This window comes from Sinocyclocheilus grahami, unplaced genomic scaffold (genome assembly GCF_001515645.1).
Source record: "Sinocyclocheilus grahami isolate Dianchi unplaced genomic scaffold, SAMN03320097.WGS_v1.1 scaffold8.1, whole genome shotgun sequence".
Taxonomy (NCBI): Eukaryota; Metazoa; Chordata; class Actinopteri; order Cypriniformes; family Cyprinidae; genus Sinocyclocheilus; species Sinocyclocheilus grahami.
Genome location: NW_015505187.1, coordinates 2,712,063 through 2,784,151, shown reverse-complemented (window position 1 = coordinate 2,784,151; position 72,089 = coordinate 2,712,063). Strand labels below are relative to the sequence as shown.

Below are 72,089 nucleotides of genomic sequence, written 5' to 3'. Positions count from 1 at the left end.
ACTGCTTCCTTTTGTGATCTGATGTGGCTTCTTGTCACAGAATGAGGCAAAAATTATATTCTATACTGTAAAAAGCATATGGTAAATGTCGATTAGAAATGGATTATAAATATACTTATCTATGACGAAAATACCAAAGATGGCTTGAATAACACAGATAAACTATACATTGTCACAGTCGAGTGTTTATTGTCTTTGTTTTATCATTCAAAACGTTTATGTCTTCTGTTTACTCAGTTACAGCGATAGCAATGCCTTTGTCCATATTAGCAAAGAGTATAGGGATTTCCTGAGAAGGGTATAACTGTAGCCTGGAGATCTCCAAATGGGGGCGGGAACTCCAAAACAGGGTGGGAGCTCCAAAATAGGGCGTGGCTTCCTCCCATTGGCAGACAGGCAAATGACACGCATGCGCAAATTTTTTCTCCCAATCCAGTTCAGTAGAAACTCCACCCCACAGCTGATTCTAAAGATTTTATTGGTTGTGTCAATCACAGTGTTGATTTCCTACACTATGCTACAATAAATGCTAACCCCTAAGCCTACCCCACACCCGACCCTAACCTTAACCAGTTAAATTGACTGCACGGCGGGATTGGCGCTGAATAGCGTGGTAAAGAAAGTTCAGGAGGTAAGTAGTTAATAAGATTATGTGATATGAAATCGCCGGGCCGTTCTGTAACTCCCCAACAGGACCTCACCGGACAATGGCACCTTTTTAGTTACACTCAGCGTCACTACCCACTCCTTCCCTGCGAATTTCGAGCCCCGGGACGCCCCCGTTGGCTAAAACAAAGCGATAGCTTAAAATCTTCCCCTTGCGCTGCGCTGAGACGGCTCACTGGAGAGCTCGTGGGTGATTCCCGTTTATTAAGCAGAGGTTCAAACTCCGGCCCGAACAACACTGGCCACAAGCTTTGGGCTTTGCTCTCAAGGAGAATATTTATTTATATAACATTTTATTTTAGATAAATTAGAAACAATGTTTAAGTTAAGTTAAGTTTTATTTTGAAATGTAAGTCAATAACAATTGGCCGAAGCCAGAGCCAATGGTGAAAGTCTTTGCGCGAAGAGACCCCGCCCCATTTTGGAGGTTCTGCCCACTTTTGGAGTTCACGCCCCATTTTGGAGATCTCCGGTCTGCAGTTATACCTACTTGGATTTCCTGAGTCCTATTCCTTATGTGGTGCACATGTGGAGTTTCTGCGCGAGGGCGCCCTCTGGCGTCCAGTATGAATGAAACAGACATTAAATGTGTTTAATAGCGCTCAATAATGGCCAATCCATCCTATTTTGGGTATTTATAAATTTTTTTATAAGTATCGGTTCAGGCACCGGTACCTTTTTAAAAGTATCAATTTGGCACTGGTATCGTAAAAAACCCAAACGATACCGAACCCTATTCGTCCATCCTATAAATATCATCATATCGCACAGCCCTAATATTAATATACTTGGGAATACTAATTGTTTTGAAGATACTGAACATCAGACAATCTGAATGCATATTCATTTTGCCATACAGCACCACAAAACATCAACCACATCGACATTATGACCTGCTGATTACATAATTATCTAATCCCTTTAATATAATAAAATATACACAAATGAAATACAAATGACTTATTCCTTAAATTCTAATTACAAATCAACAGCCGTTTGATCTCTAAATTAATTAATCTCTAGAAGAATGCAGCTGCACACTATATAGCCTATTTTACTGTTTTTAATAGCAGTTCATATTAAATGTTCTCTCTATACTGTTAAATAATTAGAAGAGTAACAGTGAAATGAATCCAATCATTGCTTTGCTTTTGAAATCCCTTTATATAATCCTGCCAAAAGAGTCCCTGTCTAGCTCTAAGCATTAGAGAGAAAATACAGGTTCTCTCTGCAGTGAAATTCAACACACCTCTCACCCCACTATGGCTGGGACGCTTTAGACGTTTTGTTTCATGTTATCTGTGGTGCTCTGTGAGCATCTCTCTGGGGGGCACCTTGATACCATTGGCCTACATTCCCCATGACAGTATCAAAGGCGTTCAGACCTAAACTTTGAAGCGAAGGCTGTGTGCGAGTTTATTCGTGCTTGGGTGAATCAAGGAGGGCCTTATTTTGGGGGGGGTTGAGGTGGATGAAAGCATAACAGATTATGAGGATCTATAAAGACACTCTTAAAGTAGCGGTGACGTATCTACCTGTGCAACGTAACCGGAGGATTCAAGGAGACACCGCTGAATGAGGAGGATGAGCCAGTCTGTAGGTGATGTAATTGACTGGAACGAATATGACATCGGAGCAACAGATTCACAGAGCCTCTCAAGGTCTTACATCAGAGACCGGCAAATCATATATTACGGTTACGGAGCGATGACAAGACCAAAGCGAATCTGCAGGCTTATGCCCCGTAGTCAGGTCATCCTTGGGGGAGTCATTGTAATGCAATGGGCTGCAGATGTTGTATAAAAGAAAACCAGAGGAGAGAGATGACATGGGCAGGAGATAAATGGAAGCACACCAGAAGATAATAATACACCATGTGGCTTTGGCTTTACTGACGTCCCTTTTTCCGAGTCCTGACATGGGACTGTTTTTATGCCACTCTGAAGTAGCAGTAACAGGATTGATGGTCAAAGAAAATGTTATTCATTGGAAACTCAAAGAAAGGCATGACCACTTCCCATTTTGATAACTTTACAGAAGTTTACTCTCTTGAAAAAGAGTGAGGAAACATATGGATTGAGGTCTAAAGAAGACTTGTGCATTATTCACATATAAGTGCTCAATTTCATTTTTTAAAGGTCCAAATGGCCACATTAAAAATGTGGGATATTTTTTATCAACCGCATAAAGCACATTTTGGGTTACCTGACACAATTTCTTAAAGCTGCAGTCCATAAATTTTGCCTCTTTGTCGCCATCTCTGTTTGAAAGCCTGCAATTGCAGTTATTTGTGCAGTTATCTTCATTACGTGGGTTGTGCACCGGCATGGCTCCAGTGAGGATGAATCGAATGTTTTGAGGAGTATGTGTGACTGTCAGTCACAGTACTTCAGATTCTAGCTTACATCTTGGAAGTATGACCCAAATAAGAATTTTCACCAGATATTGTCATCTGAACAAGTAACAAGTCTGCCACGTTTGTTCTGACCAAATGAGGAAAAAAGCATTACAATAAATCGTGCTACCAATGATGATTCAATCTAATGATCGATTAATTAGCTCATATCACATCAGACCGTGCAAATTATTATTGTTATACTTTGTTCTCAAATTGTTAAAGGGTTAGTTCACCCAAAAATGAAAATTGGCTTGTGTTTTACTCACCCTCGAAGCGTCCTAGGTGTATATGACATTTTTCTTTCAGACAAATCCAGTCGGAGTTATATTAAAGGGGTCATATGATGCGATTTCAATTTTTCCTTTCTCTTTGGAGTGTTACAAGCTCTTGGTGCATTAACAAGATCTGTAAATTTGCAAAGACTAAAGTCTCAAATCCAAAGAGATATTCTTTATAAAAGTTAAGAGTCAGCCACGCCTGCCTAAAACGGCTCGCACTAACACGCCCCCCACATATCTACGTCACTATGTGGGAAGATTTGCATAACGCCGCCCAAATGTTCACGCAAAGAAAGAAGGCGTAACTTTTATTCTCGCTGTTTGTGTCAATCACAGTGTTGATTTCCTACACTATGCTACAATAAATGCTAACCCCTAAGCCTACCCCACACCCGACCCTAACCTTAACCAGTTAAATTGACTGCACGGCGGGATTGGCGCTGAATAGCGTGGTAAAGAAAGTTCAGGAGGTAAGTAGTTAATAAGATTATGTGATATGAAATCGCCGGGCCGTTCTGTAACTCCCCAACAGGACCTCACCGGACAATGGCACCTTTTTAGTTACACTCAGCGTCACTACCCACTCCTTCCCTGCGAATTTCGAGCCCCGGGACGCCCCCGTTGGCTAAAACAAAGCGATAGCTTAAAATCTTCCCCTTGCGCTGCGCTGAGACGGCTCACTGGAGAGCTCGTGGGTGATTCCCGTTTATTAAGCAGAGGTTCAAACTCCGGCCCGAACAACACTGGCCACAAGCTTTGGGCTTTGCTCTCAAGGAGAATATTTATTTATATAACATTTTATTTTAGATAAATTAGAAACAATGTTTAAGTTAAGTTAAGTTTTATTTTGAAATGTAAGTCAATAACAATTGGCCGAAGCCAGAGCCAATGGTGAAAGTCTTTGCGCGAAGAGACCCCGCCCCATTTTGGAGGTTCTGCCCACTTTTGGAGTTCACGCCCCATTTTGGAGATCTCCGGTCTGCAGTTATACCTACTTGGATTTCCTGAGTCCTATTCCTTATGTGGTGCACATGTGGAGTTTCTGCGCGAGGGCGCCCTCTGGCGTCCAGTATGAATGAAACAGACATTAAATGTGTTTAATAGCGCTCAATAATGGCCAATCCATCCTATTTTGGGTATTTATAAATTTTTTTATAAGTATCGGTTCAGGCACCGGTACCTTTTTAAAAGTATCAATTTGGCACTGGTATCGTAAAAAACCCAAACGATACCGAACCCTATTCGTCCATCCTATAAATATCATCATATCGCACAGCCCTAATATTAATATACTTGGGAATACTAATTGTTTTGAAGATACTGAACATCAGACAATCTGAATGCATATTCATTTTGCCATACAGCACCACAAAACATCAACCACATCGACATTATGACCTGCTGATTACATAATTATCTAATCCCTTTAATATAATAAAATATACACAAATGAAATACAAATGACTTATTCCTTAAATTCTAATTACAAATCAACAGCCGTTTGATCTCTAAATTAATTAATCTCTAGAAGAATGCAGCTGCACACTATATAGCCTATTTTACTGTTTTTAATAGCAGTTCATATTAAATGTTCTCTCTATACTGTTAAATAATTAGAAGAGTAACAGTGAAATGAATCCAATCATTGCTTTGCTTTTGAAATCCCTTTATATAATCCTGCCAAAAGAGTCCCTGTCTAGCTCTAAGCATTAGAGAGAAAATACAGGTTCTCTCTGCAGTGAAATTCAACACACCTCTCACCCCACTATGGCTGGGACGCTTTAGACGTTTTGTTTCATGTTATCTGTGGTGCTCTGTGAGCATCTCTCTGGGGGGCACCTTGATACCATTGGCCTACATTCCCCATGACAGTATCAAAGGCGTTCAGACCTAAACTTTGAAGCGAAGGCTGTGTGCGAGTTTATTCGTGCTTGGGTGAATCAAGGAGGGCCTTATTTTGGGGGGGGTTGAGGTGGATGAAAGCATAACAGATTATGAGGATCTATAAAGACACTCTTAAAGTAGCGGTGACGTATCTACCTGTGCAACGTAACCGGAGGATTCAAGGAGACACCGCTGAATGAGGAGGATGAGCCAGTCTGTAGGTGATGTAATTGACTGGAACGAATATGACATCGGAGCAACAGATTCACAGAGCCTCTCAAGGTCTTACATCAGAGACCGGCAAATCATATATTACGGTTACGGAGCGATGACAAGACCAAAGCGAATCTGCAGGCTTATGCCCCGTAGTCAGGTCATCCAATAATAATTATAAGTCATTATAATCCATAATTATATCTGTATGTCATACTGGATGCAACGAATGCCTCGTTTATAATGGGTTTTCATGTTTTTGAATCATCGCTCCGGCCTGACAGGGCATCATCACAGTATGATAGGGGCGTAACATTTCCGTCACACGCTTGAGGTATTCGGCCAATCATAACGCACTGGATAGCTGGCCAATCACAGGCTTAAAATCTTCCCCTTGCGCTGCGCTGAGACGGCTCACTGGAGAGCTCGTGGGTGATTCCCGTTTATTAAGCAGAGGTTCAAACTCCGGCCCGAACAACACTGGCCACAAGCTTTGGGCTTTGCTCTCAAGGAGAATATTTATTTATATAACATTTTATTTTAGATAAATTAGAAACAATGTTTAAGTTAAGTTAAGTTTTATTTTGAAATGTAAGTCAATAACAATTGGCCGAAGCCAGAGCCAATGGTGAAAGTCTTTGCGCGAAGAGACCCCGCCCCATTTTGGAGGTTCTGCCCACTTTTGGAGTTCACGCCCCATTTTGGAGATCTCCGGTCTGCAGTTATACCTACTTGGATTTCCTGAGTCCTATTCCTTATGTGGTGCACATGTGGAGTTTCTGCGCGAGGGCGCCCTCTGGCGTCCAGTATGAATGAAACAGACATTAAATGTGTTTAATAGCGCTCAATAATGGCCAATCCATCCTATTTTGGGTATTTATAAATTTTTTTATAAGTATCGGTTCAGGCACCGGTACCTTTTTAAAAGTATCAATTTGGCACTGGTATCGTAAAAAACCCAAACGATACCGAACCCTATTCGTCCATCCTATAAATATCATCATATCGCACAGCCCTAATATTAATATACTTGGGAATACTAATTGTTTTGAAGATACTGAACATCAGACAATCTGAATGCATATTCATTTTGCCATACAGCACCACAAAACATCAACCACATCGACATTATGACCTGCTGATTACATAATTATCTAATCCCTTTAATATAATAAAATATACACAAATGAAATACAAATGACTTATTCCTTAAATTCTAATTACAAATCAACAGCCGTTTGATCTCTAAATTAATTAATCTCTAGAAGAATGCAGCTGCACACTATATAGCCTATTTTACTGTTTTTAATAGCAGTTCATATTAAATGTTCTCTCTATACTGTTAAATAATTAGAAGAGTAACAGTGAAATGAATCCAATCATTGCTTTGCTTTTGAAATCCCTTTATATAATCCTGCCAAAAGAGTCCCTGTCTAGCTCTAAGCATTAGAGAGAAAATACAGGTTCTCTCTGCAGTGAAATTCAACACACCTCTCACCCCACTATGGCTGGGACGCTTTAGACGTTTTGTTTCATGTTATCTGTGGTGCTCTGTGAGCATCTCTCTGGGGGGCACCTTGATACCATTGGCCTACATTCCCCATGACAGTATCAAAGGCGTTCAGACCTAAACTTTGAAGCGAAGGCTGTGTGCGAGTTTATTCGTGCTTGGGTGAATCAAGGAGGGCCTTATTTTGGGGGGGGTTGAGGTGGATGAAAGCATAACAGATTATGAGGATCTATAAAGACACTCTTAAAGTAGCGGTGACGTATCTACCTGTGCAACGTAACCGGAGGATTCAAGGAGACACCGCTGAATGAGGAGGATGAGCCAGTCTGTAGGTGATGTAATTGACTGGAACGAATATGACATCGGAGCAACAGATTCACAGAGCCTCTCAAGGTCTTACATCAGAGACCGGCAAATCATATATTACGGTTACGGAGCGATGACAAGACCAAAGCGAATCTGCAGGCTTATGCCCCGTAGTCAGGTCATCCTTGGGGGAGTCATTGTAATGCAATGGGCTGCAGATGTTGTATAAAAGAAAACCAGAGGAGAGAGATGACATGGGCAGGAGATAAATGGAAGCACACCAGAAGATAATAATACACCATGTGGCTTTGGCTTTACTGACGTCCCTTTTTCCGAGTCCTGACATGGGACTGTTTTTATGCCACTCTGAAGTAGCAGTAACAGGATTGATGGTCAAAGAAAATGTTATTCATTGGAAACTCAAAGAAAGGCATGACCACTTCCCATTTTGATAACTTTACAGAAGTTTACTCTCTTGAAAAAGAGTGAGGAAACATATGGATTGAGGTCTAAAGAAGACTTGTGCATTATTCACATATAAGTGCTCAATTTCATTTTTTAAAGGTCCAAATGGCCACATTAAAAATGTGGGATATTTTTTATCAACCGCATAAAGCACATTTTGGGTTACCTGACACAATTTCTTAAAGCTGCAGTCCATAAATTTTGCCTCTTTGTCGCCATCTCTGTTTGAAAGCCTGCAATTGCAGTTATTTGTATCAAATAAAACGCGCACATCCATAATAAAACGTGCTTCACGGCCGGTCACGAATTAGAAGTACAAACCGAAGATTTGCAAAGAAAAATTTTGGAGGATTTTGATATAAGCCTGCAATTGCAGTTATTTGTGCAGTTATCTTCATTACGTGGGTTGTGCACCGGCATGGCTCCAGTGAGGATGAATCGAATGTTTTGAGGAGTATGTGTGACTGTCAGTCACAGTACTTCAGATTCTAGCTTACATCTTGGAAGTATGACCCAAATAAGAATTTTCACCAGATATTGTCATCTGAACAAGTAACAAGTCTGCCACGTTTGTTCTGACCAAATGAGGAAAAAAGCATTACAATAAATCGTGCTACCAATGATGATTCAATCTAATGATCGATTAATTAGCTCATATCACATCAGACCATAAACAAACTCGCGACTCTAGCATTTCTCAGAGATGCGCGCGCTGCGCATACGTGCTGCGTCATCCGCCGGAACGTCTTCCGCATATGACAGATATCGGAAATGAGAGAAAAGTGTTTATTACGTTTGAAATATTAATATTTTTCTTACAAAAACACATGGATTCACTACGGGAGGCCTTTATTCAGCCCCCGGATCCGTGTGAAGCACGTTTTATTATGGATGCGCGCACTTTATTTGATGACTTGTGGACTGTTCAACTGCAACACCCGCTGACTGCAATGGACGTGCTACCAATGATGATTCAATCTAATGATCGATTAATTAGCTCATATCACATCAGACCGTGCAAATTATTATTGTTATACTTTGTTCTCAAATTGTTAAAGGGTTAGTTCACCCAAAAATGAAAATTGGCTTGTGTTTTACTCACCCTCGAAGCGTCCTAGGTGTATATGACATTTTTCTTTCAGACACATCCAGTCGGAGTTATATTAAAGGGGTCATATGATGCGATTTCAATTTTTCCTTTATGCCTATGAAGGTGCAACTGCAACACCCGCTTACTGCAATGGACTGCTGACTGTTTGGAATAGCCAGGACAATTTTTAATATAACTCCAACTGGATTCGTCAGAAAGAAGAAAGTCATATACACCTAGGATGCTTTGACGGTGAGTAAAACACAGGCTAATTTTAATTTTTGGGTGAACTAACCCTTTAATGTTATCAACATCAGCATTGCGTGCATATAATGTGTATTAGCATAGATATCAATTTATATACAGTCTAATCTCTAATTGTCATACCATTCAAATTTCATATTAAGAAATTATTTTAACCCAAAAAGCAAATTATTCTTCCTTTGAACTGGTTCTCTTTCAAATACAAATCTTGTGTAATTTCAGTCACATGTGTTTCATAAACACATAATCCTTTCTGGATTACAATCTGCCATCAAAATGATCAATTTAATTATTCCAGCTGCTGTGAGAAAAGGCAATAAATCATCTGCCACCTGCAGGATCCTCATGTGCGATATAGCATACTAGCCGGGACAACTTCTGTATGTTTACAGACGTGACGTAATGACGCGGCAGAATGCTTGAATTTCCCGTGAATTCCTACCAGTACCACTTAAATTAGAAAACATTATTATTAGCTAACCGTTGTGAATCGGGCTAAAGTAAGGCACTAGTTTTGAACACTGGCTGGTTATGTACTTGCTCAAATATTGATTTTGGATCATTTTTAACCAAAAAAAGTTACGAACTGCAGCTTTAATATAATCATGTAGTATTTGAGAAATGTTTAACAACATCTGCAGGGCTATAAATTATTATCATGCAATAAATTATTCAATTTCAGCTCAAAGACATCTAATGAAATCATGCGCAACATATTGAAAATGTTCAGATCACAGCAAGCTGTTGTGTACACAATGATTGAGTAATCCAATCACTGTAGCTGCTATTAATATTTTAACTTTAATAACATTATTTCCTCCCAATAACACGGCTTGTCGTCAAATCATTGTTGATCATCCATATTTGTGAATCATTTATTGCAGCAGGTGTCTCTTCTTGAGAGAGCTCAGCTCATCAAACCCTCTCTCAAACCCCAGGACAAGAACAGCTACCTATTTTTCAGTACTGAGAGGGGATGAGCCCATGGAAATGAGGCAAACTACTCTTGTCCCCTATCAATGTACCACAATGGCCTGAAACCCACGCATAAACACACGTCCAAATGACAACAGGCGCCTTGCAGCCACCATTATAATCATCCTATCCCAGATTGGGCCTGCCACTACTCCGCCAACAGCAACTGCGGCTGGGCAAACATGACAGAGGTCGGGACAAATTGCTTGGCTGTTTTTCGGCGCCAGATGAAGGCTATGGATCACTGACACACACTCTCGAGGACAGAAAACAGGGGCGAGGGAAAGAGTGACAGGCAGCAGAAAAGGATTTTCCGAGTTATCGCTGCCTTCCTGCAGTAGGCAAATTGGGCACAGAGGAAAACTTCGCCACTCCTGGAACATGCTATTTAGATATGTGTTGGAAGATGCATGACTTAAGCGTCTTCCTGTTTCTGGCAGCATTTCCAGTTTTAAAAAGCTGATAGGCCCCAACAGTCTAATTGGAAACCATGATCCACATGATTCCCACTGTGGCATGCAACACATACAATGGGGCTCAAATTTCAGATTCCACACGAAAAGCTGGGTTTTAAAATCTAATTTAAACAAAAATAAACCGTGTTAAATTTTGAAACATTTAAAACAAAAGGATGTGTAATGAACATTTAAAGGGATAGTTCACCCAAAAATGAAAATTACCCAATGATTTTCTCACCCTCAAGCCATCCTAGGTGTATATGACTTTCTTCTTTCAGACAAATATACTCAGAGCTATATTAAGAAATGCACTGGCTCTTCCAAGCTTTATAATGACAGTAAATGGGTTTTGATATTCAATAGTCCAATAAGTGTATCCATCCTTTATAAAAAAATTTTTTTTAAAGTGCTCCACATGGCTCCGGGGGGTTAATAAAGGCCTCCTGTAAGCGAATCGACTATCCCTTTAGGATATGTAAGATCATGTTGATTCCTATTGAATTACTGGATTTTGCACATGAAAATTTGGTGAAAAACATGACCGCACCTTCATGCATGCACACCTAGGAATGATTTGGATCATTTTTAACCAAAAAAAGTTACGAACTGCAGCTTTAATATAATCATGTAGTATTTGAGAAATGTTTAACAACATCTGCAGGGCTATAAATTATTATCATGCAATAAATTATTCAATTTCAGCTCAAAGACATCTAATGAAATCATGCGCAACATATTGAAAATGTTCAGATCACAGCAAGCTGTTGTGTACACAATGATTGAGTAATCCAATCACTGTAGCTGCTATTAATATTTTAACTTTAATAACATTATTTCCTCCCAATAACACGGCTTGTCGTCAAATCATTGTTGATCATCCATATTTGTGAATCATTTATTGAGAGAGTTTGTGTCTCTTCTTGAGAGAGCTCAGCTCATCAAACCCTCTCTCAAACCCCAGGACAAGAACAGCTACCTATTTTTCAGTACTGAGAGGGGATGAGCCCATGGAAATGAGGCAAACTACTCTTGTCCCCTATCAATGTACCACAATGGCCTGAAACCCACGCATAAACACACGTCCAAATGACAACAGGCGCCTTGCAGCCACCATTATAATCATCCTATCCCAGATTGGGCCTGCCACTACTCCGCCAACAGCAACTGCGGCTGGGCAAACATGACAGAGGTCGGGACAAATTGCTTGGCTGTTTTTCGGCGCCAGATGAAGGCTATGGATCACTGACACACACTCTCGAGGACAGAAAACAGGGGCGAGGGAAAGAGTGACAGGCAGCAGAAAAGGATTTTCCGAGTTATCGCTGCCTTCCTGCAGTAGGCAAATTGGGCACAGAGGAAAACTTCGCCACTCCTGGAACATGCTATTTAGATATGTGTTGGAAGATGCATGACTTAAGCGTCTTCCTGTTTCTGGCAGCATTTCCAGTTTTAAAAAGCTGATAGGCCCCAACAGTCTAATTGGAAACCATGATCCACATGATTCCCACTGTGGCATGCAACACATACAATGGGGCTCAAATTTCAGATTCCACACGAAAAGCTGGGTTTTAAAATCTAATTTAAACAAAAATAAACCGTGTTAAATTTTGAAACATTTAAAACAAAAGGATGTGTAATGAACATTTAAAGGGATAGTTCACCCAAAAATGAAAATTACCCAATGATTTTCTCACCCTCAAGCCATCCTAGGTGTATATGACTTTCTTCTTTCAGACAAATATACTCACAGCAAGCTGTTGTGTACACAATTATTGAGTAATCCAATCACTGTAGCTGCTATTAATATTTTAACTTTAATAACATTATTTCCTCCCAATAACACGGCTTGTCGTCAAATCATTGTTGATCATCCATATTTGTGAATCATTTATTGCAGCAGGTGTCTCTTCTTGAGAGAGCTCAGCTCATCAAACCCTCTCTCAAACCCCAGGACAAGAACAGCTACCTATTTTTCAGTACTGAGAGGGGATGAGCCCATGGAAATGAGGCAAACTACTCTTGTCCCCTATCAATGTACCACAATGGCCTGAAACCCACGCATAAACACACGTCCAAATGACAACAGGCGCCTTGCAGCCACCATTATAATCATCCTATCCCAGATTGGGCCTGCCACTACTCCGCCAACAGCAACTGCGGCTGGGCAAACATGACAGAGGTCGGGACAAATTGCTTGGCTGTTTTTCGGCGCCAGATGAAGGCTATGGATCACTGACACACACTCTCGAGGACAGAAAACAGGGGCGAGGGAAAGAGTGACAGGCAGCAGAAAAGGATTTTCCGAGTTATCGCTGCCTTCCTGCAGTAGGCAAATTGGGCACAGAGGAAAACTTCGCCACTCCTGGAACATGCTATTTAGATATGTGTTGGAAGATGCATGACTTAAGCGTCTTCCTGTTTCTGGCAGCATTTCCAGTTTTAAAAAGCTGATAGGCCCCAACAGTCTAATTGGAAACCATGATCCACATGATTCCCACTGTGGCATGCAACACATACAATGGGGCTCAAATTTCAGATTCCACACGAAAAGCTGGGTTTTAAAATCTAATTTAAACAAAAATAAACCGTGTTAAATTTTGAAACATTTAAAACAAAAGGATGTGTAATGAACATTTAAAGGGATAGTTCACCCAAAAATGAAAATTACCCAATGATTTTCTCACCCTCAAGCCATCCTAGGTGTATATGACTTTCTTCTTTCAGACAAATATACTCAGAGCTATATTAAGAAATGCACTGGCTCTTCCAAGCTTTATAATGACAGTAAATGGGTTTTGATATTCAATAGTCCAATAAGTGTATCCATCCTTTATAAAAAAATTTTTTTTAAAGTGCTCCACATGGCTCCGGGGGGTTAATAAAGGCCTCCTGTAAGCGAATCGACTATCCCTTTAGGATATGTAAGATCATGTTGATTCCTATTGAATTACTGGATTTTGCACATGAAAATTTGGTGAAAAACATGACCGCACCTTCATGCATGCACACCTAGGAATGATAAAATTATGTTTTAACCTCTGGCACCTCTTAGCATTTGACAACCATAGAGCACCAAAGGGACTTTCTTTGAAATACAACAGCTTCTGGCAGCACAATTTCCTTAAGTCCAGATATTGAGCCAAACACCCTACACACACTCAAAACTCATAGTACCATTAGGGAATAACCCAGAGGTCACTATAAAAGTATTAACCCTGTTTCGCTGAAAGATTGAACATTATCCAATTGTCATGTGTTCCAAGAGCTTTAGGCCAGTGACAGGATGTTTGCCTCCCTCCTTTCCTTTGGCAAATTCACACTCTCACCTTTCTTCCCCACCTCCTGCAATAATCTGCACGCCTGCCGTGCTGGCATAAATAAATGCCCTCTCATGAATTCTGCATGCCTGCAGCTCACAGAAAGCTAATGACATTCATTACACCACACCTGGTCTGACAGGCTGTGTGTTTGCAAGTATGTAGGAGGATGATGTAAAAAATTTTCAGATTCACATCGAATTGAGTGTTAAATACTACAAAGCATAAACCATAAAGTCAGTGATCTGACCAATCGTGCATGTTCCAGCGTGCTGTCATCATCCAGCGAGTGAATGTCTTGCGTTTTACGCAAAAAGGGGAACAAAAAATCTGCAGAGCATCAAAACTGTGGTGAGAAGACTGTAATGACAAGCATTGCTTTCAACCCCCCATTTTAAGTAAAAAACACGCAGGCATGTCAGTCCCCAACCATGGCAGGAGGAACCACGGGGCAGCAGACGAGACTGACTGTGAGAACAAGCATTGCATCAGCTGGGAGGCCTGAGAGAATGGGAGGAGATAGATGAAGAGACATGAAAGAAAGCAAAAGATGAGAGCGGAACATCACTAAACAGGGGAGGTCCTCCATTATTGTTTATTAGTGTAATTAGCCAATAAATGCTCCAGTAAGTTGTAGCTTTGAGGCTTCTGAAAGGCTGGCATGTAACCATATTGGCAGAAACCCACTAAGCTGGAAAAGTGAGAGATTGCTGTGCATGGCATCTTTGGTCGCAGCGTCTTCACCTGCCGTGGTCTGTGTGAAGTTTCCCTTGTGTTTTGAAAGCAAATAGTTCATAACTTAATTAGGTCCTGCTAAGTGTAATTATGGGAGATAAATCCATACTGTGTGTTTACAGCAGAGACACCAGAGTTTGCATACTACTGTGGTGGACAAACAGACCCGAGAACAACATTTTAAATAAGCTTTGTAAGGTTTAGACAAGAATTAAAAAGAAACATACGCAGGTGAAAAGTAGTATTTCACTGCATCTCAAAAAGTAAAATCAATCACAACAATCTATATACAATTACAGATGATTAAGCATATAAATCAGTTTGTTGTTTTACACACAGACATTATTTCATACATGACAGTCGTGCGATGCATAAGAAATACTCACGTAACGCAAACCATAATCCATAACAACAAAAAACAATACTTTATTTAACCTTTTCTGATAAGCAGTGTGCACTGCAAACGCGAGCATTTTTTGCAATCGTTTCTGTCTAGTCCGCTCGTTTTATCGCATTTAACCACAGCTGTCGTTGTTTTTTTGTCTGGCAGTGGCAGCAGGTATGCGTTAACATTTCAAATTGGAGCCTGTGATACGTCGATTCTGGCACCAAACAACACAACAAGATGATATTTTAAGTCTGAATCTTAAGCCAAATCTGTGCTTGTTTGAACTGGCCATCTCCAGTTTTCGCTTTGTTTTGCCTCCAGCTAGTGCTGTGACGTAATTGTGATGTCGGCCCTAAAAGAGTCTATATGTCTTATAGACTGAACTATAAGACATTAGTTCTGAACTAATATGTGCTCATACCGGTAATCTCGTTTTGCGTTTACACAGAGCAGATTACCAGTGATTTATTGGTAATGTTACAAATTCTCATACCGGTAAATTGACTGAATTAACCAGTATTTCTGAAAAGGTCCTGTTCTCTCATGATCTCGTACCGGTAATTTACCAGTAAAGACTGTATGTGTGAAAGGGGCTATTGACTAGGCCTACTGTTCTAAAGTTTGAGGTCGGTGATATTTTTTTAATGTTTTTTTGTAATAAGTCTCTTATGCTCACCAAGGCAGCATTTATTTGATCAGAAATTCAGTTAAATTAAAAATATATATAAATAAATAAAATATATTATTATTGTGAAATATTATTACAATTTAAAATAAACCCTAATATGTTGAATTGCTGCTCAAGTAACATTTCGTATTATAATCAATGTTGAAAAATGTTGTGATTCATAATATTTTTTGTGCAAACTGTGATACCTTTTTCAGGATTCTGTGATGAAACAAAAGATCAATTTAATGCATCCTTGCTAAATAAAAGTATTAATTTCTTATTAAAAAAATACACACATACGGACCACAATTATAAAGGCAAAAAACAGTATTCATAAAACATAACTGACATTCTAAGTCACAAGGAAATGACAACATGACCAATGTAACATCAACATTTAATGGTCACGAAGTCCATTCAAAACCATCCCATGGCATGAAATGCATGCAATTCCAGATGCAGCCTTTGTAATAATTTTGTATTTGCTACTATGGTAATAATATGTCAAATGTAGGGACACAAATTACTTGATATCTTCAATTTTCCTTAAAGCTCAGAAGGCAACTGAAAAAGCAACTTTTCACCCCCAAGCCTGACTTAAAGCAATGACTTGCTAATTGCTCCTCAGAGCTTTACTGCTTAAGGTGAGTTTTTAAAGGTAATTAGCATAAGATTTGTCTTGGCAGAGATGCTTTGCTCTGTTGTGAGTTTGATTAAGAAAGGGCTCAGTGTTACTGGTGTCAGCGTATTTAAACAAATAACATTAATGACAAACAAATGGGCACTTTGTGATTCAAATCATTTTGCCCATTCACAACCACACAACGGCATGGTGTATCTCTTGGCTCACGATGCTCTAATTTAATATGAAAACCTCACACTACGCTCCATTGATGCAGCATTACTGGATATGATGGATAATGACTCATTTTCCAAACTCTTTTCTGAATATAGGCCTGTTTTCTCAATTATCTTATTTAATAAACCAATAAACTGCGGGTTACCCTGTGTTCAACATGAACAGAAAAGAATACAGTTGTGATATTAAAGACATTAGGATGGTAGACAGAAACAAATCAAAAGAGCAAATGTAGACAGAGAGATCAGGAGGGAGTCAGAGGGGAGCAGATGCTCTTTTTGGCCTGCTGAGATAATCCTTGATGGTAAAATCCATTCACTGATTTATGCTTGATAAAAACCCATGGCTTCAACTGCCATCGCCACTGAATGCAGGATCATATGAAATGAATTAAGTTTATCCCTTTGAAACAAATGATCCAAAACCCTCTGAGGAGTCTAACTTCTCTGCTGCTATGACAACAACACAAAAGCTAGTTAAAAATTCATTGCTATCATGATTTTAAGGCAGAAAAGTATGAGTCTCATTGTAAATAGAGTATTCAACCCACTGAGTAAATGAACCCAGCGACAGAGAAACCCACAAAACAGTCATTACACACAATATTCCTCTTTTGCATGCAGAATTTTATGATACAATGAATGCCACAATGATTGTTGTAGGGAAGGAAAGAAATTCTTCTTCTTCAGCATTTCTTGGACTCAGTCCACACCAATTCCCATTCACACACACACACAAGCAGAAATAACAATCAGTGTGGGTCCCTAGACTCAGCACTGTGAGGTAGAAAAAGCCCAAGTCTTATTCTCTCCTAATAGCACAAGAAGAAAAACACACATACAATCTTGGTACCACAAACAAATACACACACACCCTAAAACTGACACCTATAAACTGAGTAGATTGGATTCTGGCTGCACCTCTATGATAAAGAAATACAGGCTGATTGTCTAGGTTATTTGGCATTGGTTAATTAAAGCCTTTCAGCATCAAAGCTAACAGGACACCAAGCTCTAATTGAAATGAAACGGGGTGTTAAAGATCTTTGTTGATAAAAACCTCAGCAACTTCTGACTGACATATTTAATGAAAAGGCAAATGTATGAGGGACCACTGGGATTCTGTAGGCAATGTACAGAGTTTCGATTAACAAACGCTCAAGGTTCACTGGCAAGATCTTTTACAGGCATTTTGAAGACAACATCTGTGGTGAGGTTGTTAAAATTAAATAAAAAAAAATAATCGGATTTGAAAATGACGCCTGACTGACATGTCTTTCCATTCCCAGTGTAGCCTGATGAGTTCCTTAAAACAGATAAATCTTATGACATCAAACCATGTTCAAGGCTCTATGCTTACTTTTCTTTTTAGGAACGCTTGTGCTCCTAATTTAAAAAATTTAGGAGCACGGTCAAAAATGTAGGAGCACCTTCTAATCAGTAATAAAAAAAAAATTTACCTTCCCATTACAAGGTGATATTTGACTCCTTAAAGTGATTTACAGATTATTATTTTTTTACCTTTGTAATGGCATTTTTCTAACTTTATTAAAAGTGTCATCTTTTATGTCAAATTTTATGTCAAATTTTAAAAATATATATTCATAAGCTTTTTAACAATTCTAATTAAAACAACAGAATAAAAACAAGTAGAATGAGAAGTAGAATAAGAATAAGTTACCAATCAAATTAAATCAGTATTTAAGAAATAAATTTGTGTTACAGAGTTGGCACAGAAGAACACACAAGTGGCTTGTAGGTGTATTTTCAGACGTTTAATGAGGCTCAGAGGTCACATGAGTGCAATTAAATTCATAAATTCATGTTGAGGTTAATGTTTTAAATATAACATTTTGAATATAGAAACATTAAATTATTTAAATAACAGAAAAGATACTTTAAAAATGTAACTAAAACTGCCAGCAGGTGGCGGTAAGTCACTGATTTTATCACTGAATCATTCATTCAATTGATTAGTTCGAACGGCTGATTCATTCAGGAATGAAGTACGTGACTGTCTTTATGAATGGGTAATTGAATCATTGACTCACTAGATTCATTTAAAAACGCAGTTCATACATAAACAAAACACCGCTGTGTTTGAATGGAGATGCGCAGCGGCTCAGCTGTTACTTTGTTTGAAACTATTTTCGTTGACGAAATAGAGCCAAATATGCCAATTGTGTTGTTGTCAGACAATATAAGTCACTTAATATTAACTTCTTGTTTAATGAACTGTTGTAATAAACCAATATCACATTTGCAATCTCCCTTACTAATCATTAAAAGTTGTCACTCATCTTAGTTCATCGCGATCTCACAAAACTTCATTATAATCGACAACGCTCCCTACACTGCACAATGAATATCTTATTTACACCCTGTCAACACTTTGTTTGTTATAAGGAGAGGATACATCTGTGATACATTACTCAATGCTGCAGAAACACGTAAGTACGTTAGAACCTTTGCAGCTCCCTCAGCGCAAACACAAATATGCTGATCGGGTCAGTCGCACAGGTGCTCCTAATTATTATTTCATAGTCACACGCAGTAGTTTTCAGTCGCAAATGAAATGGTCGCACTGTAGAGCCCTGATGTTGAGCCTCCATTTCCTTGCTGACAGAAATGAGGGAGTGGTATCTGATCAGACTGGACTGAAGATATGATGAGCAGAATGTGAATATCCATCATCCAAGTGGATGCTGCACACTGGTGGTGGTTGAGGAGAGACCCCCCCACATGATTGTAAAGCGCTTTGGGTGTACAACAATACACAGTAAAGCGCTATTTAAATGCATCATTCATTCATTCATTCATTCAATTTCTTATTATAATAGGCAAATCTATAAAACACCTTATAAGATTTCATATTGAGCTATTGTGGTCATGTGGGAAATGCAAGTTCCAGTGGCTCACTTTTTATTCCCATTATATCCCATAGTCAGAATCAATAAATGTATTAAAAATAATAATCATAAATAATAAATAAACATACAAATAAATAAATAAAAATGGTGATATCTACCATCCATCGCAAAAAAAGTACATTTACATTTTTTTCTACTATTTTATATTTTAAAATGTCATTTATTGCATTTAGGAACCATTTCTCCAGTCTTCAGTAATCCTTCAGAAATCATTGTAATATGCTGATTTGCTGCTCAAGAAACATTTCTCATTAATTATTATCAATGAAAATTGTTGTGCTGCTTAATGTTGTTGTGGAAACGGCATGCGATACATTTTTCTCAGGATTATTTGATGAATATAAACTTCAATAATAATAATAATAATAATAATTTCAGCTTATAATGCATACAATAACATAAAAGCATGATAATACACTATGAAAGAGTCTCCAGAAATGTCTAAAACCACACTAACAACCCAAAATACAGCAGTTGCTGAGATGGATTGAGGCTGCAGAGCAGAGATAAAAAGAAAGGAAGTAGTTACCGACACTTTTTTTTATTATTTCCTCTATTTCTCCCACTCAAAGGCAGTGTTGGCCGCAGTCACAGACAAGTCCAGGAAAGAATGCCTATTTGTCATGACAACCTAATTCACGGGCATTTGAGAGTCGCTTCACAAGCCATCAGTGTCAGAATGTGCTCTGCCTTTAACGGATCCAAGTGACAAATTAACTTGGCCTTTCTTGTTCTCTCTCCTCATGCCTTTCTCATTCTCTCCATCTCACAATCTCCTCTGTATCTCCCTCCTCAACTTCTGACACAATGCCCTAAAAAGCATTTCTCACGCACCTCTATGGCATTGTTTCTCATTTGATGTTTTCCTAAATTGCCCTGGCAAATAACGAAATAACGAATTCTTTCTAAATAACGAATAACGAAATAGAAAGTGAAAGCTGATACACACATACATTACAAATACATTTTTCTCTTCTGCACAAATAGACCAAAAGTATTTATGATGCAGTACACATATTTTTGTCCAATCAAATGCTTTGAAACGAATAGGAAATAAAAATCATGTCCCATGTTCGAATAAATTAACTTCAGTAAAGTGTGCATTCTTAATTGGCTGCAAACAGCAATGCAGCTGCAGTCATAAGTCACATGACAACTCCAACAGGCATGCATAAATATACTGTAGAACATACTTTGGTTGAAAAGCAAGTTCTTCATCAAATGCCATAAGGAACCATGTAAAGATGAATCAGTTCTCTTCATCTCTCCTTGAAACTTGAACACATCTCTGTGACAGAACTAAACCCAGTTCTGGCAGTTTTTCTCTTAAAAAAAGGAACAAAACAACAAAAGGAAAAAATTGGGGGGTAAAAAGGAACAATTTAGCATCACTTGCTCACCAATGAATCTTCTGCAGTGAATGGGTGCCGTCAGAATGTGAGTTCAAACAGCTGATAAGCACCGTTTATAAGCAAAAACAGTCCAAAACAGTTCTAAACAAACATGTTGGTGAATTTTGATGTGAAAGGACAATAGGAGATGGATTAATTTTCACTGGAGGAAGCGTTATTATGTATTACAAACTCATGTTTTGGGCAGAAGTGACAGCTTAAAGACAGTTTATGGTTTAAATGCCATAATGATGGATCCACTTATTTCGAACAATTATGCAGCTTTTCATTTCAGAAGATGTTAACTGATGGACTGGAGTCATGTGGGTTATTGTGTTGTTGTTTTTCAGCTGTTTGGACTCTCATTCTGAAGACACCCATTCACTGCAAAAGGATCCACTGATGAGCAAGTGATATAAATGCTAAATTTCTCCAAATTCACTCAAATGAAGTAACAAACTCTTCTACATCTTGGATGGCCTGAGGGTGAGTACATTTTCAGGAATTTTCATTTCTGGGTGAACTATTCCTTTAAGATGAAAGCTATATGATGAGGTAAATCATGTAAAATTAAGCATAAACAATGGCCGGAAGAAACGCAGAATGTGAAAAAGAACTGCAGATGGAGATGGGAGGAGAAAGGCTGGAGGAGATTGAGGGATGATCTGTGAATGTAGAAAAGGAGAAGAGAGGAGTCCTTCAGGGTCCACTGCACTGCTAGTGAAAGTGTCCACCGGTTCAAATTAGAAACCATGTGGTGACAAGTGTGAGAAAATCTCATTAACTCTCCATCCGCCCAGAGAACTGATTCATCTGTCTTAGCATGGTTCCTTTCAGCAAGCCTGGATTACAGCGATTCTCCCGTGTGCCATTCAGCACTCGAGTTCATTTACTGTGGTGCAGGATACAGCACGCTTTGGGAAGAGGAACTGGATTGGGACCAAACATGCGTGTGCACAACACAATCATGTAGAGAAACATCAAGTGTCTTGTCTTTCATGACCGTGAAATCAGGAGACGATTAGGAAATGGGCAAAAGGCAATTAGTAGAAATGCGTGTAATTCGCTAGCATTCACTGCATGGATGATATCTGTCAAAAAATAAGCCCCTTAATCGTAATCCATTTGTAAACTACAGATAGGATGAAACAGATCATTCATTATAATGCCCGGGGCTTTTTTTTAGCAGCCAAAAATATCAAACCTGTCACAGGCATGCAGGATTTGGTCATTTACAGTGTTCATTTGTGTTCATGTGTAATTGGGTAGTTGGCATGACATGTCAAGCAATGAGTTCTGATATGATTTACTCCATCCACAGCTATTTCAGTAAAATTTCTGTAATTTTTGTATAATTGCATTAAGGTTTTTGTGATGTTATATTAATTCAGAGACTAAATGAAATAAATTATACTGAAAAAACATGAATTTATCATAATACAGGACTAATTATTTGGGGGGAAAACACTATTCTACAAAAAATACTGCCTCTCTACATAATTCATTATATTCATACATGTAACAATTACATGGAGGTTTTTGAGATGTTAAATCAACTGAGGCTTCAATATTTTTTACTGTGAAAGTACTTCAGAGAACTGAAATCATACAATTATGCATTTACATACACTTTAACATTAAATCGTACATGCAGTGAATGCTTGGCGTTGAAAAATACTACTTCGACACATAATACATTATAACATGTAATGTAAAGTGTTGCATGGCAAGATAAAAGCATGTGTTAAGTCCTACATTAATGTTTCTGCTTGCATTTGATATTAAATATGCAGCACATTAGATCAGATCTAACTGATGAGACTAAATGCTTTCTGCATGAAGCATCAGAGCATGTTTTGTTGCAATAAATGTAATCATTTAAACAAAAAGACCAGTGCGAGTTCCCTAAATAGGTCTGTTTAACACTTTTAAAACCAAGTCTATCCACCTTTTATTCTATTTTAATGCCCGGTGAGGCTCGAGCATCACTGGCAACAGTTGAAATACGACATTGACATTAAAAGTATCTATTCACTTCGGTGCACTTCATTTCGAAGATAAGACTTTATGAGATAAGAGGAGCAGTACGTAGCCTACCTTTCCAGGGATTCACAATCTGTCCTCAAGTCTGCGAGTCCCGTTATTTGGCATCGTCACCTTTCAGAAAGGCAGCGAATTCCACAAAAGCCGCCTCACCTGCTCCAGCAGCAGCTCTAGGCAACGGAGGGTGGATTAAAGCGGAGATGCTGTGAAGAGAGTCGAGCTGCGAATGGCCAGTTACTCTCTCCGGAGGTGTTAGTCCGCCCAGAGATCCGGGAGCGGCTGTCACTCCTGCCTGTCCCTCTCGCGGACCTGTCAGCGCCAGCCACCCGCTCTCACGAGCCAAACCCCGGACAAACAAACGCGCCTCGCCGCTGTAACGGCTCCCGTAACCACCGCGTGGCGCTGCTGTCTCCATAACAACTGAGGCGAACTCTTTCAGAGTTGTCACATCTCGAGACAGCTTTTACTTTATCTGTTATTTAAGAAAAGGACGGCGCGTCAAATAATATTTATTCATTGTTTACTAAAAATTCGGAATAATATGCATGAGTGGGGAAAAAACGTTGTTTTTGGGCCACTGAATCTCCAGGTGACTCTACAATCATTAGGTGGCTCACGCTGCGCAAAAACTGTTGTTTCATCAACCCTTCATGTAGGATATTCTTGTATTTTCTTTCTATTTTAGCTTGTATTTGAGTTTATGAAATTATTCTAAAAGTCACATTGGCTACGTTTACATGCACAATTTTTTTCATTCCGACTGATGAATCTGAATGTAGTGTTTGCATGAACGCTAAAGAAAGTGATCGGGTATGTGCCTGTTTATATGTCACACGTTTCAAATTTTATTTTTATTTTTTTTACATGCGCACACTGCACAAATATAGAGTTTCTCACTGTTTGCACATAATAAGCACATAAAAGCTTGTTTTTAACATTTATTAATTTATGGATAAATATACATAAACCGCTGTGCCGGGCTGCTCATATTTATCACTCAGTAAAAAATGCCCCTCCCCGCACCCAAAACGGGTTGCCTGTGGATGAGAATCCAAAACAAGGACTGGTGGGAGGTTGTCCTGCTCCACTTCACAGTTGCCGAGTGAAAGGAGAGTTTTACAATGACAGGACAGAGGACACGCATTTATACAACACTTAATTCAAAAAGAAGAACCGCTCGTTCCGTCCGTCATTACGCTAGTTCTATATCTATATCATTGCACATGCGCAGTCCTTTCAGCTTCGGGGTTCAGTCCGATCGAGTGTTTACATGCACTCACAATCGTATTAGAAAAGGAATAAACCACCCCCTTCAATCTCAATCGGATCTATTAAGGTGTTTACATGAAGGTTTTTCAGTCCGAATGAGCCGTCAATCCGATTACAGATGGATTATTTGGTTGCATGTAAACGTAGCCATTGACTGCAGTTCATCTTGACCAAAATCTATACATTTGAAAACACCAGGATTAAATTACATAAGGGATCATTTCGATTTTTGAGGGGGGCACACATTTGTCACTTGCTAAAATGTGACACTGGACCACAAAACCAAGTCATAAGGGTCAACTTTTTGAAATTGAGATGTATACATCATCTGAAAGCGGAATAAATAAGCTTCCCATTTATGTGTGGTTTGTTAGGATAGAACAATATTTGGCTGAGATACAATTATTTGAAAAGCTGGAATCTGAGCCGGCAAAAAAAAAAAAATTTTTTTAATCAGAAAACTGCCTTTAAAGTTGTCCAAATGAAGCTCTTGGCAATGCATATTTCTAATCAAAAATTAAGTTATACATTTATGGTTGGAAATTTACTAAATATCTTCTTGGAATGCGATCTTTACTTAATTTATTAATGATTTTTTTGGCATAAAAGAAAAATCGATCATTTTGACCCATACTATATATTGTTGGCTATTGCTAGAAATATACCTGTGCTACTTATAACCGGTTTTGTGGTCCAGTGTCACAAATGAGTAATTGTGTTCCATCACTGTTGTCTTATTCAAATTTTTTATTCACAAATGCATATGCATAAGCTCAAAACATAAATGTTCATAATAAATCATTGTTCTACCTTTCTAGAAATTGTTTTACCCAAGTTTAATCTGTTTCTGTGAGTGGCCACATAGATCTTGAAATTAATCAAGGTGTTAAATTATGTATCACCACAAGGCAGCGCTGTTCTTCTATTAAATTCATCCAGCCGGCATTGCTGCGTTCCCATGGTGATTTTTTTTACCATAAATTGCTGTGTACTAACGGTCTAAGAATGATTGATTGATGCCATTTCTTCATACACCTGCCTTGTGTAATCTCTGTCGGTTTATGCAGAAGAACATCCGCAATTTTCTCTCTTTAGCTGGTTTGTTCGGTTTAGTGCCATCACAGCATCTCTGTCATACTGTATAGACAGACATATGATTGTGGTTTGCTCAATTGCCACTAGAAACGATTTCCCTCATGAAACCCACACAGGAATACACCATGAAACTCTGCTCATTCACTCAGATCCCACACCAATTCAAAAGGATCCCCACATCACAAGCAAACCCATGCACAGTTTGGTGCACAGGCCTTTATAATGAGCTGCCTCAGTCTGAGCTCTGATTAGAACCTTTGCACACAGTGTTTCAAATAATTAGCACCTTCAGCTTGTGTGTGTGACTGCAGCACATCTCTAACATGTGAATGTGAAATTAAATGTGATTGATTGCCTGGCAACCTTCTCGGTCATCTCCAGCTGCATCACTCATCCAAACAGCACAAAAAGTTTAAGATAGCTTTGTTGCAGTTTTCCAACATACGTTGGCTAAATTATACCAGCAACACAAAGGGTTTAATTCACATAGACCTTGCTCAAATGGTCAACTCACACTTTCCTAGGTTACCATATAAGTGTACTGCAACCAGTTATAGTGACAAATTGAAGTTAGCACTTCATGCATTACACAATTACTTCATGAAAAAATAATTTATTCCAGTGATCAGCTGATTAAGAAGTCCAGCTCATCTGTACAATTTCATTTAACCTTTATCAACACAATTCAAAACAACTTTATACTATTAAACGTTAGATTAAACTGTCAAAATTGACAAGCAAAATCAGGTAGTGAATAAAAAGCAAAGAAAATTTCTCAATGGCTCACTTGGTTTGTGAAACTTCTAGCGATTTCTGAGTGAAAATAGCTTAACTTGTTTCAGTGTAACGGAGTTTCTCTGGAACACGTCTTCTGATGGATCCATCACTACAGATGACACACAGCCTCGCCAGATCAAAGGTCAGATGTTTGAGGCTTTTAGGACAGCCAATAATCCCTTGCCAACATGTGTCAGCGAGATTTGGTGGAGAGACTCCGACTCTTTATTTAAAAAAACATAACAAAAAAAACAGACTGAGAACTCTAGCTGTAATAGATCTCATTTAAAAAGTTTAAATGGTAATTTGACAAACATGAAAAATATAAATTAACAAATAAATGCAGCTTTAGTAAGCATTAAGGCCTGTTCACCACAAAGATGAGAAATATAAAAGGTAACGATAAAGATAATTCCACACCACCGCTATAATGGCACAGAGAAACGATATCATTGGAATCACTTTCAGAACGATTTTTTCCAGCTGATGGACGATAAAAACATTGGTACCCAATCAGAATCAATCCTGCTATAACAAACTCCAGAATTTAGTGTGCACTTAGAATAAACAGGCAATATTGTTCACTGGTGTGGAAGCTAATATAGTTATCATTCTTGGTGTGAATGGGGCTTTAGTGTCTTTCAAAAACCATTTTAAAACCTTACAGACCCCAAAACTTTTGAAGAGAGGTGTAGATTGCATCAATTTCTCTCAACTTAATCACATGTGCAGGTAAGAAGAACAGAGACAAGTAATTACAAGCAGTATATTTAACAAAACAAACGATAACAAAGTATGACAAGAACCACAAACCAAACCATATACAGACCAGAACAGACAAAAGAATTGCACAACAGTGGGTATAAATACACAGGACAAATGAGGGCTAAAACAAGGAACAGGTGGAACTAATCAATCAACAAATGAGTAACTAGCAATCAAGGACACGGGGCTAAACACAGAAAAAGAAACAATCCAAAACTACACTAAACAATATGTGATAATCTTAGTTTGTTTTTCCATATATAATTGAACACATTTTTAAACTATATACAAGCCTTTGTTTTACATGGTTTAGTTTTGAAAAATTAAAGAACTTATTCAGTCAGTTCCATCCAAGTTCACACAAATGTCTAAGAGGAGTAAACACATTCACACCTGACAACTACAGCCAAATGTTTTGTGAGTGTGCATTTAGTACACCGTTTATAGTTTAAAACCTAGCAAACTCTTTTTTGTGAAATGAGCTTGTCTTAATTCTACTATGATATTTTATCATCTAATGCAACAACATTTATCAAAATATATTAAGTTTAAGTGTTACTTAATGGTGTACTAAATGGCAGTTTTAGTGGGATACATTTATTATCACGAACATGTTCAATAATTTGAATACTTATGTTCTGTAAGAACATTTCACAAATGAACACATCAACCAATTTAAAATATACCGGTTAACTTCTCAGGCTGATAGAAAGCTTTTAGTTAACAGTTTTAATTAGGAGTATCAGCCAAGGCTAGCTATTAGCAGGTTTTATGTAGCCAACAAAATTGACAATCTTGGATATTAGACAAAACCTGCATTAAATCATCTGATGGGATTTGGCAAACGGGATCCAATATTTCTAACATGGTGATTTAATCTAACATTTTTATTGGCGGGATTTCAGGCACAATCTTAACAGCGATTAGTTGATTTAAAAAAGTTGATTATTAAGTAGTCAGTCATTACGCAAGTTCATTTAAAAACTTTAAAAAAAAATGATGAAAAACAACTTTATACATAAACCTTCAATCATAAAAATTTTAAATTGACTTTTAATAAGTTGAGTCCTCTGGAACTCATGATGGACATCCTTCTGGGTAGTAACCAACCGCTGGGTCAAAACAACCCAATTGCTGAGTTTGTCCCTATTTTACCCAGCACTGGGTTATATTTAACCCAGCATTTTTTAGAGTGTACAATCTCATAACTGTACGTTACTGCACCAATGCCTTAGAACACCTGAGAATGTCTGTCAGCCAACCAGAGTCAAGCATTTTAGGGCGTTTTCATACCTGGCTTGTTTGGAACATTTGTTTCGGAATCTGGCACGTTCTCCCTTAAATAAGTTGCAGTCAAAATTTCATTGGTAAAAAGGGCCATTGTCTATTGTCAATAATGTACTGAAAAAAATGATTAATTGAATTTACTAAATTTTTTAAGGTAAGTGGTTGCAATCAATTTATTTTAGCTACATTTAAATAAACAAATTTAGTTGACTCGACATATTTTTTTAATTAAATGTAGCTCAAATAAATTGTTTGCAACCACTTACTTTAAAAAAATGTAGTATAATTTTTTTCAGTGCATATGAAGCACAGCTCAATCAGAAGTCACTTTCAAAACAAGCAGCTTTCTGTTGGTCACTGCGGTAAATCTGCCTGATCAACTTAAAGTCATTGTGAAATCTACAAAGGGAAAACTTTCGCCCCCACATGCAATCCTTGATTGTGTGGACTCCTATTGAAATGACTGGATTTCATCTGCTGAGCACACAAACATACACAGAAAAAAACAAGCACACACACAAATATGTACCTGAAAATGAAGAACACGGATTCTTGTAAATAAATCCATCCATCTATCAAGTGTTACCCTTGCAGAATCAGGAAACAAAGTGCAGCTATATAAGCTATCACACAACCACATTTCCAAACATTGTGGCCATCTCATCTTTTTGTGTAAAAACTAGAAACAACTTCATGCTTATTCTTGTTGTATGGAATTTAAGGAGATTTTACGTTTCATGTTTTTGACCTGTAGATTGTTTGCTTTGTTCCAAAAATGGACTTAAATTGTTAAAATGTGGCATTTTACCCTTAGTTTGGTTCACTTTTACAAGTCAAAATTTTAAGGCATACCAAAATGTACGTAAGTCACATGCGAGTAAAATTGTCCTCTCATTGGTCAGAGTGCTGATTAAGTGCAGGATTTCACTCATAGTGGTCATCCATCAAGATGTACTGACAAGTTATATTTATGCATTTAGGAGATGCTTTTATCCTCTTACAAAAGAGAGAGAAAAAAGCTCAACAATATTTGTAATATACAATGCCAGGTTTATTAGACGACTACATTAGGAAGCAAACTACTCTCTAATATGAAAGAATTTCTGTATTGTTTTTCCCCGTTTCTTTTACGTATTTTGAATTGCACATTGCATTGTTTTCTGTGTTAGGGTTGAAGGAAAAGATGGTAAGTTTAACATTTTCTGCCAGGACATTATCTGTTTTACCACTTTATTTTTCCACAAGTTCGCACTTACATGCAATCAGATTGAGCAAATAGTAACCTATGCATATTTGGCATGTCGTCCGAGGAGATATATACTTTTGTGCTAATCGAGTTGATTATCTAAATGTACTCCTCTTGTGCCAAATTGGTCAATTAATTGAATGTGTTCCTCCCAAACTTTGTTATTAAAACATTTTTATTCTTACAATGGGGGGAGAAATGCAGTGAAGAAATAGAAGGGGTGTTTGTTGTTGTCTCTGTGTGTGTGTGCTCTAAAAGTGTATTATCTTATTTATGTGTTTTGCTTGCTAAAATGACTTGTCTTATTATCTACCTTGTCTTATTGAGTGGAATAGGCCATACAGGTGATGAAGATTAATTCTGAAATGCAGGAAACCCTGAAATACTTCCAAATGCTGCTTTTAAGTCACAGCCTACATTTATGTCACATATATGAATATTATCACATACAAATAATCAAAAGTGGAATCTACAAACTATTTATGCTTAAGAGTTTCTCAGATCTAACTTCTCTATTCTTTGCAATGGCTTTTAACCAAATGGTGTCAAGGTGGTCATTACTGGTGTGAATGTGAAGTTGGTTCCCCTCAAGTTCACATAAATGTACAGTAGAAGAGTAAACACAGCATTGTTCATCACAGTAACACATGAAAACCACGTGTCAAATACTTTTTGTGTTCAGTTTGACAAGTATATCTGTAAAAAAATAAATGCCACTTGATTTGAAAGTTTGTTTTATATCGCAACAACATTCATACATTTTTAAGTGTATGAATGTAAGGGTCTGTTTCATGATGTTAATTTTTATCCATAACTCTTAATTATTCAAATACAATGACTTAAATACACCTCTTCTAAGATGAGATTTTTTTCCCTTGAAAAATATACATTTAAAGTTGTTGGAAATCAGCTATATAATCAGATATTAGATCAAATAAAACATATTGAATCTGCTTTTCTTATTAATATGGTCACGTTGCTCTTCTATAGATCATTCTTAATAACTCATAAGGTTATGATTAAATGTTTAAATTATACATGTAGTAAATGAATATGATTAAATCGAAGAATTGAATGATTAAATGATTATAAGCAAATAAATAAACAAAACTGAAAGAAAATAAAACAACACACACAGGTTGCTGTGAAGAATCCCTAGATTCGTTTTGTTGGAACATCCGTTTAGCCTCAAAAGCACCAAATGAAAATCTTAGACTGATTTTGATACTCATTCATTCAGAAGTACTTCTACTCCAGAATATTTGTTGCTCTGAAATCAGTATTTTATATAAACTAGAACATATCTCATTCCAATTTCCATGGCAAATCCAAACATTCCCCAAAACACCAAAGAATGGAAATTTGGGGAATACTGATATAATACACAAAAAAAAGATTAAATACTAAAGGCAAACCAAATTAGTTTTTACATAACTAATCTTTCTCCACTGCTTTAACTCATCAGTTTGCTTGTCTGTTTTTAACCAACACATTTCACAACCTCTCAGTGACCTCTAAAGCTGTGTGATGAGTCAGGAACAATGGGGCTAAATGTTAACATTTTTCTCTTGTTTACATATACAGTATCTGAAATATATTTTTAGGAAAACAACTAATAGAGGAATGGCAAAGTCTCCAGTTTTCTATGGTTTACGGCGTTTAACCTTTGCGTAAAGCTGAGAGGAGTCTTCAAACAGCTCTTCCTCTGATTGCTTTGACTCTGTTTGTTTAGTCCGCACATCTGCACTCACAATCACCTGCGCTTCTCTGGCTCTTGAAGACTCTCCTATTGAGCTCTCAGTCTTTGACAGCCCTTCAGAACAATCCCGGTCCACAGCATAGCCAGAATGAAGTGAAGAGACGCTACCAAACTCTTGTGATTTTGATTTTGTGAAGACAATGGAGGAATAAATGATGGAGTCTTGATTTGCTGCGGCTCCAGCAGATAACATCATGACATAAACAGGGCCGTCTTGATTCTCGTGTGGCGCGACCTGAAGGATTGACAGGGTTGAATCAGTGCTGCAAAGCTCTAGTGTCTCTTTAAATTGTTCAGCCTAGTTGGTTTAAAAAAAATGTATTTTTTTTGTATTTATTAGTATTATTATTGTTGTTGTTTTGTTTTTGTGTTTCTGTTGTAACTCACTTCATTGGTATTTTGATCACTTCTCTTGGTGCCTTCAGTCTGTGAAAGTTTCCCATTCCCTTTTGTAAAAAAATTAAAATAAAAATGTTTAACATGTCTCCATGTTAAAATCATTTACATTCTACAGAAGCTTCACAGTTGGCTAAATCAATAAATCAGACAGGATTGGCCATATATAAATATCATTGCATTAGATACAAATAATCAAAAATGGCATCTACAAACTATTTATGCTTAAGGGTTTCTCAGAGCTACAGCTGGAGGAAGTGGAGATCTGAGGAACATCTAATAGAGAGAAAGAGCGAGAATGGTCTGTGCAGCACACCTGGAAATGTTTCTTAGTAAATTTTTATGCAGTTTGCATTGCTTACAATCACTTGGTTGAAAGATTTCCTCTATTCCTTTATTACTCACACTGAATGTCCAGCATCACTGATGACTTTTGGCTGCCATGTTGGTTCTGAGCTGTACAGTGGTACCAGCCTCCGTGTGTCGGGTTGGTCCTATTGAAGGTAAGAGTGTCTCCAGTCTGCAGCTGCTCCAACTGTCCATCACTCTCTCTGGACCAGGATGTAGCTCAACACTGCTGGATTTGCATCACTGCTGCAGATCAGAGTCACTGAACTGCCCTCCAACAAAGAGCTGGAGGGAAGCACAGACACTGCTGTGTTTTTGGGTGAATCTGAAGAGAGAGAAAAATAGGGCCTCACAATAAAAGTCTAAATAATACAATTTACAAGTCAAAACTAAAAAGCATCACTTACACTGAACATGTACTGTGATGCTGTCCTGTGCTGTTTTGTTCTTGTCCTGTAGCTGGTAGGTTATAGTGCAGGTGAAAGTGACTCCATGCTGACGGTGAGTAGCAGTGAAGTTCAGATCAGAGATGAGCTCCTCTAGTCTGCTGCTCTCACTGAGGGGGATTCTGGGAGTGGAGCTCCATGTGAGAGTTGGTGGAGGAGAGGAGCAGAGAGTCTCAGCAGAGCAGCGCAGACTCACAGAGCTCCCCTCCAACACCTCCTCCTGACCCTGCACCTCCTTCTGCTCCACATACAGCTGCACTCTGGGTTTGTGCGGAGACTCTGAAATACACAGATTCATTTCTTATATTTGATTCAAAGAAATGTCTAGCCTCATAAAATTCATGTTTTCATTTCATCATTTTACAAGTATTTATAAATAATATATCCAGTCATGAATTTACTCACCAATCACATCTATTAAAACATTGTTTTTTTTATAGGTCACTTTCAGTCCACCTTTACCCTCAATCCTGAAGTAATACTGACCACTGTGCTTTGATCTGAGGTCATAAAAGACAGTGGTGCAGTCCTTATCTTTTAATTTTCCAGTTATATTCCCTCTAATGAAGGAGTTCCGTCTTGGTATGCTTGAGTTAAACACTACATTTCTGCTCACATCAGTCCTATCTTTGTACCACACTCCTTTAGCTCCGTCGGTGAGGACTTCGTCATATTGTTTTTCAATCTCAAATCTGCACTTTATGATCACACAAGATCCACTGAGAGCTTCAATCCTCTCTGGCAGATAGATGTTGAAATCTCTACAGCAAACACCTGCAACACACACATGATGAAAAGCATTATTTTAAAGGGTGATTACAGTATCATTTTAAAGGGAGAACGTGCAGAGCAACAGCAACAGTGAAATCTACATCAACCATATTTGTAACTATTCATGTATTTTAATATTTTAAATACTGTAATATTATAAATATTTTGAATGAGATGCTAGTCTTTAGAAAACATTTTGTGTATCAGCTAGTATCTGTCACGAATCCGGTCCATGAACTTTCCTTTTCATTGACTCTCGCACCACACAAACTGTTGCATAGCACCCCGGACTACAATTCCCATCATGCATTGCACTGATTGCACTCAGCACGAATTGCACACACCTGTTTACACTGATTGCACCCAGCTGTTTCATATCACTCCCTCACTATTTAACACTCACTCTGATCCCTTCCCGCTGCCGAGTATTGTTTCAGCGTTTATCACTCTCCTAGAGATAGCTACCTTACGGAGCCCTTGTCATTGCCTTAGCCCTAGTCATTTGCCTTAGCCTTAGCCTTAGCCTTCTCGGTTTCTGATCTTCGCCTGGTTCCCGGGATTCACCCCTTTTGTCTTGCCCCTTTTGATTCTGTCTGCCGATCGTCGACCTGCGCTAGCCCTAGGACTATTCTTGTGTTTTGCCCACCATATACCTGTTTGCCCTCATCTGACCCATGCCTGCTGTATGACCACGTCTCTGTCTGTATCTAATAAAGCTCTGCGAATGGATCCGCAAGTCTCACGTCTCGTCAGCCCCGTAACAGTATCTAACTGATTTAGCTAAAAATGCTCTAAATGAAAATTTCTCATTTAGTTTAATGCAGCAGACTAAATGTAGTTTAGCACTTGTTAAACTAGTTAATGTACATTCTCAGTCATACTGAACACTAGATGTGAAGAAGGGAAGGGAAATCCTACCTTCTAACAGAAAGTAATTATTTTCTCTGCCGTGTCCGTCTCTTCATTAACAGACACTCAGTCCTCTAGGGAAAAACACACTTGTAAATCTGCACAAATTACAAAAATAAACTCATGGAAATCATACATTTAGCCTCACTAATAAATGTCTATTGATTAACCGTTTTCAGAATTTCTGAATTATACTGAACAAACAGATATTCATGAATTCATTGCAAGCATCCTACAACTCAACAAACTGAACAGCGCTTTTGAAGAAACTTCTAAAGAAGAACAAGAAAAGTTTAAGACTTACCAGACAAGAGTCTATCCTGTGTAGTTGTAGCAGTATAATGTTTCCTAAACGCAGAAAGACACAAAATTTTGAGCTGATGATTTGAGGCTGAGTGAAATTGTTCTGTGTGAACATAGAGTAATATACTGACTGACAGCTAGTGTACAACGTCCTGTATCAGCGTCAACATTTTGTTCACAGACACAGTTATATCAGCCTAAGCCTCTTTTTTTTCTGTAATAGTAAATATTCACTTTCATTTTTCAAAGACTCCACAAAAGTGGAAGATAATATCAGTACATTAAACTAATTATACTTCAAGTGATCTTTAAGACATATTCAGTCACTATCATTTCTAAAATTAAAAATAAATGTAAATTCCTCTAGCTTCATGCTCAGCATTCATACATTAAGAGCTTTTCAAACCCTTTCTGTGTATATAATTTTTTCTTTAGACCAAAAGCATCTGATACGTCTAATCAGATCTTTTTCTAGAAATTGCATATAAAAATGGTAAAGAAAAACAGTATACATTCCAAGAAGTATTCCCATACATGCCAACCAAAATCAGTCCAAGCACTTTCCAGTCATTCATGTTCCTCACACCTTTCCTTTAGAACAGTGGTTTTCAATCCTGGGGACCCACAGCACTGCACATTGTGTTTGTGCTCCTTATTAACACACCTGACTGATATCATCAGCTCATTAGAAGAGAACTACATGAACTCAACTGAGTGTGTCAGATAATACAGATGTCTAAAATGTGCAGTGCTGGGGGTCCTCAGGACCAGGACCAAAAACCACTTATGTATAATATGTCATTAAAATCCTGAAAGTATGATTAAAGAAGAAAAAAAGAAAGTAAAATGTGCATATATTGTCAGATAGTCCATATATTATTCAACAAAATTTACATTAACGTAATATATTAAAAAAAGAATATATGCACCTTGTTTTTTGCACAATTTGTATCAAATCAATCATCTAAACTTTCATATTTTTTAAATTACAGGTTTCTATAACAAACCAATGTCTGAATGTCCTTGCATTAGATATAAAATGAAAAAGCAAGTGGTATCTGCAAAGAAATTATGCAAGAGCTTCTCGTAGAACTGACTTGTCTATTCTGTGCCTTATTTTGCTGGACTAACCTGGGTCAAAGGGGTTTTAGTGTATGTGTGAAGTGAAGTCACACACAAAAAAATCCAGCAGAGTAAACGTGATGAACGACACATAAAATTTGTGCTTGGCAACCACAAAGTGTCAAAATACTTTTTGTTCATTTTGAATTCCACGTCTGTTGTTTTTGTTGCTTTTTGTAAAATGTTTTGCTTGAAAAACCAAAGTGAGTGCCCAATGTGCTTTCAATTGGTCCCAAAAATATAATACTTATATAAAAATGTCTATAAATTATAGAAAATAATAGAATAATTTAAATAATAAAATAATGTTTTTAATTTGCAATACACATAAAACTAATTTGGAATATTAAAATCTGTATTAAATACTTGTTATATTTTAAATATAGACACATGACATTTTAGAGTCATTAAATATAAACTTATATATGTATATTTAAGTTAACTTAAATATTTAAGTTTGACTGCATTACTTATAAGATATAAGTAGATTCTACTAATTTGTAGACATATTTGAACCTATAAATTACTGTAACTCTGACAAGGTGTGAATGCAGCATATGACCTTGAGTATTTGACAACAGCATTATCTAACTTGATAACGTCTTTGTCGATCTGGTTTTTCCTCTGTTAGGATGCAGCTGTCACGGGTGGCTGCTGTGAAGAGCACGACGCAGGAGCAAGATCAGAAAACCACATTTTATTTGAACTCAAATACAGAAAACTCAGAGAACTAGGAAAAAACAACCACTTTAATGTTAACGACACCGAACACGAGACACAGGAAACACTGGGCTTAAGTAACAAGGAACTAATGAGGATAATTAAGGGAACACAGGTGAATGGAATGACAATCAAACATGAGGGAAAACTAGGTCACAGAGCACATAGGGAAGGAAAACACAACAAAACAGGAACACAGAAGTCCAGGGGCATGACAATCCCCCCCCCCTCCTGGAAGGTGCATCCTCGCAATCAACAAAAGGGGGTGGACGTCCTGGAGGCCTCAAAGGGCAGGCTAATACGGGAGGCCTCCAGGGTGGTACCGGTTCCGGGAACCATGGCAGAGCAGGCAGCTTGGGGAGCCATGGCGGAGTGGCCGTATGGAGACGTATAGCCCCCCCCATTCCCCTCTTGGGGAAGACTCCGGATCCCCTGGCTGGAACTGGCTCTGGGCTGGGCTCAGAAGTCCACTTCGGACTGCATTAAGGAACAGAAGCCCTCTCTGGGCTAAACTCGGAATCTGAGGCTCTCTCTGGGCCCGACGTGGAAACAGGAGCCCTCCCTGGGCTTGACTCGGGAATTGAGGCCCTCCCTGGGCCTAACGTGGGAACAACAGCCCTCTCTGGGCTGAACGTGGGAACAGCAGCCCTCTCAGGGCTGGACGTGGGAACAGGAGCCCTCTCTGGGCTACACTCGGGATCTGAGGACCTCTCTGGGCCAGATGCGGGAACAGCAGCCCTCTCTGGGCTGGACGTGGGAACAGGAGCCCTCTCTGGGCTACACTCGGGATCTGAGGACCTCTCTGGGCCAGATGCGGGAACAGCAGCCCTCTCTGGGCTGGACGTGGGAACAGGAGCCCTCTCTGGGCTACACTCGGGATCTGAGGCCCTCTCTAGTTCTATTTACACCTGAAAAGAGATTATAAACCAGAAGAATATATGAGCTGTGTAAAAAAGCACAAACTGAGAAAGCCAGAAAGAGGACGGCACAGACAGAGATGGCAGCCACAAGAACAGAGACTGTGTTTACTGTGCTCGCAGAAAGAGCTGGAAACAGAGGAACCTTTCCTACAGAATTGTGATTACTATGACAACGTTCGAGCTGCATATTAACTAAATTCCAACAAATACAATCTAATTTTATGGAATTTAATTATTTATTTTTTTTTTACATCTACACATTTTGTACAAAGTCCTCTTTTCTTCCTCTTCTTCTTCTTCTTCTTCTTGGTTTTGGTCTGTTTAGACAATAACTTATATTTTAAAATATTATAAAATAGTTATAACAATAACTATTTTCTTATTTCTTGTTTATACAAAAAATGTATTCATGTAATTATTTACTTACTGATTTATAGATCTATTCTTGTTGTGTTCATGTATTATATGTCAATGTTTTGGGAATACTGTGCAAGTCATGCCAATAAAGCTCACTTGAATTGAATACCATTACAAACGTTACAATCCATCAACTTGTAACCATTAAAACCATTCAAATGGTTTTCTGCAGTGTGTTTTGGGACATTGTTTCTTTATTATAGTACAATATTTTAACAGTCTATAATATTTAAATATACTTGTATTTTTACTGCTTAGCCTGAGATGAATCTGTCAGTCGTGTGTTTTTATACAGTCTATGGTCGTGTCCTCAGGATGTCATTTTGCACTAGGACCGTTTTATTTGAGTTCACAGGGCAGAACTTCCCTGACGGACGGATGTGAGTAACGGCGTTTTATGTCCCTTGCGCGTTTACAAATAACTTATTTTGCTCCTGTCAGGCTGTTAGCTAATCCGCCTTGTTCCGTTTAGTTTTAATCTTTTGTTATTTGCTTTTGAGTGTATTTTCTTCCAGTACAATTATATACCAACATTTTCTATGCGAGTGGTCTTGCTGAGTGCGCATTAACCATTGATGGAAAACTAGCAGGCGATGCTAGCAAGCTAAAGCTAGCTGCATTTCTTTGACACACAGGTGACAGAATAACAACTGATATTGTCTAGATAAGTATTACTTGAATAACCCCTGTCAACTCTTTATTACTTAAATCTTTTTTTTATTTATTACTTACGGCTTTTTGTTACACTAAATACATTTTCTTTCCAGAAAGAAATGTTGACAACCTTCTCCAGAGCAGGGTTGGCTACTCCTGCCATATATTTAAAGTGCCTATATTATTTTCCACTGTCTCTGTGCTGCAGGACCAGGATGAGGATGTTCTCAGTTTCACACAAGACGGCCTTTGTGGTGGATCACTGCCCGTACATGGCAGAGTCCAGCCGGCAGCTGATTGAATGTGACATGCTGACCAAAAGCCGTTCGCAGGGTGTGATTCCTCTGGCTCCAGTGTCCAAATCTCTCTGGACGTGTGCGATTGAGTGCTCCATGGAGTACTGCCGGATCCTGTACGACATTTACCCCACCTGGAAACTGGTGAGTGTCTGGAAACTCGAGCTGTTAATAGGTGTATTTACTATAAACTATTAACTAGTATTGATCACGAATCGATTTTATTCAGTATTAGTTCATCTGGATATAAGGTGTGTCAAACAACAAGTGTCACATGCACACATAATATAAACATATAAACAGTCATATTAATTTAAACATGATATAATGGAATATAGAGTATATTTTTAGCACAATGCTCCTCTCTAGAGTTATAATGTATACAATGTACAAATATAATGTTTTATTGACATCTGACCACTGATCGATCACATGAGACATGATGCATTTCAGTAAGTTGTGCTGTTTCTTTCAACAAGCTTTCTGACATTTATTTATGCTTATTTCTTGCAGTAACTAGTACTAAAAAGGAGAGGATTATCTGTTTATGTGCGCTTCGTGCTGCTTGAACAGAATTTAAAAGTTGAGACTTTGTTTCATATCAAAAGTAACAAAGCTTATTGCGGTTATTGTATAGGAGGCATGCTATGAATAATTTTGAGTGAAATTTAGTTCACCACTGTTTTATGTACATCAACAGAAAACAGCATAGACTAAAAGACTGATCGTGGGTTTTAAAAATCAATATTGGTCAACCCAGCCCAAATATCAGCTGTTTTGCTATGGAAAAGACTCAAAAGAGTTGTGTGAAAATTCTTCATTAATGTTCCATGAAAAAAAAAATAGCATTTGAAATTTTAGAATGAAATATGGTTAAGTAAATAATGACAGAATTCAATTTTGGGGGGTAAACTATTCACTCTCAGGTGAACTACATCGTGAGCGATTCTGAGGTTCACATCTTGAACAGCTGGAAGCAGGAGGATCAGAACACACATGGGGTAAAATCATCACATCTGTCACTCCGCACATCCATATTGCGCAGCCTTCTTGTACCAGAGCAATCTAAACATTGTGTTGGGCTAGTGTTAAGTGTATGTCTGTGGTGTTTGTTAGCTGATGGCTGCTTTGACAGCTGTTGGGCCTCCAAACCCTCGTCAGGATCCTGAATGCTGCAGCGTCCTCCACGGGCTGGTGGCAGCTGTGGAATCACTGTGTAAGATCACAGAGTATCAGCATGAGTCTCGTACCACTCTGATGGACACAGCTGACAGAGTGGCCAACAGGGGGCGCATTATTTGTCTCACCAATGCTAAAAGGTGAGAACTAAAATATTTGTATACAGTTATTAAGCATTGAACTAAAAAAAAGTGACAGTTAAACATTTATAGTATTACAGAATATCTTTATTTCAAATAAATACTGTTCATTTGTGACCCTGGACCACAAGGGTCACTTTTTCCGAAATTGAGATTTATATATCATCCGAAAGCTGAATAAATAAGATTTCCATCGATGTATGGTTTGTTAAGATAGGACAATATTTGGCCGAGATACAACTATTTGAAAATGTGGAATCTGAGGGTGCAAAAAAATCAAAATATTGAGAAAATCGCCTTTAAAGTTGTCAAAAAGAAGTTCTTAGCAATACATATTACTAATCAACAATTACGTTTTGATGTATTTACGGTAGGAAATTTACAAACTATCTTTATGAAACATGATCTTTACTTAATATCCTAATGATTGTTGTTATAAAAGAAAAATCAATATAATCAATAATAAAAAATCTAATAATTTTGACCCATTCAATGTATTTTTGGCAATTGCTACAAATATACACCAGAGACTTAAGACTGGTTTTGTGGTCCAGGGTCACATTTGAACTTGAATGTGTCATGGTTTTCACAAAAATATTAAACGGCAGAAACTTTTTTTTTTTCATTGATAATAATAAGAAATGCATCTTGAGCAAGAAATCAGCATATTAGAATGATTTTTTTAAGGAACATGTGGCACTGCAGACTAAAGTAATGAGTGCTGAAAATTCAGCTTTGCCATCAAAGAAAACTTTAAATTGCTTTAAATTGTAATTATATTCAGAGTATTACTGTTTTTACTGTATGTTTCATTACGTAAATGCAGCCTAGGTGAGCATAAGAGATTTTGAAAAACATCTTAAGTCATCGTTTTTTCCAAACCCAAAATTTCTTTCTCTGTCTTCTTCTTTTAGTGACACTCATGTCAGAATGCTGGAGGACTGTGTGCTGGAAACCATTCAGGAGCAAAACAAACGGGCAGCAGGATCTGACAGGTCAGTTTTGATATCTCTGGAGTCCTTTTTATTCTCTTGCCATTAACATTATTCTTACTGTTACATGTTTTTACTATGCAGACTGATGCCAATTCAGCAGTGTGAGCTTGTGCTGGTCCACATCTATCCTCAAGGTGAAGAGACTCTGGTCTCAGATCGGCAAAAGAAAGAGGTAGCATCTTTTTCTTCATTTCTGCTATAAATGAAAATGACTTTCCATTGGGATTTCCGTAAGAATGAAAAAAATCTGAGCTTTCCTGAGTTCTGAGCTTTCAATCAAACCAATCAGCTCTGAAATTAATTATGACTTAAAAAATCAGATAAAAATCAGACCAGTGTTTGATTCCTAACACTACTTTAAAGCATGAAAGCAGCAGTAAGTGTCTTGTTTCACTTGCCATTGTGTTATTACATGTTCAGTGTTAAAATATATTGAAAATGTTTATTTTTGGTCTGTTTTGTGTGTGTGCAGCTCTCGTCAGTGTTGAGCAGCGAGGTTCACAGTGTGCGAGCTGGACGGTATCTAGCCGGTAAACTGAATGTGCTGGTTCAGCAGCACTTTGATTTGGCCTCCACCACCATCACAAACATCCCCATGAAGGTCAGGCTTACTGTCAAACACCTTCCTCTCTGCCTGTCTCTCTCTTCCTCTCTTCATCACTTGTTTGCACTGTATCGGTTGCTTACACAGCTGCTGTTTTCATGGTTTATTGTTTGTTTTGCTAGCCTACATTAAATGTCTGTGAGCAGGTCAGTACTTTACAAGAGCTACTATTACTTATCCAGATCAAAACCCCGCCCTCTCATCCAGCTCTTGCTAATCTCTGATCATTAATGGCAGCTTTAAAGAGCTTTCATTTAATTAGGCTGTATTACTTTTAAAAGCTTTTTCCTAAGCACATCTTAATACGTTTGTCTGACTGTATCTTTTATAAGACTGTTGTAATGTTTACAGTCCAACATAATATAAATTAAGGAGAGTAGTTTTTTAATTCATCATATGTTATTATTTAATTTATTTAATGTAAAATTGAAGTCAACATAAAATCAAAATTGACCCCATTTACTTTCTCAATGCACATTCCTGGCCTTATTATGCACATTACAGAAAATATGTTTATCTTATTAAACTTTTTGGAATGTTACTCCATCTTAAAACGATTTTCGTTGTCAATTTTGATCACTTTTGGCTACTGTTGTAGGTATTGCAGACTTTCTAAAATCAGTGTAGTGATTTATTGTTGGTTAGTGTTAAATAACAGTAGATAAAAAAAATAGCAGTTAACGAAGAAAGATATATATATATATATATATATATTAATATATTAACGTAACATTTTTCATAAACGTATACAAGCTTGTGTGTGTATTTATATGTGCATAATAAATATACACGGTACACACACACAAATATAATGTTTTTTGCATTTATTGTTTTCATTCGTCTGTTGCCAAAATATTTTAGAATTGAACAGAAATCTCGGGTACATTTAATAGAAGTCTTGTAAATAAATTGTTCACAGACACTGTTTTGTAATAATTTGTGATTCAGTAAGCGAGTCGAATTAATTTACAAAATATTCCGACTAGTTCATAGGAGTTTTTGATAGATTAAAAAGAACCAATTCATTTGGATCACTGTGATTTTAAATCCACTTTTTATCATCTAATTAATTCATTACCTATAAAATCAGGTCCCACACCTTTTTTATCTTTATTAATAATCACTTACACTCTAAAAATTGTCACATTAAGGAAGTAAAATGAGTTGCGAATGCCATTTCATGTTGACTTTAATATAGGCTAATTAAAAAGGTTTTGTGCTGCACATCGATGCCCTCTGAGGAGTGTAGATCTGTATGATTAGCACCCAGCTGGATGGAGAACCGTCCCTCTAGCACCCCTTTCAGCCCCAGACCTCCTCTCTATCAGGGTGATTTCTCTTTTGCTTTTGCTCTCTCTCTCTCTCTCTCTCTCTCTCTCTCTCTCTCTCTTTTTCCTGGGTGATGTATCTTACCCTGGCTGGGTGTGGCCGGATGTAAAGTGTGTTTTCTTGTATTGGTCGCTTGTGTTTTTAAAAGCTGCAGAAACACGCAGTGGTTTTAGGATGTGTGTTTGAGACCAGTGACCCCAGGGATGAAACGTCCACCCTTCTCTGTTTTCCCTCAGTCCTTCTCCTGTCTTCCCCTGTTCTTAATGTGCGTAAGCTCTGTTTGTAGCTTACAGCCTCTGATCTCCACTGCATATGAACCAGCTGGGAGACTCTGAGGCCTTCATGGACATCAGATCTGTGAGGGCACAGTTATGTTATAATCTGTGCTCTTCAAACATGAAAGCAGCAGTAGATTGTGGTGTTTTAGTTGTGTAGAGGCCCAGCTGCTGATGTGTGTGTGTATGTGTCTGTGTGTGTAAAGGAGGAGCAGCATGCTAACACTTCAGCAAATTACGACGTTGAGCTTCTTCACCATCGAGATGCGCATATGGAATTTATTAAGAGTGGTGAGTGATCATTCCCTTGCATCAATAATTCAACACAGCCTTCATTTCACTGCTTAAAGCATTTGGACATTAGACCACAGCAACTGTTCTTAACCCTTACAGTGCATAAAAATTGGAGATCATTTTTGCATTCCGAAATCAGTTTTGACTTGGTGGAATGCAAGCTTATAAAACAAATCAAATTAATGTTTTTCAACAACAAACATTGTATCTGATGAATAACTTCTCATTAATGAGTGAATATAATATATAACAGTTTTTAATAATTAGAAATTGAGATTTTTTAAATAAAATTTCAATTACACTACAGCAAAACTAGTGTGATGCAGCAAAAGAGTTTTTATCACTATTTATGATACTTTTTTTTTTTTGCATATATCTATCTAAAAATGTAATAACATAATTACATATACAGTATAAACTCCTTTGAAATAAATAGATTTAATTAAAGGGATAGTCCAATATAAATCCAACACTGTTTTGTGGAATGTAAAATGAGAAGTTTAGAGGAATGTTATTCATGTTTCTCATGTTTGGTGTGTAGGTGATTTGCACATGGCCGGCAGCACCAGCAGAGACAGTGGGCTGAAGGAAACCGTCACTCTCAAATGGTGCACTCCACGCACCAACAGTGTAGGTGAGTGGAAGTGTGGGAGAAGTTTTCTTCTTTCTTTCATATGACAGATTCATGATTTTTTTTTTCTTTTTACAGAACTGCATTACTGCACAGGGGCCTATCGCATTTCTCCGGTAGACGTTAACAGCAGGCCATCTTCCTGCCTTACCAACTTCCTGTTGAATGGTGTGTGGCCTTTGTTCCACCATTCTTTTTTTTTTTTCTTATTGAATATACTGTATGTTTCGCTTTTGGTATCAGAGACGGAGCGTCTCAGTGATATGAAACTATAGAAGTACATGCAGTTTTGTCTGGTGTCTTCTCAGGTCGCTCTGTGCTGCTAGAGCAGCCTCGCAAGTCAGGGTCAAAGATCATCAGTCACATGTTGAGCAGCCATGGAGGAGAAATCTTTCTGCATGTTCTGAACAGCACACGCTCCACACTGGAGGATCCACCCTCCATCAGCGAGGGCTGCGGTGGACGAGTGACTGATTACCGCATCACCGTAAGCTCAACAAGCGCTGCCTGACTTCCTAGACTTTTGCTGCATTGCCATAATTACGATGTTCCAACCTACAAACTTTTAATTGCAACTTGCTTTATAAACTAACAAGCAAAACGGCAGATACTAAAACTGTTAAACATAGTTATAGAGGTACATTAGTAGTGGTGAAGCATTTCACAGTTCACTACAGCAAAGCCACAAATGGATCCAATTTGCAGCAATGCGTGTTGCCAACAAATTTGAGGACGTTGATACCCTAGTAGAAAATTGTCACTTCGTAATTACAGAAATTGCAGCAGCATTGTATAGGGATGCAATTATATTTCCTGTGTATGGCTGCAGAGTAAATCTTCTTAATATTTGTCTGCAGGACTTTGGTGAGTTTATGCGTGAGAATCGTCTTGCTCCATTCCCAGACTCAATGATAGATGCAGCAGGCAGAACTCCAGTCGAGAGAGCCAAATCTCAACTCGAACGATACACACGATACTGGCCAATGATCATCTCCCAGACTACCATCTTCAACATGCAGGCGGTGAGGGACACAATCTTAATCTATGGTTCTCAACCACTATGGGCCCTTCCACAAACTTTCAAGGAGGATGCAAGATGACTTACTATATTCTAGTATATTAATTATATGTCATAATTATAATTTTTATGTTTAATATTCATTTTAATGATCTAACTTAAAATGCCTAAAGGGATAGTTCACCCAAAAATAAAAACGCTGTCATTAATTACCCTAATGTCGTTCCAAACCAACAAACATTGTATCTGATGAATAACTTCTCATTAATGAGTGAATATAATATATAACAGTTTTTAATAATTAGAAATTTAGATTTTTAAAATAAAATTTCAATTACACTACAGCAAAACTAGTGTGATGCAGCAAAAGAGTTTTTATCACTATTTATGATACTTTTTTTTTTTTTTGCATATATCTATCTAAAAATGTAATAACATAATTACATATACAGTATAAACTCCTTTGAAATAAATAGATTTAATTAAAGGGATAGTCCAATATAAATCCAACACTGTTTTGTGGAATGTAAAATGAGAAGTTTAGAGGAATGTTATTCATGTTTCTCATGTTTGGTGTGTAGGTGATTTGCACATGGCCGGCAGCACCAGCAGAGACAGTGGGCTGAAGGAAACCGTCACTCTCAAATGGTGCACTCCACGCACCAACAGTGTAGGTGAGTGGAAGTGTGGGAGAAGTTTTCTTCTTTCTTTCATATGACAGATTCATGATTTTTTTTTTCTTTTTACAGAACTGCATTACTGCACAGGGGCCTATCGCATTTCTCCGGTAGACGTTAACAGCAGGCCATCTTCCTGCCTTACCAACTTCCTGTTGAATGGTGTGTGGCCTTTGTTCCACCATTCTTTTTTTTTTTCTTATTGAATATACTGTATGTTTCGCTTTTGGTATCAGAGACGGAGCGTCTCAGTGATATGAAACTATAGAAGTACATGCAGTTTTGTCTGGTGTCTTCTCAGGTCGCTCTGTGCTGCTAGAGCAGCCTCGCAAGTCAGGGTCAAAGATCATCAGTCACATGTTGAGCAGCCATGGAGGAGAAATCTTTCTGCATGTTCTGAACAGCACACGCTCCACACTGGAGGATCCACCCTCCATCAGCGAGGGCTGCGGTGGACGAGTGACTGATTACCGCATCACCGTAAGCTCAACAAGCGCTGCCTGACTTCCTAGACTTTTGCTGCATTGCCATAATTACGATGTTCCAACCTACAAACTTTTAATTGCAACTTGCTTTATAAACTAACAAGCAAAACGGCAGATACTAAAACTGTTAAACATAGTTATAGAGGTACATTAGTAGTGGTGAAGCATTTCACAGTTCACTACAGCAAAGCCACAAATGGATCCAATTTGCAGCAATGCGTGTTGCCAACAAATTTGAGGACGTTGATACCCTAGTAGAAAATTGTCACTTCGTAATTACAGAAATTGCAGCAGCATTGTATAGGGATGCAATTATATTTCCTGTGTATGGCTGCAGAGTAAATCTTCTTAATATTTGTCTGCAGGACTTTGGTGAGTTTATGCGTGAGAATCGTCTTGCTCCATTCCCAGACTCAATGATAGATGCAGCAGGCAGAACTCCAGTCGAGAGAGCCAAATCTCAACTCGAACGATACACACGATACTGGCCAATGATCATCTCCCAGACTACCATCTTCAACATGCAGGCGGTGAGGGACACAATCTTAATCTATGGTTCTCAACCACTATGGGCCCTCCACAAACTTTCAAGGAGGATGCAAGATGACTTACTATATTCTAGTATATTAATTATATGTCATAATTATAATTTTTATGTTTAATATTCATTTTAATGATCTAACTTAAAATGCCTAAAGGGATAGTTCACCCAAAAATAAAAACGCTGTCATTAATTACCCTAATGTCGTTCCAAACCCGTAAGACCTTTGCTCATCTTCGGAACACAATTTTAGATATTTTTGATGAAATCCGAGAGCTTTCTGATCCTGCATAGACAGCAACACAACTGACACATTCAAGGCCCAGAAAGGTAGTAAGGACATCGTTAAAATAGTCCATGTGACATCAGTGGTTCAACTGTAATGTTATGAAGCTAGGAGAATACTTTTTGTGTGCAAAGAAAACAAAAATAATGAGTAATTAATGACAGAATTTTTGGGCGAACTAGCGATTCCTTTAAACTAAATCAAGATAAACTGAAATCATATCCCCTCCCATTAATAACTAATTTATTCACAAAATTGATTGTGGTTAATAAATATATAGTTCTGTTAATGTGAGATTATATAGGGTCTAGTGGATGGCCTTCAAGTCAAAAAAGGTTGAGAACCACGTATCTTAATGCTAAGCACTTAATCAGAGTATTTCTTTTCTGCAATGAAATCCTGTTTTTAATGATTTTTCTTTTGGTAGGGGGGGCAGTCATAGCTTGTTTGAGGTTTTATTTTGTGTGTGTATTTTTGGGTATTGGGGGTCATTTTTGTACGTATATTTCAGGTGGTACCATTAGCTAACCTCATAGTGAAGGACACTCTAACAGATGAAGATGTGCTGACCTGTCAGAAAACAGTCTATAATCTTGTTGATATGGAGAGGAAGAGTGACCCTCTGCCCATCTCAACTGTAGGCTCCAGAGGAAAAGGACCCAAACGGTGAGAATATCACATCATGATTCAATCTATAGGTTTCAGTTTGTCTTGCTGTGTGGCTTTGGTTCAAAACCTAGTGAGCTGCCGTGCTAGCTACTGCCTACACTGTCAGCTGCTTGGAGCATGTTAACAGAAATGGAGATTTCATTAGTTTGCCAATACATGTTTGCTATGTATGTTAAGGCTGATGTTTTTATGTAAATAGTGATGAGCAGTATCGAATCATGTGGAATGAGTTGGAGACGTTGGTAAAAGCGCATGTGGGCACCAGTGAGCGGCATCAGCGTGTGCTGGACTGTATCAGTGCTTGCCGGAGCAAACCACCCGAGGAGGAGGAAAAGAAAAAAAGGGGAAGAAAGAGAGAGGACAAAGAGGACAAAACTGAGAAAAATGGCAAGGACACAGAGGAGAAGGGCTGGACCACAGACTCCGAGAGGTTGGTGTTAGTGAACAAGATGCTGACATTCACATTTACATCCATCAAGCTGCAGCTTGTAGATTAATGACTGTGGATTTCCTGATCTGTGTGTGTTTCTAATGTATGTGTCCTTTTTCCTCCTCCAGGCTGAAGGGAGTAATGGAACGAGAGAAGGATGAACCGAGTGAATGTGAGATCATCAAAGATTCACCAGATTCTCCGGAGCCCCTGAACAAGAAACCACGCTTGGCTACAGAGGAGCAACAGCCTCCAGAGAAATCTAAAGGTTCACATTTATGTTTTATTGTAAAATCAATCCTCTATTGTGATGTATGAATGCTCCTAATCTAAAAGCCTAAACCTAGCTTTACAAGATACAGTGTGAGATCACCAACATGTTCTACTAAAAGAATACACACACTTAAATGCACTGGCTGCTCCTGGTCCAATTTACAATGGTGATAAATGCTTTTTAACACTCACACCTATTAACGAGAAAACTAGTAAAAGAAGCGTCAGCTACGTCAGAACAGTCAAGTTACTTGTACAGCACGGCATCATTTTATGGTCAGGACTAGCTGCTACAAGCCAAGTCAGAATGATCGTCATCCCAAGTGAATAAACAGGCAAGTCAGAATGTGACATTATTAGGTACAGCAGCCAATCAGATCTATGACAAATAGAAACAGATGTTAAATATGGTCTCTTCTTTTGCAGGTCCTGTGTCTCTACTCACCCTTTGGACTAATAGAATCACTCAAGCCAACTCCAGGAAGCATCAGGAGTTTGCAGGAAGATTAAGTTCAGTCAATAACAAGGCTGAACTTTACCAACATCTGAAAGAAGAAAATGGGTGTGTTGACCTCACTGTTAGTCTCACTGTGTACCCTGTGATCACATTAATCAGTCTTTTTTTTTTGTCTACTCACTGTGTTTTGTTTATTAGGATGGATGTTCATGAGAATGGAAAAGCCACCAGATGATGTGTGGAACACGCCTCTTCTCATCTCTGCAGGATCATTGATTTGTTGAGAGGATGTGATGTGACCTTTGGCATGATATCAAATGATGTTTTTGCCAGGATGCTGGTTTTGTGTCAGACCAAGAAGAGAAAGGCAATGTTTTATAAGGACACACTTTTGATATGCTTTAGTTTGTACAAAGAGTCCGTAATATTCTGAAACAGAATAAAGAAATTGTAAACTGTGTTAATGTTCATGTTTGTGTCGATGTAAATGGTCTTTGATTAATGCTTATTTTCTTAATCATAGTTTATGTACTTGCCTGTACTGTATATCACTTAGATGTTCAGAAAGCATCACCACTTACCTCTGGAAATATCAAGGGATGGTAAATACACTTTTTTTTTTTTCATGAACCCCCGATTCCAACATGTTTTGTTAGCTTCCCTTCCCCAAATTGCACCTTCAATCCCTGCAGTCCTCATCCAAGTCCACATTTTGGTGATGTAATGGCAAACGTTCACTGTGGCCATATGAAGGCACTTTTGAGCACACCTTGGAAGCATAAAATAACAAAGGGGTACCTAAGGAGTCATGGACTGTACCAAATGTCTCATTTAACGTGCTAGTGGACTCACAATGGCCCCCATGAGCATGTCTTTTAAGTCAACACAACCATAGTGTCCCATTTGTCATTTTAGGTTTTAGAAAGCTGCTCAACAGCAATTCTTTGCAACTGATGTGTGCCCGCAATATGCACTTCATCTGGGCCCACACTGACATTCTACCCAGCAGTCAATGCAGCACTACGTCACAAAATCTGGACTTTGAGGAAGACCACAGGAGCTTAGGGTACTATTTGGGACAGGGCCATAGACATCAATAAGGAAAAGCTAGGAGTCCATATAAAAAGTGCCATTTGGGACAGGCTCATGCAAGACTTAAGGCAGAGTAGGTGATTTGGTTAAAACATTTTTGTTATGCTGGTTGAAAGTGTGTTCACATTCTGATAGCAGTCACAAAAGCGTAAGACCATAAAATGTTCGTCCAATTATATCCCTTGGTCCGAGGGCTACAATAGGCTGTCCTACCTACTTTTCAGCATATATATTTGCATACATCTACGCACCATGTTCGCGCACGTGATGCGTAATCGGCGTGTTCCATTTTGCAGACCGAGCAAGAATGGAAGGTGTTATTATTGTAATATTATGCGCTTTGTACTGTAATGTTTTCTTACCTGTGAATGAGCCATGAGGTAATCTGCCAGCATTGCATTCTACCCTCCACCAATGCCGTCTTTCATCGTGTCGCTGGTTAGCCTCTGGTCTGCCTAACTGCGTTTTCATGTGTTTTGTAGGAGGTGTGGCTTTGGAGAGTGATATGCAGGGAGGGTGGGATCTTATGCTTTCAAAGCTAGCTTGCTAATTTTAGCCTCTATGAAATTGCCTATCCTACCTTTAAAAAAGGCTTCAAAAGTGTGTTTGCTGGATGTGTTTTGACTCTGTAATGAACAGAAAGAGCAATCTGTTCAAGGACAGAGGAAGTTAGTGTCGAGTTTTCTGACTCCAGTGAGGAAGAGGCATCTGGTAGTGTTGATATATGCAATCCTAATGCTTGCTGTCAGACTCTGTGCACATATTGAGCAGAGGTGAAAGTGATTGTTTATGTGGGATTTGATTCCTGGCATGCAGTGCTTCTTTTCTCAGCAGAACTCTCCACCTATGCACTGAAGGAGCCTGCAGTCATTGGATCTGAGTAAAATCCATCCAACAGGGCAAAATAACTGCCCCAGGCTACTCTCTGCATTCTCAGTGCCTGCAGCTAAGACTTCTGCTGGGAAGCCATTAGGGAAATCAAGGTGTTTGAACTTAGTCAGGTCTTTAACCAGCTGGACACACTCATTAAGCGGAGACTGGAACTGTTCTGATATTTTTAGAACCAGCTGTGTGGTTGCTTTTTGTAACTGTTGCCAGGCTAAATTAATCACTAAATCTGTTCTACCAAAAATTAGCTAAACACAGAATAACACAATTGACCTGTTGTGTAAGAATTTTGCTAAGCACACATAAACATATTTGTTCTAGGTTGCTGACTGCCACAACCTAAAAAAAAAAAAAAAAGACACCGTAAACAGCAATGCTTTATTCTAAATTTATTTCATATTTTACAGTGTTACTGCACCTTTTCCACTGATGGCATAAATCGTTTATGCTGCTCGATAAACGTCAACATACATCATTTCAATGTGTTTTCCAGGCATCTGACACTTCTCAAGAAGGATGTAGTTTAATTAACATAATTTGTTAAAAATAGAGCTGAATCGAAGTCTGTTGCTCAAAGGAATTTTGGTACTGCATTAAAAGGTTAAAACTCGCGATCCAGAGATATCAAACCATGATGCCATTTGATTTTAACAACTTTCAGCTGAGCTTAATATTTTAGTCACACCCGTGTGCCTAGCAGCAGGTGATAGAATGCACACTGTTAATTTCTAATGCACACACATCAGTCCCAAACCTCAAGCCTGTTACAATTGCACAGATATTTATACAGGCATTTAGCGCAGTCCATGTTACACCTTAATACAGCCCAGTTGAGTATTACACCTGTATTAAGTGCCATGGGTGGATCCTCAGACCCCTCACACAAGCTTAAAACTGAACATCAGTGCATGCAGCCTAACAATGCTAAAAAATAAAAATTTTCCTTTATTTTAGCTGTTTAGAGAATGCTGTGCAATTTTTTTTAATCTATGTTAAAAATAGTCCTCTTTGCTACTTATTGATATGTTGCTATATGCTATTTACAACTTTAGTTTTTGTTTTTTTTCAGTAAGGCATGCTTCTCAAATGTTTCCCTCGTCACACAGAGATGACATTGTTCTTCAAGTCATGCGCCATTCAGACAGTCGAATGCTCGTTTGCAAATCATCCGAGCACCAGTTCTGTGTGAAATCAACACACGACTACTCAATTACACTACTAAAATCCTCAATAAATGTAGAAGCAGATGGTTTTTGTTTTGAATGTATAGCATGATGTGCAGCGCTTTAAACCAAACCTGTTTTTTGTTTTACTAAAAAATAAAATGATTCAGTCATCCATGAAGATCATGTTAATACTGGCTTTTGGCAAAATAGTGTTTTTGGAAAAAAATATCAGTAAGCTAACCAGTTAACAAAAATATAAAAACAAATTCAGAAGCTACTACAGCAAATATAAATGAGTACTTATACACACTTCCAAGAGCTCCTTGCTTATGTCCATATTAAATGTAAAAATAAAGTCATTTTGCATCTGTGTGAATGTAGCTTTAAGGGAAGCAGATGCTACTACAGTTAAACAATTTAAAAAAAAATCATGTCATCAACAATATTTTGGAGCTGCTTCCCTTTACACACACACAATTACAAATCTTTACATTCATGCAGCTATTCATGACTTCCAGAACACTTTGGTTTGATAAGAAATAAAGTTCTAAAAAAGATTTGTTTAAAATATATGCAACTGATGTGATTTTTGCTAGTATGTGGGAAAAAAGACAACTCTAGATAAGGATTTTAGTGGGATCAGCTAAATAAAAAAATAAAACTAAATATTCAGTGTCAGAAATAAACATGCATTTATTGGCCAAAAAGGTTCACTGAAAGCTTAAGCAGAACACGTTGATCTAGGCCAGTCATTACGACTTGTGCGTAACTACATTGTACTTGCATAATTTAAAAGGCTTCCTTTTAAAATTAAGCTGTTCAGCACAAAACCAGGTTCCATTGCTTCATTTTAAAAGGTTCCAAATTTCACTTGCCACAAGCTGCTTTCATGCAAAAACACCTCTCTTACTCACTCTCACATGGTTTTAAAATATTGCATGCACCTGCTTTCCTGATTAGTGCAATCAAACGCAGAAAATTATTCTTCAGCTTTTAAGATTTCAGTAAAATTCCACAGCAGATGTGTTGGCCAATAAAGTGCAAACTAAGGCGAAACCCCACCCCTTACTATGAGCTTTCATCACGACTATGAGCCATAAAATATAAACTGCATAATTTATCATCCTCAACGATCTCTTTGCATCTCCTTAAAATTCCTTCTGCTTGCATAATCGCATCGTGTATGAGGTTTACGGAGATTCAGAAACATTCTAGAAATGAAAGACATCATGATGCTGCATTTTCTAACTTGCTCCAGAAGTTTGATGGATTGAACGAAGGCTGAGGCAGCATGTATTCATGTATTCAGTTCAGTAGTTGCCATGTTCAAGACATATTCAAAGCCTTACTGCGCTTTGGGTCCAGTGAAACTGAGCATACATTCAGCTGGAGATGTCTTTGTAGGATTTAGAGAAAGCACTGATTGGGTTGGATTAGTCAAACAGCCATCAAGACGAAGCAATCATCACCGTAAAAAAAACACTCGCTGTTTGTTGATGAATCTGTAGAGCAAACAACAGATACCTCTGTAATTCTAGGGATTATGAGTCATGTGGGAAGTGCAGACTGTGTTTAAATGTTGATGCCCAGTGCAAAATCAGACATAGATGCCTTCTGGGTTAAAGGTCGTGTTCAGCGGGCTCTGCAGAGCTCGTAGGTCAGCAGGAAGTTGTCGAGCTGATCCAAGCCGCTTCAGAGATCCAGACTGATTTTCTGACTCTACAGAGATAAAACAAAGAGTGACTTTACTTGTAAAGAACTCTTTAAAATGGACACATTGTGCTTTAGAATTTAGAAACATACGTTACAGGTTGGTTACATTAGGTTAAATGAAGAACAAAACAGACAATATCTATGTTTATACCTGTGTTAGCTTCCTCCTCACCAGGGTCTGCTGGTAGAACTGTTACTTTGGTGCCAGTCTGTTGAATAAACTGTTGAAGGTTCACCTGCCTCAGTTCCTTAGTTAACTGTTCCAGCTCCTGCTCTCTCTCCTAAATGAAACAATCAAAATTGAAAAATTTTCACACTTTTTTTAAAGAAAGAGGAGGGCCAAAAGAGTATGCTCCAAAACCTGCCGTACTATAATTTGTTACTTTAACAGTTCAGATATAATTTAGTGCTAGAATTTAATACAAGTGTATCTGTGTTATGTTACGTAATGTTCCTGGTGAATGCAAACTGTACTGGGACATATCCTGCTCCTTCACTTCATCTGTAAGCTCTGGCAAAGATCTTTTACATAATATCCGTGACCATTACCCTCCACTCCCACCCAGCTCCCTTAACATGCTGCAAAGCCGATTAGTAGCATTGTTGGAACTTAAGGCCAAAGAGTCCAAAACAAAGCAGCTGCAGATCACAAGGTTTCAGCAAAGCCACGCTTGTACTGCATGGAACAAAGCACTGGCTATTCATTAGTACTTTGCTTCATAGGTTGTTTTGACACTTGGTTAGAGAACACTGGATTTACTACCAAAACTTTATATGCACAGAACAGCACTTAAGTATATCTATCATGGATGCAATGCAAGAGATGCAAAGATTGAAAGAACAGCTATGACAGGATTGTCCAATCCTGCTCCTGGAGGGCCAATGTCCTGCAGAGTTTAGCTCCAACCTGCACCAACACACTTGCCTTGAAGTTTTTAATGATCCTGAAGACCTGGTTCAGGTGTGTTTGATTAGGATTTAAGATAAACTTCGTAAGATAGTGGTTCTACAGGATTAGGAAAGGACAGCCCTGAGCTATAAATCTTTAAGAAATACATATACTATGTCATCTCTGCATGCTCCCCAAGTCATCAACAGTGATTCACTTCTGAAATTTTGTACAAATTGCTTTCATACCAACTGTGAACCATACTTGAATACTTGGTTTGCTGTTGTGCACCTGATTTTGGACAGCTTTACACTAACCAAATCGACAAGACTCACTCATGTCAAAGTAGATCTGGTCCACCCCAAAGGATTTACTTGTGAAAGCAACCTCAGTCAATTCTGATCACTTTAAACTGTTAGTCTAAGTAAATTGTGATCTTCCTTCAGGTGATCTCACCTGTAGCCTGATGTTCGACTGCCCAAGTGAGAGCTCCACAGCTCTACAGCTGCTCTCCAGTCTTGCAGCCTGCTGCACCTGTATGTCTAGCTCGGCACGAGCCTTGTCCAGTCGCGACCGGACTTCCATTTCATCCGCTAGCCGCGTCTCCATCAGCTCTTGTTGCAGGCGCTCTGCCTCCAGTCCTGCTTCCATGCACTGAATACGTGCCAGGTACTCTCCCAGCTGCTCCTCGCACTCCTGTACACGGCTGCGCAGTTCCTGCAGCTGCTCACGAAGTTGCCTCTCATTGTCCTGTTCAATCTTCAACTCATTCTCCCAGAATTCATGCTCCTTCATCTCCGCCTCATTCCTGCGGACCTGCTGCTCTAGTTTGACCAGCTCCTCTTCTTCTTCCTCCGTCAACTGCTGCTGCAACTCAGTCTCGCATCGTTGCAGTTTCTGCTGTAGGATGTGCAACTTGTCCTTCTGCAACTGCACCAGGCGGGACAGCTCCTGTGTAGGGGCCGGAGTGCTGCTGCGGTTTGTATTTACCACTCTCTGTTTGGTCTCACCTTCACGATTCTTCCCGAAGATCTCAAGTAACCCCTTTGCACCACCGGTGAAAGTGAGGGACTTGCGTTTTGGTTCACGTCGTTTGAGGGAACGGTCGTTGGCTGTGGGGCGGAGCTTTGCCATGGGAGGGAGACTTTGGCGGTATAAGCTGCGCTCTGGGGCTCTTGCAGAGGTGTCTGAGGTAGGGCGCTCACTCAGAGATGGGCCTGTACGTTGAAGCACCAACTGCACATCACTAGCGTACTGACCCCACTTATTCAGAGAAACTACAGGATTCTCATGGGGCGCCAGGTGCCTCTCTGTCTCGCGCCATTTTTCAATCAGCGTGTAGCGACCTGTCCGCCCTGTATGACAATATTTTTACATTAGCAATTTGAAGTGCAATTTCTGCATTAGCGTAAAAAATCTGAATTGCAAAAACAATGGTTGTATTCAAACAAGTTTCCCAAACATTCCTCCAATCTGTCATTAGTCAGCCAAACAAGTAGTCCCGCCCCAAAATCAGGCCACCGGTTGAGCCTCTGTTGCTTTGTCAGGATATTCAAACAAACACATGTTTATTGGCTGAGCCATATCTTTTACGCTCTTAGAGAGTGAACCTATCACTGACTTGCATATAGTTGATAGGACAAAAGCCTTGTTCAGACTGTCAGTTTAAATCCGATTTAGTGCATATCTGTTTGCAATCTGATCTAGACAACTGACTGTCCACACAGTGTATCGAACCGTTCATATCAATATGTGTGTCCAGAAGCGCCGTTTCATTTTACGGAATGTGCGTTGGTTTCTATGGCAATGCCACTGCATTGTTATGCCTACACTAAAAACAACAATAACAACAGTACAGTTTGCAAAACAGATGTTGTCTTACGACATTACTATGTTGCTATCACGCAGCTTTATATTTCATCTTATGAGGCAGTGGCAGAAATGCAGGAATCTGGAATGTGCGATTTTATTCTGTGCTGCCATCTCTGCTGGTTTCAAAACTCAAAACTAGCAGTAAATTGTATTTTTCCGCATGACTTGCACTTTGCAACAACACAAGCTTGTTTCTGCAAAGACATTAAGCATGTTTTCTACAAAAAACGTCTGACATGTTTACGTTTTATGTGGCATGCGCTAAATCCGATCTGACCCGTCAGACTAAAACGGATTTCCAGGAATGCAATTTGAATATGAATCCAAACCACGTATGAATGTAGCTCAAAGCGGATTAGCAAAAATGTCATGTAGTTTGTTGCCATTCAGAATATATATATATATATATATATATATATATATATATGATCGGATTTCAATAAGATTTGCACAAAAATTTTGTCTGACAGCCTGAACGAGGCATAAAATACTTTAACATTACACTACACTACATACTTTGACTTTAATAAAACTGTGTATGGCTAAACAGAGTAGCAAGCAGACATACAAGCTCATGACGACAAAAAGATTTAACTTTCCAAAGGAAATTCATCCGACATTCCCCAGAGACCAGGCGCCTCAGTAGCACAGAGATTGCACTTATTCATGAAATAATGGTCTAATTTTTTCTAGTATGGGGTGATAGGGTCGAACTCTGAGACTAGAAGGGACAATACTGCATTTCACTGCTCCCATCTCTGATCTCAAAGAGGGCTTGTTGTCAAGGAGACAACCATAGTGAGGGTTATGTTGCGTAAAAAACAGTGGAAGGGAAGAACAAAGGAGGAGGGAGCTTGGAAGGGAACATGCCAAAAACAAAAACAAAACAAAAAAAAGTTCTGTTAAAAATGGTACCATTGTGTAACAAGTTATCAGATTGTGTTTTGAGCATGCAAAAGTGACCAAAACCCTGTTTGGATCTCGATGATTAGGGTACAATGTGTTTAGTGTCTCACCTATTGCTTGGGCCAAAGCGATAACAACCTCTTGACATGTGGTGACTTCTGTGACCCCGCAGACGATGCGCTGCACTCCATCCACCCATACCTTCAGCTCCATGCCTCTCATCTGGATGTCATTCCTCACCTCTGCAGGCACCCGTTGCAAGCTCTCTGGTCTGCATGCCGCACTTATCACTGCTTGAAAGACCAAATAACTGTTTGTGCTAATTCCGCTTACATAAGGAATGGTTTAATCATAAATACCTCTCTGTATTCTTCAATAACAGTGACCTTACTAGCACTTGGTTCTTTATGATACTCCATCCATAGTGTCAGTCTGGCAGATGGCATCTTTAGTTCCTCGTGAAGGGAGGGTTTGGGTGCTGCAGTGCTAAAGTTTTACTCCCAGCTTGCTCACACAAGCCCTGATCTGTTATTATCCTCAAATCCGGCTCGCAAATCAATTTTCACTGTGGTTTGGCCTTTTGTTATCCTGTTGTTCTCTTAAGGATTGTGGCTAGTTGATGGACATCCTGTTTTTACCTACCCCACCACTTTATTCTGCCTGTCTGACTTGATTAAATTATTATTATTGTTTTGATTTAACAGTCTGATAGGAGTGAATTCATTCGTTTACATCAACTCACTTATATGTATCAGTGCTATGTATAGTCAGAATAGACAGTTGGAAAAAAAAAACTATTCAACTGCCCCCAATGGAGAACACTCTTAGCTAGGTATTTTGAGATTAAGACCCATACACAAATACCACACAGAATATATATTTAAAGCTCTCAATTTTAGATGTGTTGTCAGATAAATGTTATTTTTTGTTGTGCAAGTTTTATTTACTTCATTTTATTGTTAAGGAAAACTTTAGTATAGACTGATGCTTGTCCTCTGTGGTAGTGTACTGAGTGATCAGAGTGATTTATTTAGCCATGAACCACTCAAGCAGAAGAACTGGTCCAAACAGGCCTGTGTGAACAGTATGGATGGCGCCCACTCCCATGAGACACACTCATAAAGGATAAGTGAGATGAGCTGTACACCCTTGACAGGTAATAAGTCTAATAAGTGTGTGTTGTGAAGAGAGACAGTCCTCTGTTTGTCTCTCATTCTGTCTGTCTCCAGGAGTGTTTGGGCTGCTGAAATCTGAAGTGGTCTCTGATGGGCAGTGGGAAATATCTTGATATGCCATCTAACACCCAGCTGATATCCATGATAACTGGATATCAGCATAGTGCAATCAGTATGTCAACACTATGCAAATACAGTTTCAGCAAACCCCTAACCCTAATTATTAGACAGTTGGAAAAAAAAAAACTATTCAACTGCCCCCAATGGAGAACACTCTTAGCTAGGTATTTTGAGATTAAGACCCTTGCATTAAAAGATAAATTAAACAAAGCATACACAAATACCACACAGAATATATATTTAAAGCTCTCAATTTTAGATGTGTTGTCAGATAAATGTTATTTTTTGTTGTGCAAGTTTTATTTACTTCATTTTATTGTTAAGGAAAACTTTAGTATAGACTGATGCTTGTCCTCTGTGGTAGTGTACTGAGTGATCAGAGTGATTTATTTAGCCATGAACCACTCAAGCAGAAGAACTGGTCCAAACAGGCCTGTGTGAACAGTATGGATGGCGCCCACTCCCATGAGACACACTCATAAAGGATAAGTGAGATGAGCTGTACACCCTTGACAGGTAATAAGTCTTTCAGTGTGTGTGTGTTGTGAAGAGAGAAAGTCCTCTGTTTGTCTCTCATTCCCTCTGTCTCCAGGAGTGTTTGGGCTGCTGAAATCTGAAGTGGCCTCTGATGGGAAGTGGGCAATATCTTGATATGCCATCTCACACCCAGCTGATATGCATGATGGATATCTGTATCTGCATATGTCAACACTACGGAAATACAGTTTTAGCAAAGCCCTAAGTATTAAATTCCGGCACAGAAATCATCCCTAAATTTGTGCCATGGATATTGTAATACCTCACATTATGAAACCAGTTGAGGAAGGGTGCGATATGATGTTTTAAAGTTGTAAAGTAAAGACAGTATCGACAGATCTCTTCTTCCTTATTGTGATGTACATAGCAGTGAAACGAATCGAAAAGGGGAAAAAAAGAAGGTCGGGGACTTGGTTCTGCCCATCAGTTGCTGATTGAATGGAGGCAGTTCTGAATGCAAGCTTGTAGTCTGTCGTATAAAAAAAGCGGGTTTAAGTAAACTAAATGGTTGTAGATGGCCAGCCAATGTGAATCATTCTCAATAAGATGAATAAGATACATTTACAAAATAAGGTACATTTCCATTTCATGTCAACTTTAAATGATTAGATTACCAATTTTGGGAAATCCCAAATTGAAGGAGGTATCCAAGCAAGAATAACAGAGACAGAGGGTTGGGTTCTTTTCACTTGTGCCAGTACGCAACCATCTATAGCAACCACAAGGAACACCCTAGTTACCACCTTGAAAAGCACTTAAAACTACTTAGAACTGCTTGGAAACCACCCACAACATCCTAGATTTTGCATGGGCAAGCATCACTCACATTTTCTAAATATCTTGTTTTAATTATGTCCTGGTGTGTGTTTTGATACTCTGATATCATGTTCTAATCAGTCTTTCTTGGGCAGAGACCTCAGGCCAGGAAGTGTAATCATTCACTTCTGCTTTAGAAATCTCTCATGAGCTTGTTAGTTCAGTCCAGTCCTACCCGTTCAGCAAAGCAGCATACAGTTGTTTTCTTGTATGTTTTAAACACTGCATCAAGCCCTACCCTCCAACAATATTATGTGTCAGCTGCAGAATCTGTGTTTAACTGTATATACATGATACAGGCATCTGCCCCAGACGAGCTTCGGCTCCATGACCTGGGGCTAAATTTAACGAACTCAAGGCTTTGGCGGCCTGTCAGTATAAGGTACAGCCAAGACAGCTGCTAAAGGAGACGTAATGCATCTAAACTCACATTCCAGTCGACTCACGTCTGACGTCTGTAAACACAGATCAGCACAGCACATATGGCTGTATGCTACAGTAACCCCATCGGGTGTAACGGTCCCTGCATGCTGTAGCACTCTCACATGCTCTGTCATGTCAATGATGTCCATTCTGCTATACTAACTCAGGGCTGTTGAATATAACAGTTTATTAAAGTTTATAAAACTACTCAGGCTAGCTGTCATATTTGTTGACACAAAACTAAGAGGTGAGGGCTGGCAGTACACTCCATTTAATATGTTGTTTTGTTGTAAAATGTAGTGTTTATTGTTTATTCAGCAAAATTTGTCTCAGATTAAACATGGTGTCTACCTTGACTAGGGTCAGTACAACATATTCCAGATCTTTCAACAGGTCTGCTTTTGAGATGAAAAATGTTGTCTAGCATTTCACTCGCTGTAATTCTTGGAGTTTTATCTACAGCACTTGAAAAACTCCTCAGGACCCTAACGGCGTGTGTGGACTGTAGTGGGGGGCTGTTCTAACAAGGGTCCAGACAAACACAAAGGTCCGCTGGAGAGACGCCCACCCCTGCATGCCTCACAGTATGACTGGACACAAACAATCCATCTCCATAGTGATGCTTTCACAGCTTTGTGAATTTCTCACATGGCCGGCTGCTTGGGAACTAACAAACACAAGCAATTAAGGAACAATCTCTTTATTTTAACTTTTGTCCATGTTCCACTGTAAAACTTTGTCCTGTCAGGGGTTCCCAGCTGAACAACGCACCAATGAGTCACAAACTGACACTGAATTGAACCCATTTAAAATGAAATTGTTTGTCAGTAGAGTATCTGTTGAGGATGAGAAACCCTGAGTACGATTCATTAACTCAAAGTAACTTCAATCTGAGGCGAATATGTCACAGTAATTGGCTTTATCACATACAATGTGGGGGAAGGAATGCTGGATATATGCATACCTTGCAGGTCAACACAAAGTTTATATAGTTATTTGAACCAAATTAAAATTCTGCTTTTGAGCAAGAGAGAGCTCAGTCTTGTTTCTCTCTAAAACATTTTCCTTCGGCATTCCTTGTTAATACAAGAATTATGTTTAATCAACCCTTTGTGTTTTCTTTAGATAGTTTGACAGGCATTGCTAGTGACCTTTGCCATTGCATGGGCATTTAAACAATATAAAACTAGATTTTTACATTTTCTAAAAGCTTGTCCATAGAAAAAAAAACCTCACCAACATAATACCAGGGTTTTGTAGTTATTCTAGTGCACTACTATATGGTATAAAGTGTTCAGAGTGGTTTTTAATGTTTTTCTGTGTTTATTAGGGTGTTCTGGTTGGTTTCAATGTTGTTGCTTACAGGCCCAGATCACACCTTAAAGGGATAGTTCACCCAAAAATGAAAATACTGTCATAATTTACTCACCCTCATGTCGTTCCAAACCTGCAAGACCTTCCATTCATCTTCAGAAAACAAAGATATTTTTGATATCTTTATTTTGATATATATTTTTGACAGACAATAGACAGCAATGCAACTGACATGTTCAAGGCCCAGAAAGGTAGTAAGGACATCGTTAAAATAGTCCATGTGACATCAGTAGTTCAACCTTAATGTTATGAAGCTTCGAGAATACTTTTTGTGCACAAAGAAAACAAAAATAATGACTTTATTCAACAATTTCTTCTCTTTTGTGTCAGTCTTTGACGCATATTCACAAGAGTACCACGGCGCATGCATGTGGTGCTGCTGATGTGGGAGCTGGGGGCTCTCGGATTTCATCAAAAATATCTTATTTATATGTGTCCTGAAGATGAACAAAAGGTCTTACGGGTTTGGAACGACATGAGGGTGAGTAATTAATGACAGATTTTATTTTTTGTGCGAACTATCCTTTTAAGTATGTTTGATATTCTGGCTCCTAGAAATGACTGGTGTTCTTCCTTCAGTGAAAGACAAGTCTGTGTTAATTTCGCCATATTTATCTTCTACCAATCTGAACGCTTAGTCAAGTAATAGCACACCTCTCCGCAACACAATTTGAGGTGTCACTGAAAGCACCAATTATTTAGTTGTTTGGTCACCAATCATTTGTTGTTGTTCTGTCTTATCCGTTTCTTTTTAGACAGTAAAACAACAGTCTAGGCAGCGTTGCCACTTTGCAGACAAACTAATTAGTGCAAAATAAGCTGAACATACAGAGTATGTGCAGTTAGAAAAATTGTGTATGCGTGCAGTATCTATACTATGCTGATTATAAAATTAATTGCATATTGTGCAGTGCACATACCCTAACCTTCATGTAAACAGTCATTATTTTCTTATTGCACAGCAGACAAACCCCTTCATTTCCTTGAGTTGGACAGTGTGGGTTCAAAAGTGGGAAGTGAACTGTCTGTGAACTGTCTTGTGTCCTGTGGTTACACACATACTGTATGCACAGACCAAACATTTTTGGCATTTTATAAACAAACAATGTGTTGAACTGGAAATCGGTGGGTGCAGACCTCGTCTGCCTACTAGTACCCCATCAAAAGTATAGAACAGCTTTCTGCAGCCTACATAAGATCCTGATCTGCATTGCCATGCATTTATGATCATGCATTTATTCATGATATTACATGTACATCTGTCAGCACAGTTCTGTCTCACTGCCTCTGTACTGTTGTCTACTCCGTCCGCCTTCACTCAGCTCTCTATTGCTTTCTCCTCCCTTCATTGGTAGGTCTTGCTCTGGAGTTATTTAGCACGCTGATGATATCCACGGTCAGCAGATTTGATCAGTGGGTGTTTGATGAGCCAGCTGTTGTCATATAAGACTGTGTGTAATGAGTGGCTGAGGCATGTGTAATCGGTTGTGAGTGAGTCATTTCTATGAATGAGGCATGTGTAAACAGATCTATAAGTGAGGCAGAGGAAGGTGGTGTCCGAAAGCTAAAAAATACACATACAAATCCTGTGCTGCACAATATCCTGAGGCGAATATGTCACAGTAATTGGCTTTATCACATACAATGTGGGGGAAGGAATGCTGGATATATGCATACCTTGCAGGTCAACACAAAGTTTATATAGTTATTTGAACCAAATTAAAATTCTGCTTTTGAGCAAGAGAGAGCTCAGTCTTGTTTCTCTCTAAAACATTTTCCTTCGGCATTCCTTGTTAATACAAGAATTATGTTTAATCAACCCTTTGTGTTTTCTTTAGATAGTTTGACAGGCATTGCTAGTGACCTTTGCCATTGCATGGGCATTTAAACAATATAAAACTAGATTTTTACATTTTCTAAAAGCTTGTCCATAGAAAAAAAAACCTCACCAACATAATACCAGGGTTTTGTAGTTATTCTAGTGCACTACTATATGGTATAAAGTGTTCAGAGTGGTTTTTAATGTTTTTCTGTGTTTATTAGGGTGTTCTGGTTGGTTTCAATGTTGTTGCTTACAGGCCCAGATCACACCTTAAAGGGATAGTTCACCCAAAAATGAAAATACTGTCATAATTTACTCACCCTCATGTCGTTCCAAACCTGCAAGACCTTCCATTCATCTTCAGAAAACAAAGATATTTTTGATATCTTTATTTTGATATATATTTTTGACAGACAATAGACAGCAATGCAACTGACATGTTCAAGGCCCAGAAAGGTAGTAAGGACATCGTTAAAATAGTCCATGTGACATCAGTAGTTCAACCTTAATGTTATGAAGCTTCGAGAATACTTTTTGTGCACAAAGAAAACAAAAATAATGACTTTATTCAACAATTTCTTCTCTTTTGTGTCAGTCTTTGACGCATATTCACAAGAGTACCACGGCGCATGCATGTGGTGCTGCTGATGTGGGAGCTGGGGGCTCTCGGATTTCATCAAAAATATCTTATTTATATGTGTCCTGAAGATGAACAAAAGGTCTTACGGGGTTGGAACGACATGAGGGTGAGTAATTAATGACAGATTTTATTTTTTGTGCGAACTATCCTTTTAAGTATGTTTGATATTCTGGCTCCTAGAAATGACTGGTGTTCTTCCTTCAGTGAAAGACAAGTCTGTGTTAATTTCGCCATATTTATCTTCTACCAATCTGAACGCTTAGTCAAGTAATAGCACACCTCTCCGCAACACAATTTGAGGTGTCACTGAAAGCACCAATTATTTAGTTGTTTGGTCACCAATCATTTGTTGTTGTTCTGTCTTATCCGTTTCTTTTTAGACAGTAAAACAACAGTCTAGGCAGCGTTGCCACTTTGCAGACAAACTAATTAGTGCAAAATAAGCTGAACATACAGAGTATGTGCAGTTAGAAAAATTGTGTATGCGTGCAGTATCTATACTATGCTGATTATAAAATTAATTGCATATTGTGCAGTGCACATACCCTAACCTTCATGTAAACAGTCATTATTTTCTTATTGCACAGCAGACAAACCCCTTCATTTCCTTGAGTTGGACAGTGTGGGTTCAAAAGTGGGAAGTGAACTGTCTGTGAACTGTCTTGTGTCCTGTGGTTACACACATACTGTATGCACAGACCAAACATTTTTGGCATTTTATAAACAAACAATGTGTTGAACTGGAAATCGGTGGGTGCAGACCTCGTCTGCCTACTAGTACCCCATCAAAAGTATAGAACAGCTTTCTGCAGCCTACATAAGATCCTGATCTGCATTGCCATGCATTTATGATCATGCATTTATTCATGATATTACATGTACATCTGTCAGCACAGTTCTGTCTCACTGCCTCTGTACTGTTGTCTACTCCGTCCGCCTTCACTCAGCTCTCTATTGCTTTCTCCTCCCTTCATTGGTAGGTCTTGCTCTGGAGTTATTTAGCACGCTGATGATATCCACGGTCAGCAGATTTGATCAGTGGGTGTTTGATGAGCCAGCTGTTGTCATATAAGACTGTGTGTAATGAGTGGCTGAGGCATGTGTAATCGGTTGTGAGTGAGTCATTTCTATGAATGAGGCATGTGTAAACAGATCTATAAGTGAGGCAGAGGAAGGTGGTGTCCGAAAGCTAAAAAATACACATACAAATCCTGTGCTGCACAATATCCTGACTACTAAGATGACTCTGTCTGGTCTATTTTTGATGGGTCTTGCCCTGCCTGCTGCGTCTGAAGGAGTGGTTGGAAGCTGTATGTTGAAAATGAACTAACGTACTAAAAATTTCAACTAACAGTTCAATTTTGACCAAGAAATAAGCAATGTGTTCATTAAATATTCGCTTGGTTATTTGTTCTAGATCATCATATGTGATAATAAGATGCCTCTTGAAGTTGGTCTTGAGCCCGTTTCCCTAACAGACAACAGTTTTAGTAAGAAGGCACCCTTTGGTTTCACACACAAAATTTGAAATGAGGGGTGAATTTATCATAATTGTCAGTAAAATTGAGAGAGTGGACATGGAGAAAAATCTGATGCAGTTAAACAGAAATTCAAACCTGTTGCAAAGCACATTACCTTAATAACAAAGGCAACAGTTTGGCCTCTACTGCATATTCTTGTGTAAGTTCTGATAGTCGGTTTATGTAATCAAATCAGCTTAACAAAAACAGTCTTATCTATTAATAAGAGTGCATATAACTTTGCAGTTTGTATGACATTAAGTAAACTTCAAAGGTGTTGGAGCCAGAGTTATGTTCAGTTCATAACTTTATATAATGCCTAATTCATTATACAATGTAATTTACTACCCACCTTATTTTTAACATAAGAGCAGGTGTGGCATTTTTAACTTTTCATCAGCCACTTCTAGTTGTTTTAGGTGTACAAAAAGAGTCTGTTATGCAGCTTGATGTTGCAAATGAGTATTTTTTATTTTATTGTTTTATTATCAATATCCTACATTTATTTATTACTGCACTTTGTTAGTGTTTTAGTTATTTACAAATAGAAGCTAGTGAATCAGAAGTCTCACACAATCACAAAACATTACTATTTGTATGCATTTCAATAATTGCATTGTCAGGAAAATTTGATTCAAATATTTTCACACATTCATATTTCAATATACACTACCAATCTGATGAACATTAAGTGAGGGCTGGTTGTGGCACTTTTGCTCCAGTGAATGTTTTACTAAAGGTAGATGAAAATACACAATAGAGGGGCATGTTGTAAACTATATGCTGTAAGTCACAATGGACCCTAAATAGCTTAACGTGTTTTGATTCAAAACCTTATGAATAATCAGAAACAACCACTGTGACAATTAGCCCTAGTCTCCCTTATAATGTCTAATAATGACTCATTAATTAAACATACTATAAAGCCTTAGTGTTTATGGGATGCAGACAGTGCTGTATGTTCGTAAGTTTAGGAGGGGCTGCAGGCCTGCTGCTGATCTGGTGGAAAACACTGACCATCACACTGTCATGAACCGCGTTGAAACGCATATCAGTAGATCTGGGCTGCTGATAAAAGCCCTGCCATTGACTGCACACAGTATCGTGTCATGCGTCTGTTCTCCTGCGCCTTCATGTAACGCGTCCCGTCGCAATTATTTCAAGATGCCCCATGAAAGCACATTAAATACATGTCGCCCATCTCTCGGGCTTTCACGACGGTCCAAAACACGGTTTATTTAATATAATTTCTGTACCTGCGTGTGTCTGCAGTCCCAGACCGCCACAATCCTCAGTCCGGGTCTGTTACTTCGCTCCGCCAGAGAACCCAGATTTAAGCAGATGGTGTGGTTTTCCTTTTAATGTTTCGTAAAGACGCCCTTCGTCCGATGTCCGTAAATGTAGTCCGGTTGAGGTCCGTTAGGAGGGTCCGCTCGCTGAAGTTCAGTCAGTGTGGCCCGTTACATCAGCAGCAGCGGCAGTAAAAACAGTGCGCGGGACACCGCAAGGCATCATGGAGCGAGCACTTTAAAGCTGCACAGCCCACACTGAACAAGCCTGCTCAGTCACACACACACACACACACACACACACACTGCATGTACCGCACGTTTAGGGGTTATTTGGCAAAGTCTGGATTTTATTAATGTAACAAATTGTTAATGCTTTCACATCTTTTATCAATTAATTATTCATTATCGATATAGCCTAGCCTATACTATTTATTAATAAGTGCATTGAGCATGATATGAATGAATCACACTCATTTCTACTTGTTTGATGTGCATTTATTAACTGTTAAGTATCATACAACGCTCATTTAGTTTAATATGTTTTTTCATTTTAATATATAGTTAATTAAATGAACAAATTCCTCGGTTTATTTATATATTTAAATAAGCTGTTCCTTGACTTTTGAAACATGAGAAAGGTTTTTGTGTGTGTCTCACTTTAGAATTCTTATAGTGTGTGTGTGTGTGTGTGTGTTTGTGTGTGTGACTAGAATTCTTATAGTTGCTCCATTTTGCTGAAATACTAATGCATTAAATCTCTTGAAATTACTTGAAGTTTATTTACTTTTCTGCTTAGCAATAGGCTACTGAGATTAAATTATTGCAGAAAGTACATTGAATTGCAGAAAACAACATAAATACAAAATACCAGAAAAGTATCAAAACAAATATTCAAAACATTTTCAATAATACTATAATAATTATACTATTTTAATTATATGCACATATATACATATACATCTGTCCATACATAGACAAAATATACATCCATTCACACACACACACACACACACATACAATAAAAAAATAAAATAAAATTGTGGAAAAATTGTCATACAAGTGCAAATGCAAAAAGGACCCTAAACATACACATTTTATTAATTGAACAATCTAATACCAAAAGGAATGGTAGAACTAGCACAACGTTACTTGCAATAAATATTTATTAATCATCCTTAATTTTATATATATATTTGGCCTATTATTTGCAGGTAACAAAATGTATTATTTTATTTAAAAAATGTATGATTTATATAATGTTTTAATAAAAGCATGTGCTGAGTGTCATTGCTCTAGCTTGCCTTGTTTGTGATTGCAGAGATTTACTGCATTTAACCTGACTTGTTGTTATTATTAACCCTGGCCTCCCCTATTATAACTTAACAAAATGGTGCCATGGAACATGTTAAATAACACCAACAGAGCAAAAGTTGATCTTTGACTGTGCTCTTAACTCATTTTAGTAATAATATCTCATAACAATAACAAACATGATATGTTAGTAATGTATATCATGCCAAATGCATTACTGTGCTGCATTTACCTGCAGTGTACTTGTAGCCCTGATTACTGTGGATCAGTTGTTAAAAAAAAAAAGAATCTTCTTTAATGTACTTTTACCCAGAATTTACCTTGAAAAGGAGAGACACTTTTTGACCACTCACATCAGAGTGCATTGTAAATGTGTCCATGTGGAGAAATTGTCATAAAGCTCAAAATAGTGGATTAGTCTGTGCACTAAATGCCTGGATGAGGTCTGTTTATCATGTGAAATCTGTCCAGCCTATGATGAGATTATCCACGCAGAAATCTGTGATCTATTAGTGTGTGTTCACATGGCCTGCAATCTGTTTCTCATAGAAACCTTCTGCTGACCTGCTTCCTCTAACACAAGTGTTCTGTGAGGATATTGAACAACATAACTTAGACATGAGGTGAAGCAAATATCCATAGACTGAAAATACTAGTCAGATGTGAGACTACAACATGTCACATTTTTCATTATTGTAAAATATGAATGTGTTTTTCAATGGTATATAATACTTAACATTTCTAAATAAAAAAAATCTGTAATCTGTAAAGTCTGTAATCTCTGTAAAATAATTAAAATGAGCTTTCTTTTAATTATAAACGGCTGTTTGGTTCCACCACACCAGCGTTGAGAAAAGTAACAGGTAGCGCGTAACAAACTAGTATCAATCTGGGACACTTAGGCATTAAGAGCAGAAGCCTCCTGAAAGCACCAACCCAACCCAAGCACTTTAAAGCTGCACAGCCCACACTGAACAAGCCTGCTCAGTCACACACACACACACACACACACACACACAGTGCATGTACCGCACGTTTAGGGGTTATTTGGCTTATTTGGTTATTTATAAGTCTGTGGATTTTATTAATGTAACAAATTGTTAACGCTTTCACATCTTTAACCAATTAACTATTCATTATTGATATATTGCCTACGCTAGCCTATACTATTTATTAATAAGTGCATTGAGCATGATATGAATGAATCACACCCATTTCTATTCGTTTGATGTGCATTTATTAACTGTTAAGTATCATACAACGTTCATTTAGTTTAATATGTTTTTTATTTTAATATATAGTTAATTAAATGAACAAATTCCTGTTTATTTATATATTTAAATAAGCTGTTCCTTGACTTTTGAAACATGAGAAAGGTTTTTGTGTGTGTCTCACTTTAGAATTCTTATAGTGTGTGTGTGTGTGTGTGTTTGTGTGTGTATGTGTGTTTGTCTATAATTCTTATAGTTGCTCCATTTTGCTGAAATACTAATGCCTTAAATCTCTTGAAATTACTTGAAGGTTGAAGTTTATTTACTTTTCTGCTTAGCAATAGGCTACTGAGATTAAATTATTGCAGAAAGTACATTGAATTGCAGAAAAAAACATAAATACAAAATACCAGAGAAATTTAAAAACAAATATTAACAAATATAAAAATTTTCAATAATACTATAAGATGCATATGCACATATATACATATACATCTGTCCATACATAGACAAAATATACATCCATTCACACACACACACACACACACATAAAATAAAAAAATAAAATAAAATTGTGGAAAAATTGTCATACAAGTGCAAATGCAAAAAGGACCCTAAACATCCACATTTTATTAATTGAACAATCTAATACCAAAAGGAATGGTAGAACTAGCACAACGTTACTTGCAATAAATATTTATTAATCATCCTTAATTTTATATATATATTTGGCCTATTATTTGCAGGTAACAAAATGTATTATTTTATTTAAAAAATGTATGATTTATATAATGTTTTAATAAAAGCATGTGCTGAGTGTCATTGCTCCAGCTTGCTTTGTTTGTATTTGCAGAGATTTACTGCATTTAACCTGACTTGTTGTTATTATTAACCCTGGCCTCCCCTATTATAACTTAACAAAATGGTGCCATGGAACATGTTAAATAACACCAACAGAGCAAAAGTTGATCTTTGACTGTGCTCTTAACTCATTTTAGTAATAATATCTCATAACAATAACAAACATGATATGTTAGTAATGTATATCATGCCAAATGCATTACTGTGCTGCATTTACCTGCAGTGTACTTGTAGCCCTGATTACTGTGGATCAGTTGTTAAAAAAAAAAAGAATCTTCTTTAATGTACTTTTACCCAGAATTTACCTTGAAAAGGAGAGACACTTTTTGACCACTCACATCAGAGTGCATTGTAAATGTGTCCATGTGGAGAAATTGTCATAAAGCTCAAAATAGTGGATTAGTCTGTGCACTAAATGCCTGGATGAGGTCTGTTTATCATGTGAAATCTGTCCAGCCTATGATGAGATTATCCACGCAGAAATCTGTGATCTATTAGTGTGTGTTCACATGGCCTGCAATCTGTTTCTCATAGAAACCTTCTGCTGACCTGCTTCCTCTAACACAAGTGTTCTGTGAGGATATTGAACAACATAACTTAGACATGAGGTGAAGCAAATATCCATAGACTGAAAATACTAGTCAGATGTGAGACTACAACATGTCACATTTTTCATTATTGTAAAATATGAATGTGTTTTTCAATGGTATATAATACTTAACATTTCTAAATAAAAAAAATCTGTAATCTGTAAAGTCTGTAATCTCTGTAAAATAATTAAAATGAGCTTTCTTTTAATTATAAACGGCTGTTTGGTTCCACCACACCAGCGTTGAGAAAAGTAACAGGTAGCGCGTAACAAACTAGTATCAATCTGGGACACTTAGGCATTAAGAGCAGAAGCCTCCTGAAAGCACCAACCCAACCCAAGCACTTTAAAGCTGCACAGCCCACACTGAACAAGCCTGCTCAGTCACACACACACACACACACACACACACACAGTGCATGTACCGCACGTTTAGGGGTTATTTGGCTTATTTGGTTATTTATAAGTCTGTGGATTTTATTAATGTAACAAATTGTTAACGCTTTCACATCTTTAACCAATTAACTATTCATTATTGATATATTGCCTACGCTAGCCTATACTATTTATTAATAAGTGCATTGAGCATGATATGAATGAATCACACCCATTTCTATTCGTTTGATGTGCATTTATTAACTGTTAAGTATCATACAACGTTCATTTAGTTTAATATGTTTTTTATTTTAATATATAGTTAATTAAATGAACAAATTCCTGTTTATTTATATATTTAAATAAGCTGTTCCTTGACTTTTGAAACATGAGAAAGGTTTTTGTGTGTGTCTCACTTTAGAATTCTTATAGTGTGTGTGTGTGTGTGTGTTTGTGTGTGTATGTGTGTTTGTCTATAATTCTTATAGTTGCTCCATTTTGCTGAAATACTAATGCCTTAAATCTCTTGAAATTACTTGAAGGTTGAAGTTTATTTACTTTTCTGCTTAGCAATAGGCTACTGAGATTAAATTATTGCAGAAAGTACATTGAATTGCAGAAAAAAACATAAATACAAAATACCAGAGAAATTTAAAAACAAATATTAACAAATATAAAAATTTTCAATAATACTATAATAATTAAAGATGCATATGCACATATATACATATACATCTGTCCATACATAGACAAAATATACATCCATTCACACACACACACACACACACACACACACACATACAAACAATTTCTTGCAATTATAAACGGCTGTTTGGTTCCACCACACCAGCGTTGAGAAAAGTAACAGGTAGCGC

At 38.1% G+C, this 72,089-nt stretch overlaps 2 protein-coding genes and 1 pseudogene across 3 annotated transcripts; 1 reads left to right on the top strand and 2 right to left on the bottom strand.

The window, feature by feature from the left end:
• Positions 1–31,641: 31,641 nt before the first annotated feature.
• Positions 31,642–36,418, bottom strand: LOC107591106 (Schwann cell myelin protein-like; annotated as a pseudogene).
• Positions 36,419–38,162: 1,744 nt separating this feature from the next.
• Positions 38,163–49,356, top strand: LOC107590623 (protein asunder homolog). Its single transcript, XM_016279494.1, has 17 exons — positions 38,163–38,188; positions 38,252–38,483; positions 39,266–39,340; positions 39,456–39,658; positions 40,573–40,653; positions 40,735–40,825; positions 41,126–41,254; positions 43,068–43,152; positions 43,697–43,789; positions 43,865–43,954; positions 44,095–44,273; positions 44,644–44,808; positions 47,305–47,459; positions 47,662–47,892; positions 48,021–48,160; positions 48,592–48,727; positions 48,821–49,356. Exons 1-17 carry the CDS (start codon positions 38,163–38,165, stop codon positions 48,855–48,857), a joined length of 2,148 nt encoding a protein of 715 aa, XP_016134980.1. The 3' UTR covers positions 48,858–49,356.
• Positions 49,357–51,623: 2,267 nt separating this feature from the next.
• On the bottom strand, positions 51,624–67,107 carry LOC107590609 (ras association domain-containing protein 8-like). 2 transcript variants are annotated; one of them, XM_016279482.1, is made up of 5 exons: positions 66,832–67,107; positions 57,259–57,441; positions 54,827–55,725; positions 53,633–53,762; positions 51,624–53,487 (listed from the first exon to the last, which is right to left on the bottom strand). In XM_016279482.1, exons 2-5 carry the CDS (start codon positions 57,368–57,370, stop codon positions 53,366–53,368), a joined length of 1,263 nt encoding a protein of 420 aa, XP_016134968.1. In that variant the 5' UTR covers positions 57,371–57,441; positions 66,832–67,107; the 3' UTR covers positions 51,624–53,365. The 2 variants fall into 2 exon arrangements, with proteins under 2 accessions (XP_016134968.1, XP_016134960.1); XM_016279474.1 differs by having other exon boundaries at positions 57,259–57,438.
• Between the last annotated feature and the right edge of the window lie 4,982 nt (positions 67,108–72,089).

Coding starts and splice junctions, on each gene's coding strand:
- LOC107590623 (XM_016279494.1), top strand. CDS start 38,163: ATGTTGACAACCTTCTCCAGAGCAGG. Junction 38,189..38,251: donor ACAACCTTCTCCAGAGCAGG/GTTGGCTACTCC, acceptor TCTGTGCTGCAG/GACCAGGATGAGGATGTTCT. Junction 44,809..47,304: donor CCATCTTCAACATGCAGGCG/GTGAGGGACACA, acceptor CGTATATTTCAG/GTGGTACCATTAGCTAACCT.
- LOC107590609 (XM_016279482.1), bottom strand. CDS start 57,370: ATGAGAGGCATGGAGCTGAAGGTATGGGTGGATGGAGTGCAGCGCATC. Junction 53,763..54,826: donor AGTCGAACATCAGGCTACAG/GTGAGATCACCT, acceptor TGTTTCATTTAG/GAGAGAGAGCAGGAGCTGGA. Junction 53,488..53,632: donor TGAGGAGGAAGCTAACACAG/GTATAAACATAG, acceptor TTATCTCTGTAG/AGTCAGAAAATCAGTCTGGA.